This window comes from Hemitrygon akajei, chromosome 5 (genome assembly GCF_048418815.1).
Source record: "Hemitrygon akajei chromosome 5, sHemAka1.3, whole genome shotgun sequence".
NCBI classification, from domain to species: domain Eukaryota; kingdom Metazoa; phylum Chordata; class Chondrichthyes; order Myliobatiformes; family Dasyatidae; genus Hemitrygon; species Hemitrygon akajei.
Genome location: NC_133128.1, coordinates 134,320,032 through 134,392,120, shown reverse-complemented (window position 1 = coordinate 134,392,120; position 72,089 = coordinate 134,320,032). Strand labels below are relative to the sequence as shown.

At 41.6% G+C, this 72,089-nt stretch overlaps 1 long non-coding RNA gene across 2 annotated transcripts; it reads left to right on the top strand.

Moving 5' to 3' along the window:
• Positions 1-26,431: 26,431 nt before the first annotated feature.
• Positions 26,432-32,085, top strand: LOC140727375 (uncharacterized). Of its 2 annotated transcripts, none has more exons than XR_012098834.1 (3): positions 26,432-26,530; positions 30,546-30,672; positions 31,560-32,085. It is a non-coding gene; the product is annotated as an uncharacterized lncRNA (long non-coding RNA). The 2 variants fall into 2 exon arrangements; XR_012098835.1 differs by lacking the exon at positions 26,432-26,530 and adding an exon at positions 28,468-28,601.
• The last annotated feature ends 40,004 nt before the right edge of the window (positions 32,086-72,089 follow it).

Here is a 72,089-nt window from a genome sequence, read left to right as displayed (position 1 = left end):
CCGAGGTGCAAAGGAACTTGGGAATCCTCATGCACAATTCCCTAAAGGTTGATTTGCAGTTTGAGTTGAAGGCGAGGAAGGTAAATGCAATGTTGGCATTCATTTCAAGAGGACTGGAATATAAAAACAAGGTTATAATGTTGAGGTTTTATAAAGCACTGATGAGGCCTCAGCTGGAGTATTGTGAGCAGTTTTGGGCCTCATATCTAAGAAAGGATGTGCTGAAACTGGAGAGGGTTCAAAGGAGGTTCAAGAAAATGATTCTTGGATGACAGACTTTTCACATGAGGAACATTTGATGGCTGTGGGCCTGTACTCACTGGAATTCAGAAGAATAAGGGGTGATCTCATTGAAACCTATCAGATGTTGAAAAACCTCAATAGAGTGGATGTGGAAATGATGTTTCCTCTGGTGGGGAAATCTAAGACTGGGGACATAGCCTCAGAATAGAGGGGTGTCCATTTAGAATGAAGATGAAGAGGAATTTCTTTAGCCAGAGAGTTTTGAATCTGTGGATTGCCACAGGCAGTTGTGGAGGCCAAGTCATTCGGTATATTTAAGGCAAAGGTTGATAGGTTCTTGATTAGTTAGGATATGAAGGGTTATGGGGAAAAGGCAGGAGACTGGGGCTAAGAGGGAAATAGATTAGCCATGATGAAATGGCAGAGCAGACTCGATGGGCCAAATGGCCTAATTCTGCTCCTGTATCTTATGGTCTTATAGTCTTATGAATGCCTAAGATGGTGCAGTCTTTCATTGATTCTATTATTCTATTATGGATTTATTGAGTATGCCTGTAAGAAAATGAATCTCAGGTCTGTTTATGATAACGTATATGTACTTTGATGTTAAATTTACTTTGACTTTAGATGGATGTGGAGAGGATGTTTCCTGTAGTGGATGATACTATGATCAGAGGGCACAGCCTTAGAATAGAGGGACGTCCATTTAGAACAGAGATGAGAAGGAGTTTCTTTAGACAGAGGGTGGTAAATCTGTGGAATTTATTGCCACAGACAGCTTAGGAGGCCAAGTCATTTTGAGTATATTTAAAATGGAGGTTGATAGTTTCTTGGTTATCAAAGGGCATCAAAGATTATGGGGAGAAGGCATGAGAATGGGTTTGAGAGGGATAATAAAACAGTTATGAAGGAATAGCAGAGCAAACTCAATGGGCCAAGTGGCCTAATTCTACTCCTATGCTTTATAGTCTTATGGTTTACTACATTTAGCAGGTATTCAGAGAGACACAAATAACCAAAGCTTAGAAGGATATTGTCCTAATGTTGATAAATGGGATCAGTGTGACTGGGTAGAAGGTTTGCATGCAAGAAGTGGGCTAAAGGGCCCATTTTTGTGCTGTATTACTCTGACTTGATATTTGATATCCCTACAGGATTCCTGGAGGATATAATTGGAAGAATTATACAATGAGAAAAAGTCAATGCTGTGTTCTTGAATCGTCAGTAGGCCTTTCATAAAGTCCTACTTTAGCACACAAAACTCAGACACACAGGACTGGCACAAACTGAATCTTGCCATAGGGTCTTGGCCCGAAACATCAACTGTACTTTTTTCCATAGATGCTGCCTGGCCTGCTGAGTTCCTCCAGCATTTTGTGTGTGTTATTTGGATTTCCAGTGTCTGCAGATTTTTTCTTGTTTACAAATGGAAAACGGGTTGACAAACAGGAAACAGAATGCAGAAATAAATATCCTTTCAGATGAGGAGGCAGAGTGACCAGTTGGGTGGGTTCAGTACTTGACTTACAAATATACATTCATGATTTAGATGAGTGCATGGATAGATTGTTTTATTTCTAAATTTGTTGACAACATAAAACAGGATTGCATTGTGAGTTGTGAGGAGGGTACTAGGAGACAAGCTTTAAAATGGACAAATGCATGCTAGGTGCAGGATACACGGATAAACGTAAGATTATCATTTTGGTAGGAAAAACAGAAAAGTGAAATATAATTTAAATGATGACAGATTGGGAAATGTGGATGTAAAAAAATTCTTAATGCCATTGTGGATCAGTCACAAAAAGCAAACAGCAAAGAGTTAAGAGGGCAAATGACATGTTGGCCCTTATTACAAAAGGAGCAGGTAATTTTTATTTTACTATAATTATATAGGGACTTGCTGAGACTACTCCCGGAGTAAAGTGTGCAGCTTTGGTCTCCATGCCAAAGAAAAGATATTCATGACATAAATGATTTGCAACAATGGATCACCAGGGTGATACCTGGATGAATGTTGTGTGTGGAGAGATTTCGACAACAAAGTCTGCTTTTGTTCACAAGAATTAGAGAGCTCATTGAAACAAACAATATTTTGACTGAACACAGGGAGGATGCTCTCCTGCCTCATGGATCCAGGACCGTCTCAGAGGCATGATGAAAAGAACTGAGATAAGGAGATACTTCTTCCAAACCGATGGAATTAAGTTCCCCATCACTAATGACTGCAGTTAACAATTTGCTGACTATATCTAAGAAGGACATATAGATTCCTAGATATACTGTAGAAGACACCTCAAAATATGGGGGGTGGGGATGGAGACCAGAAACATTTATGTGAGATAATCATTCATGATAATATTGAATAACAATCTAGGCTGGGATAGTCAAATGACTCACTTTTGCCAAAGTATTTCTGTGATTCATTGGCTAAAAATTGTTTTGTGGCATAAAAGTGACTATATAATCATAAATCCTTCTTTTGTCCATATTATGGTTTGGACACAATCCCCGTTCCCAATTGCTGATTCCTCAAGAATGCTGCAGAGTGCTTGAGAGGCATGGAGAAGCTGTCCTGATGAAAGCTCATTGAACAGTGTTAACTGTTTCTCTGACCACATATGGCCTATTGAATATTTCTGGTATGCTTTAGCAGAAGTTAGGGAATGGCTGTGGCGCTGCTGTGGCACTGCTTTGGTCTTGAAGCTTGTCAACAATTACTTTCTCGGGTAATCTTGGAAAATATCTAGGGTTGGATTGGAACTCTACTGCAGTGTAATCCGACTAGCCCTTAACATTATTGTTTGCTGACCTACATTAGTTCCCAGATAAGAAATATTCCCTAATGAATCACTCATCCCCCACTATTTTCATAACTTTCCCCAGCCCTACTACTCGGCCTGTCACCTAAGCCAACCCTATCTCTGACTGCCTTCCTTTGTCTTACCCCTTCCCTCACCCCACCATCTGAGGCCATGTCTTCAATTGCCTCTCCGCAACAGCCAGTACATTTACTTCCTACCTTCTTTTTAGCTCACTCCTTGAAGCTCATTTAATTTGCCAAGGATTTGATCATGGACATAATATATTCTTTCAGCTCGGCATCGCAGTTAATTAAATTAGCTTACCTGATTGTGCACATTTATCTCCTGCATTTTTCTTCTGCCTCTCTGATTTCTTCCTGCTTGCCATAGCACCTATCGTAAAGCTGTGCCTTCTGCAATTCATCTGTGAAATTCCCTCCTGAAGCTTCTCTACCTTTAAAATATCCCCCATGGGAACAAGGACCATGTTTACTATGGGATGCTGAAAGCCATCTGACAACATTCTGAAATCAGTAATTATTTTATATCCTACATTAAACCCAACTCATTGACCAAACCAAATATCATCGTAGTTACTCAGGTGAAGTTAGTTTCATGTTTCTCAAGTACATCGGGGTGTTTTTCTGGATTAGTGACACAATATCAATGATGCAAATTAATCCCAAGCACTGTTTTGATTTTCGAAGTGGGATGGGGGAGAAGAAAGCTTGACAGGAAATGCAGCAAGGAACATTAAAATTAAATTTAACCCTCAACAATTCACAAATAAAATGAGGGAATTAAAATAAATTCATTTGTGTTTACTGTATATGGAATGTACTATTCTAGGGAAATCGATATTATCTGTAGCAATAATAATCTGATCAATCAGGAATAATAATGCAATGAAATAATTTAACGATTTGAAAGGTGAGACCACCTAGGTAGAACACTGGCTGTCAACAGTATTTACTGTACAATTAACGAGTTTGGAACTCCCATGAGCTCACTGTTCTCTGAATGGATTGAACCTACTTGTGCTCTTGGGGGAGCAGGGCAGAAGTATGCAGGAAAACTCACTTAGTACCTTTATCCATAGAAAGATAATGCTACGTCAGTGCTTTCCAGCAAATATGTACCTTAATCTATAGTTTTGTTTGGATCACCCTGATTTTGGGTAACAAAGAACTTGTTTTAAACATCTGAAGAATTTTAACAAATTCTCAAAGCAATTCACAGTCAATGATGTTGAAAGCTAGTCAGCATTGTAATGAAGGACACACAGCAGACAATGCTTTCACACAAAGCTTTTATATGAGCAGGTAATCTACGTTATGGTTATGGGGTATAAATTGGGAAGGTGTGGTGAACTACATATACCTGTCTGGACACGCCCCCTGCTGACTGCTCCTGTGGCTCCTCCCACTGACCCCGGTATAAAGGCGATTGAGGCCTGAGCTCGGCCCTCATTCTCCAGGATGTAGTATGGTGGTCAACTACTGCTTGTTCTTTCTTCCAGTCAATAAAAGCCAATATCTCAACTTCACGTCTCAGAGAGAGTTATTGATGGTGCATCAGAAGGACATAGGAATGACTCTCATGTTCAAAACTGTAGGAGGTTACAATTCCAGTGGATCTTTCATGAGGATGTGAGAGGGCACATAAAGGTTTGGTTTAGAGTTTCATCTAAAAGGGTCTGAAGTTCTAATGTGTCACACTCTGACCTGAACCCCATGGGACATGGCTATTTGTTTTAAATTTGGGTTGGATGGAGTATCAAAAAACGAGTTATAAATCCTCAGGTTTGGGTCAGATTGAACTGGACTGGCCCATTATAGTTAAATACTTTGAAACATGACTGCCTGCTAAAAGCCTGGAGCCTATTTTTCAGTGCTAAGCCTGGCTACCCCACCCAACTAAACACCTTAGGTCTGGGTAGTTTCAGATATCTAAAAATATTAACATTACTTGATTTCCGGTCAGTTCATGATTGGCTGAGGATGTCAGCTTTGAGTTAGGTTCTAATTTTATGGCCAAGGTAAACCTACACCATTCCCTCAGTACAGCTCTGTTATTATTGTTCTATGTTTTGATTGCATGGAGCTTTTTATTTAAGTGCAATGTGACTGAAAATGCAATTGTCCTGAAATGAAAGTCTAAGCTTTAGATTCTGGAATGGGACTAAATTTGCAAATGAAAGTGAAAGATGCAATGCTCCTCATTGGGATTTGGGGTTTTTAATTTTGTAAAATGTTTTGAAAAACTAATAAAAAAAAATTTTTAAAAAGGAAGTGAAAGATGCACAAACAACCAACGTGCAAACAAAGACAAACTGTATAAATATTTTAAAAATCACCCTAAATAATAATAATCAATAAATAAGTAATAAACAGTATTGAGAACTTGAGTTGTAGAGTCCCTGAAAGTGGTTTCATTGTTTACTTTGTGAAAATACCTCCTGACCTCCTATACCTTCCAAGACTCCTGAGGATCCAGAGTGGAGAGAACAAATGCGAGCTAGATGACTGATATTCTGAACAGATTTATTCAGATGACAAACAAGATGATATGCTTCCAGTTGCTCTGTGTCCTACTGTGTTTTGGTAAACTTCAATGGAACATTAATAAACATCATTTATTGATTGTAGCCTTTCTAGAATGAAACTGCCAACAATTTCAGATCCAACTATGTATTTTGGACATCCGGTTCCAATAGTACTTTTGATGTTGTTGTTTACAACACCCCAACCATCCCTTATTTTATAACTTAACCTATTACCCTCCAATTTCTGCACTTGGCCTTCTAACTCTTCAACTGATCATCACTCTTGCCTTCTGCTCGATAACAAAGCTTCCCAGTTGTTCCATCCTCTACACTGCCAGCACAACCTTCCTGCCTCTGTATTTGATTAAAATTTGTTTTAATGTGTTCCATTTCTGAACACATTTCTCTTTGACCAAAACATGAACTTTTCCTCTCTTCATAAATAATGGCAGACCTGCAGAGTATTTCCTGCATTTTCTGCTTTTTTTAAATTTCAGATTTCCACCGTCTGCAGTATTTTGCTGCAAGGGCTAATGCAAGTTGCTGCTCATGTTGGATTTCACTAATGCTGTAAGTAATTGTATCAAAATAAACCTGTGCCAGGAATTAGGGACTTTGTGAAACAAAAGTTATGTCAAGCTTTCAGTACGATGATGACAGATCCAAGACTATATGGATGGGTTAAAAGGACTCAAATGCTTTGTATAAATATAGGAACTATCTGGAACTTGGGCAGATGATCTTTATAAATTTTTAATTCATTTAATGGATTTCATGTTGACAATATTGCGAGTCCATCTGGCTGCCAGTCTGGCAATCCAGGTCTCTACATTCCCTGCTGTCTAGTCTTGCTTTATTAATGTATACCAACCATGCCAGTACAGTTACCTTTCACAATAACATTTTCATCAATGTTTATATTTCATTATTTTGACTAAGCCCCCACTCTCCAGCTGAGAAGAGCACCCTGAGCATTGCTGCATAAAGGGCACTTTAATGAAGTGTTAGAAGCCCTATTGCCAGATATATAGGGGGAAAAACAGATTTTTTTTACTCATGACCTCTCCCCTCTTCTTAACATATAAGCAAGTTGATCTCCTTGCACTTCACCTCATGTTTCAAACTCTTTCTATGAAGGTACTGGTTGTCACCAAGTTAAGTGTTTTCCAGCTGTTTGTAGGTGTCAGTCATGGATCAGAAGGTAGACTGCTTTTCTCTGGGTTGGAAGAGTATGAATCCACATCCCGTTCCAACCCAGAATCCAGGATTTAATTCCCAGCACACTCTCAAGGGAGGGCTGCATTGTTGGAGATGTTATCTTTCAGACAAAACATTAAACAAAGACCACTCTGACATCTGCTTTCTTGGATGAAGGCAAATTAATCCATGTTAGAACAGCAAAGAGCAACAGGATTCTTCTCATGTTGGAAAATGTTGCTCTTTTAGTTAGCCTTCTTACTTCTATAACTTCCTGTCGTCCTACAGTGTATACAAATCTGAATTTTCCTCTTTTCTAACCCTTTGTGCATCTCTGAGTTTCAGCACTCCTCCATTAATAGCTATGCCTATGTACTGAAATGAGTTCTTGAACCACTTCAACCGCAATACCTATCCAACGAAAAGAGTACAGTCGACATTTCGGGCTGAGACCCCTCCTGCTGAAGGGTTTCGGCCCGAAGCATTGACTGTACTCTTTTCCATAGATGGTGCCTGGCCTGCCGAGTTCCTCCAAAATTTTGTGTGTGTTGCTTGGATTTCCAGCATCTGCAGATTTTCTCTTGTTTGTGATAGCAATGCCTATCCTTCCTTTTTAAAGCTTACCTTTCTGTCCCATATCTTATTCATCCTTCCTCATATCTTAATTGGCTTGGTGTCAAATCTGTTCAGTACACTGAGAGAAAGAACATTGAAATGTTCTTTTTCTCAGCAATATTTTTATTGTTTTTTTTAAATCAAGAAAGCATAGTACAAAGGAGGTTTGTGCAGTACATAACAAATGTACAATTCACATCTATGAAAGAGATGCACCCATAGTACAATCATGCTTTTGTTGTCTCCCTGCCCCGACCTACCCCTCCCAATTCCACATTGAAATGTTTTAAAATATGGATGATCAAAAATTTATGACCTCTCCCACTATGTGAAAACGTTTTCAACTGGATCAGTGGAGACGAATGGTGGTTGGAAGGAGAGGATTATAGGTTTAGCATTGCACTGAGCTCCTTCATTGCAATATTAACTACATTTCAAATGACTTTACTGGCCACAAGGAACCATTCAAACACAAAATCTTTTTTACACCCAGAAGTCTTCAGCACTCCACTTGGTTGTTCCTGCTTCTCTGAGTAGACAGGAGTGGGGAGTTAAACACTGAACATAACACCCACCCATTGAATTGGCTGTTGGTTCAGTTTATCCAGAGAACAATGTCTTTCAGTTTTAAAAGAAACATTTATTTCTTGAACTCATTTTCCCTCACTTGCCAGTGTCTTGTGATTTAAATCATGTCTTAAGATTCTTTTTTTTTATCCAACCAGCCAAGCTAACCAAGCCACAAATTCCAATCCTCTGCCCACTTGGCATGTTCCAATTTTAGACTTGGCAAAAAGTGACATTGCTGAGGGCTTGCATCAACCCTTGAAACATATGCAGACCAGACGCACCAGAGGCGGCCAATTGTTTGTTAAATAAAGCAATCGAGAGAGAAAAAATAAAATCTGCAAAGCTGGAACATGAGACAGTTGGCAAGCAGTCATAGTGCCTGACAGTTATACCATGGGTGATTGTCCTCTTTTTAAAAAGGAAAATTCAACACAGTCGCTTTTTAAGGAACATTACTGATAAGCAAAATTGAGAGAAAGCAGGTTGTGCAGTTCCGTTGCATAAATATTTGACAAAATGAGGATTGCTGACTTTTGGCTGCCTACTTTGCTCTTTTTCAGATAGATTCCCATTTCAAAGGAACTTAATCCACTAATTACTAGGAAGGTAATCCACTGACATCCAATTTACCACAAGGATTTCACAATAAGAATTTGTGAGCTATGACAACGCTATCAGCTAAGTGTCTTAACTCTTCAATGTCAAAAGATGAAGGTGCTCAAAACTTGGCACAGCTCATTTGAAAGCACTATTTCTTTTTCTAATTGATTGGCCATTATCTTCCACCGTTTTGCATTTTTCACATTCTCTCTCCCCAAAACACAAGATTATAGCAATCCTGGCTAAACACAACATCACAACATTATTCAATCAATGTAATGCCAATGTTAAGGCAAATACAGTCAGAGAATCATACAGTAGGGAAACAGGCCATTTGGCCCAACTTTACATGCTAACCCATGGGCATTAATCCCATTTCCCAGCACTTGGTCAATAGACTTCAATGCAAAGCAATTAATCTGCTCATCTAGTACATGCTGTTAGAAACTCAGTTTCAAAACACTCTAACAGGCAGTGCATACCAAATACTTCACACTCTCTAGGTCATATATGTCAAACTCAAGGCCCGCGGGCCAAATCCGGCCCGCGGTGGAATTATCTTTGGCCCGCGAGATAATATCTAATTACTATTAAAGCTGGCCCCAGTAATCGAAGCGCCTATGGCATATGATATGGCTAATGCTGAGTTTATTCAGGTACCAGGTTTTCAGGGTTTTTAGTGTTTATTCGGCAGTCTTCTTCATAAGAAACGGAATTTGTAAAGTGAAACACTTTGTAGTTATAGCAGAGACTGAGACACATGAGAGCAGGCTGAAAAAACGGAGGCAACGAAAGCTGCATTCACACACGTCCGACTGATCCGGCCCGCATGAAGCTGCATTTTGCTCAATCCGGCCCGTGACCTAAAATGAGTTTGACACCCCTGCTCTAGGTGAAGTAAATCCCCTGTTTATTGCCCATGCCTAGTTACCCTTAGGAGGTTTCAGAAAACTGAAGGGTTTGCTCAGATACTGCAGAGGGAAATTAGGAATAAACTACCTACCTTATTATTGGAATGAAGACTCAGAGTCCCTTAGGGTAAGAACATCACATTTTCTGTCCAAAAGAGATTTTAATAAACCATTTGGATTTTTCAAGTATTGAACAACTTCGGTCATTTTTCATTTGAACTGCAATTGAGCTTAGCAATTCTTGAACGATATTTTTAATTTAGATAGAATTTATATGCCTCACATGCCAGGATGTTCATTGACTTTAGCTTGGCATTTAACACAATCATCTGAGGCTGGGTGGGTAACCTCTCCACATTGGGACTCAACACCCCTCTCCGTAACTGGATCTTGGACTTCTTGACAGAAAGATCCCAGTCAGTACAAGTTGACAGCAACACCTCAAGCTCCATCACGCTGAGCACTTTTGCCCCAGGGCTGTGTGCTCAGCCCACTGTTGTTCACTCTGCTGACTCACGACTGCACTGCCAGATCCAGCTCAAACCACATCATGAAGTTAGCTGATGATACAGCGGTTGGCATCATCAGCAACAATGATGAGTTGTCATAAAAAGAAGAGGGAGAGCACTTGTCAAATGGTATGAAAATAACTTGAGTCTCAATGTGAACTTCAGGAAAGTGCAGCTCAACCACTGGCTCTGCTAATGAGAGAGTGAAGAGCACAAAGTTCCTTGGTGTGCACGTAACATATGATCCAACTTTGACCCACAACATCTCCTCATTAATTGAAAAGGCACAGCAACACCTGCATTTTTTTTAGGAGACTGATGTGTGCAAGGCTCCCTGCCCCCATTCTACCAACTTTCCACAGGAGCACCATAAAGAGTCTCCAAACTTATTGCACCATTGTGTGGTATGGAAGCTGCGAGGCATCGGACTGCAAGACCCTGCTGAGGACAGTAAAGACCACCAAGAGGATCACCAGGGTCTCCCTCTCCCCTATTTGTGAAATTTACTGCAAGCATTGTTGAGGATCCCTGCCACCCATTCAATATTCTCTTTGACCCACTTCCATCGGGAAGGAGATGCAGGAGCATCAGGATGAGGACTGCCAGACTGGGTAACAGCTGCTTCTGCCAGGCTGTGACCCTGTCACCACTAAGGTCTCATCACTAGGACAGCGAGTACTGTTTACTGTTTACCTGTGCTATGCTCTTCACATGCATTTTAAATTATATTTTATTAACTTATTTGTGAAAATATTTTGTTTATGTGTGCCGTGTGTAACATATATTGTGGATGCACCGTGGTCCAGAGGAACATCGTTTCATTTAGTTGTATATATTTGGTTGTATATGTACAGTCAGATGACAAACTTGGACTTGAACTTCAAGGTATGGTGATATAATGGTTAATCCAGTGGACTAGTATCTGTTTGACTGAACTATTGATCTGCAGTTTGAATCCCAGCATCAAGGCTGGGGAAGTTAAATTCAGGAAGTTAAATAAATTTTAAACAGGAGAAGCCAATAAATATGACTTCAAGATTGTTGTTAAAACCCATCTGGTTCTTCAAGGGAAGAAAATCTATCTTTCTTACTTGGTCCTGGCTTTAAGTAACTCCAGAACAAGATCAAGTCTGAGCAGCCCTTTGAAATTGTTCCATAAACTTTCCATTTTGGGAGCAATTATTGAAGGAGAATAAGGAAAATTACACCTTTGTGATGCTCGGGTATCCCAGAGCATTTTATGTTGGTGAGTATTCTGTCACTGGGTGGCACGAAGGTACAGCTGGTAGAGATCCTGCCTCACAGGTCTGGTGACCTGGATTTCATCCTTTGCCCTGGTGTAGGATTTTCACACTCTCCCTCTGGCTGCATGGGGATCCCTCTGGGGTGCTCTGGTTTCCTCCCGCATCCCAAACATAGATTAATTAGCCCCTGGTGCGTAGATGAGTATAAAATCTGGGTGGGGTTCAGGTAATTGTACAGAAAAATAACAGCATTAATGTAGGTTTAGTGTAGATAGTGCTTGTTAATCAGTGCAGACTCAGCTGGCTGAAGAACCTGCTTCCACAGTATGTAACCCTGATACAGAGCAATGTCTGAAAGCTGAACAGAACAATCAAGTTTGGAGCTAAAGTGGTTTAACAATTTCTAGTGGGATTCTGCCTACCCTGGAGTTTAGTTGCAGGTCCAGTAAACCCAAGAGTTAATTACAGATTGTCTTGAAGCGCCATTGTTCAGTGAATCTAGGCTTTCAGATGTGTTGTCCTATTATCAAATTCAGGTTGTAGTTTTCTTGATATTTGTTGAGTGTATACTACCTCCTGTTATAAAGTAACCTTTATTCTACAATGTGTTTTTACTCTTCTTTTCCTTTTCTAGTTGCTAAGGGGGGAAAAAATGAACACTACTCATAGGTAAAGCCATGCTGTGGAGTGTAGTCATTTCAACAAAGAAATCCAAGAATTTAATTCAGAACAGATTACCATAAAAGGAAAAATCAAATACGATCAGAAGCTGTGTTCTTCAACTTTCTTCCCTGGTAGAAATTTATATCTCATGTCCATTTTAAAACCAAGATTTCTAAAATGTTGACAGACTAGGTCCTTTTCTATGTAAATATTGAAAAGAGACAAAGGCAGAAATATATGTAATTATCTATTGACTTTGACAACATCACGGTGCATCAAACGGGTTTCCAACCGATGAAGTATTCTTTTGAAGTTAGACCGTTGTTGTGTTCAGGAAAGGTGGAAGCTAGTTTGGAGTTACTGAGAGCCCACATATAGTAAAGAGATTACAATCAGATAATTCGTTTAATGGTATTGGATGAGTGATACCAATTGGCTAGGACACTGGTGAGAACACTTCTGCTCTCTTTTAAACATTGCCATGAGAATAGTGGCAGGGTTATGTCTTCTGCAAAAGACAATGGGTATCATAAGGCCATTTTAATATTGCAAAAATGCTCCCTTCTTATTCTGATGGGAGGTTTGTTGTGCAACTTAGTTCATACGGACAGTATCAATAAGGTTGAGAACTCATGTTACAGTTTGACTATGCACCAGAATTGTGTGAAGTGGTTCATTGTCTTGTTCCTTAATTCTGACAAAAATAATATTTACAGGCTCCAACAATGAAAAATCCCAGCATCTGCTCTCAAAACTGAACCCTTAATAGAAACAATCGAAAAAGGCGCAGGTACTTCAGAAGAAGAGGCATTGAGCAGTTTACCATGTACTTAGCAATGGTAGGGATGATTTGCATTTGTATAGCTTCTGTTACTATAGATTATTCCAAGCACAGTCGTGTCGAACTATGACATCAACAAATTTGCATACAACATGGTTCCACAGATGGAATGGGATAATGACCTAGTGGTGTTGCTTGCAGGATTTTTTGAATTGCTTTGGACACTAAGGATAATTCCCTTTCTCTACTGAAAGTTCACTGATGCCTTGGTTAAATGTCTCATCTGAAAGGTGATATCTCTGATGGTGCATCGCTGTAGCAACGGGTTATCCTTGTTGGAGTCTCTGGAATGGGATTTGGAGTCCTTACTTCCGGACTCAGAAGTACAGAGCTAAGGCATGTAAATTGGATTTGAATAGATAGGATGGCATGCACCTGATCGGCCAAAGGGCCTTTTCTATGTTGTATAACCCCATACCTGTAAGAGCATGAATACTTGACAAGGTCCCTCATGGAAGACTGATCCAGAAGGCTAAGATGCATGAAATTCTTGGTGACTTGGTAGTTTGGACGCAGAATTGGTTTGCCCATAGATGCCAGAGTTGGAAGGGAGTTATTCTGGCTGGAGGTATGTGAACAGTGATAGTCCAGAGGGATTTCAGGGGTTGGGGCTGGAGGTCTCTGTTGTTTGTGATATAAGTATCGCAGATTTTTTTATATATATGTATATACACATACACGAGGGGTCATTAATAAGTTCATGGCCTAAGGTAGGAGTCAATTTTAGAAAAGCCAGCACATTTATTTTTCAACATAGTCCCCTCCTACATTTACACACTTAGTCCAGTGGTTGTGGAGCATACGGATCTTGGACCTCTAGGAAGTGTCCACAGCATGGGTGATTGATAGGTTTGTGACCTAAGTTAGAAGGAGATGAGTTATGCAGCTCTCTTTACACGCACATGCAGTGCAGCTCTTTGAGTGATTATGCAGAAAGTTCTGATAAGTTCATGGCCTAAGGTAGAAGGCGGTGAGTTATTAATTATAGATATATATATATGTAGGCCTCCGTTAGTCTCGTGTGACCATGGATTTACGCCTTGGAAAGTTTCCAGGTCGCAAGCCTGGGCAAGGTTTTTTTTTAATGGAAGACCAGCAGTTGCCCAAGCTGCAAGTCTCCCCTCTCCAAGTCACTGGATATATTTAAAGTACAGGTTGATGGTTGATAGGATCTTGATTAGCAAGGGCACCAAAAGTTATGGGACGAAGGCAGGAGAATGGGTTTGAAAGGGATAATAAATCAGCCATGATCAAATCATGGAGCAGACGTGATGGGCCAAATACCTATTTGTGCTCCTATAACGTCTAATGAAAAATGTAGATGGGTGGGTTTGTAAGTTTGGAGACAAAACAAAGAAGGTGGAGTTGTGAACAAAGTAAAGTGTTGTTTTTACTGTATATCAGTTGGGCTGAATGGCCTAATTCCGCTGCTGTGCCTTATGGTCTTACATGTTTCCTGATCTGTCAGGGCATCAAAGGATATGGCAAGAATGCAGGTGTATCGGGTTGAGTGGGATCCAGGATCAGCCATGATGGAATGACAGATCAGACTCGATGGGCTGAATGACCTAATTCTGCTTCTATGCCTTATGGTCTTATGGGTAGAGAAATGACAGATGGAGTTTTATCTGAGCAAGGGTGAGGTAATATACTTCAAGTGATCTAAGGTAAGAGGAAATTACCCCGTTGATGGTAGTACCCTTACCAGCACCGATGTATAGGGAGATCTTGTGGTCCAAGTCCATAGTTCACTGAGAATGGCTGTACAATATGACAGAGTGGTAAATTTTGCCTTAATTTGTCAGGGCATTGAATATAAGAGCAAAGAAGACATGTTACAGCAATATAAAACTTTGTCTGGACTGGGACTGCATTTCAAATATTACATGTAGTTCTGGTCTCCATTATAGCAAGGATTATGGAGGACTTGGAAAGGGTACAGAGGAAGTTTACCAGGACTTGCCTGAATTAGAGGATATGAGCTTTAAGGAGAGGTTGAACAAATTTGTGTTGTTTTCTCCTGAGCATCGAAGACCGAGGGGAGACCTAACAGAAGTTTATGAGATTCTCGGAGTCAGAGATACCGTGGGCAGTCAGAATCTTTTACCCAGGGTGGAAATGTCAAGTACTAGAAAACAAGCATTTAAGGTGAGAGGGAGAAAGTTTAAAGGAGGCGTGTGGAGCAAGTTTTTTTACACAGTGAGTGGTGACAGCCTGGAACTGGCTTCTGTGAGAGTAGTGGAATCAGATATGATAATGGAGTTTAAGAGGCTCTTAGACAGACATGTGGATATGCAGGGAATGGAGAGATTTAGATCACGTGCAGGCAGAAGAGATTTAGTTTAATTTAGCATCGTGTTCATCACTGACATTACGGGCTGAAGGGTCTGTTCCTGTGCTGTCCTCTTCTATGTTCTAATATTCCCATTGGATACCACTTAACCTAGCTGGCATGGATACAATCAGTCCTTACCATTTGTTTTTGTTTCCTTTTTATCTTGCAGTTGCTAATTCTGACAGTCTCATTGCAGAGGTAACAATCTAAAAATGGGTAAAGGACCGAGAGTAGCGAAGAGCTAATATGCACTATCAGGACCAGAATGGACAGGACGTTTAGCTACCGAGCTATTAGCTTAAAAGGATTCGAAAAATGATGAAAACACCTTTTTACTAAGATTCTAATCTCTTAATGGTGTGTTTACTCTGGCTATCGGACATGGAACCAGACACAGCATCTGCCTCGATCTCTTAACCCAATCCCTTAAACCCCAATGAAAAGTCATCAAATTCTGCCTCCGAGTCAGGCCCAGGAACAAGAAGTTGGATTCACAGCTGCCTTGGATCCAAATCTTTCACCCATCGCACATAATAAATGGAAGAGTGAGGGAATATGTGCACGCATGCAGCATCTAACATATGCAAACACCATCTGCCCTACATACGTGTGAAAGATCACATATGTCAGCAAACACTTTAAAAAATTGACACCCACAGAGCTCACTATAATCTTGCAGATTTTAAAGCAGGGAACAAGTTTAGAAAATAGAAATTGATTTGCACCAGCTTTTATAAGTACGAACACACCATAAAATCACAGATTGTAATGAATGCTGAATATATTCCATAAGTTACTTTGCTTAAGGCACCCCGTCACAGTACTGCTGAGGTACAAAAGGAAGCTGCCTGTGATAAAACCACTGCGTAGAATCGGTATATCGTCTCTGAGAACTTAAAGAGGAAGTAAAATATATCATTATCTTTATTTAAAATTCGTAATCTGTGCCCCATGTGTAACGAAAAATAGCACATTTGTATCCAAGTCAGAAGATTGTTGGTCAAGCTCCTCTCCTGAAATTTAAACACAAAATTCAGATTGATGATTTCAGTTCCAAAGGCGCTGCCTATCAAAGGGAACATCAAGCCAAACCTTGCCTATTCTCTGAAGTGTCTGTAAGTGGTTCTATTTTAAAGAACAGTTAAAAAATCTCCCTGTTATTTGATCAAAAGTTCTCCACAATCAAAACAGATTTTCTGGTCATACTTCCCATGCTGTTTTTTGTAAGACCTTGCTGTACACAAACTGACTACAGGTTGTTCCCAGGTGACAACAGGGTTCCCTTCCTGATAACCGTTTGTGACCCAAACTGTTCGCAAGTCAGAAATATGGCCAGGAACTGAGCTCCCACAACTGAGGAGCCTCAGGGAACAGCTGCAGCCAACAAATCCATCCTGCCTGACTCCTTAACGCTTACTCAAATATGCAGGTCCTTACCAGTTTATGAATGGTCACTTAATTAGGTACAGGAGTCGAACCCCGTGTGGTCTTCTGCTCTGTAGCTCATCCCCTTCAAGATTCGATGTATTGCAACGCATCATTATTTGGGTTGCTGTTAACTTCCTATCAGCTTGAATCAGTCTCCTCCGATCTCTCTCATTAACAAAGCATTTTTGCACAGAACTGTCTTTCACTGTTTTTTTGTCCTTCACACTGTTTTCCTCTGTAAATTCTAAAGACTGTTGTGAGTGAAAATTCCAGGAGATCAGCAGATTCTGAGATACTCAAACCACCCCATCTGATATCAACAATCATTCCATGGTCAAGGTCACTTAGATCACAATTCTTCCCCATTCTGATGTTTGGTTTGAACAGCATCTGAACTTCTTGACCATGTCTGCATACTTTTATGCACTGAGTTACTGCTACATGAGAGTGTATGGGGTGTCCAGGGAAGGGTTGCTCCTCTGGTGAAGAGGTTTGTCATGTCCATTCCATGGACAGCTCACTCACCTTCTGTCCCGCTGGACACTCAGCTCTCACCAGTGGCTCCAAGTAACTGTTTGCGACAGCAGCCACAGCTTGGTACACCACTACCACAGCCGGGCTAAACCAAGTGAGGGTAGCTACCGGCCTCATGAGGACATGCTAATTCTGGTGGAATGGGCAGGTGAGATCCAACGGTTGGGACGGCAGTACTGCAAAGTTCCATGGAGTATGAAGGACATGACAGGGCACAGAAGATGTCATGGTCATCCACTGTAATCAAGGAAGATCCCAGTATGTGATCCTTGTTCATACCACTGGACCCGGACTTCTGAGGTTGAAAGAGTGGAACTACCTAGTGCAACGGCTTTTCAACTTTAAAAACTCTCTCACAAAGGTTTCCTGTCGTTGTCAGACATGATGGACAATCACCACACTGCCACGTGATGAGCTGATTAAATATTTGCATTAACAAGCAGGTGTAGAAGTGTACCTAATAAAGAGTGTATACTTACATATACTGTAAGCCTGGCGTTCATAAACAGGGGAGGATTTGGACCTTATTTCCTTCACCCACATTTCAAATGTTCCTCACTGTGCTTTGAGGATTTCTGAGTTGAGAAAAGTGCTTTATAAATGCAGGTCTTTCAACTGCAGAGATTATGTTACTCTAACAATTCCCTGGAATGTCATTGGATTGGAATATCAGTACCTAGTAGATTCTGCAAATTGACAAAAGGTTTTTGAAACCTAGTTGCTTGTTGTGTGTCATGTTCCCCTTTAATGCGAGTTTACTGATGGAGCAGTGGAGTTTCATCCAGCCTGGCAAAAAAGAGGCATAGATCAGAACTGCTAAAATAAACAGTGATTTGCAATTCAGTCTTGACACAACCTGAGGCAGCGGGAGGCGGGGAAGGGGATTTAAACTTTCTGCGGCAACACACTCAGCGTGAGGTGGGGAGAAGCCAGCGGAACAGTCACATAACAAATGAGGATGACAGATAAATGTCAATTGTATTAATTCAACTGTAAGCAATATAAGCATCATGATAGTTTCAACATGTTTCAAATAAAACTGCTGTTTCTGTCCTGTCTAGCATACAAACTGATGGACTCTCCTCTCACTGATCACAATGTCCCAGGCATCATGCCTGACCTGATGTGGGAGAAAAAGTTGCCTTTATATAGCTCTTTTTGCCTCCCTAGGATGCCCCAAAGAACCAACTTGGAAAGTAGCAGCCTATAAAACACAGCGGCCATTTTGTCCTTTCCCAGGACTCTGAAACGTTGATGAAATATCCATTGGATCGAGAGACTGACTGAAGGATAAACGTTCACCAGGGCACTCTGGAGAACTGTAGTGCTCGTCAAAATATTGTCATGCATCTTTGCTTGCACCTAGGAGGACAGATAGGCATTTGAAAGACAACACCTCTTCAAATGCAGCAGTCCTTCAGCTCTGCCGTTTGAGCGTCGGCCTACATTTGTGTGCAAGTTCAGGAAGGAACCCCAAAACCCCTGGGAGGTACAAGTGTTATGATGGGATAAAGGTAAAATTAGATTTGATAACTTCTGAGCACAGTTTAAACTATCCACATAGGAAGCTACATGTGCGTGGAGGAGGAGGCCCATGTTAAGGTCTCTCATTGTTTATAATAGTTGTGATACTGGGAACTGCTTGTTCTCAGGGTGAGACTTCACCTTTATGAGAGGAGAATACAGGAGGACTGGAGCCAGAACAATTATTTCCCCAATCCACAAATCTGTAAAGATGAAAAGAGTTGGCAGAGAGGAATGTTTTCCACATGATTTGAAAGAAAGCCCGAGTAAAAGCATTAATCCTAAACTCCTGTACCTGCCATTAATCAGAGATTTTGGGAAGTTGGTTCCCTCTGACCTTACATAATACCTTTTGATTAATGAGGCAAAGCACTGTAAAGCTTAGCACAACCAGGCACGCAAATCGGGGAACCTGTGACTGACGGACTGTGTAGCTCGATCAGGCCTTGTTCCACTGTGCTATAATTCTGTAACGTAAGGGCATTGACCTGTCATGGAGTTCCAGACAGGAAGGGGAGACATGAGTGAAATACGCCTATTGGGTTACAAAAAAAAATGCACCATAGAAATTCTAGGCCACACATGGGGCACCTGTGCATAGCAATATGAATGTTTGATTACCCTTATCGTTTTCTCAATAACCTGGAGTAAAAATTGGGCCTCAGTGTGTTGGAATGAGAAAAGAAAAAGGAATATTTCTCATTTCATGGTTTTTGAATAAAACAGGGATGATATAGTGCAGCAAATACAAAGCAGGTTGGGGCCTAATTCTCTTCAATTCTGATTGAGACTAGCACTTAAAGATGAAACTCCAGGACACTACTGCAAGCACTCAGGTGAAAAACCACGAGGTTCCTGAAATAAAATCACTTGAGATTTTTCAAGTTCTTTGAATGCTTTCATTTGCTTTGAAAGACAACTGGACAATTAAGAACTTGTTTGTACATGGATCAGAGAAATAAATGAAGTGTGTTACATTGTATTCATCAAGATCTCTGAACATCCTGAAGTGATTTACAGAGGTGTTGAAAACTCATACTTTCCTTCTTTTTCTATTTCTTTTGGCAGACCCTCCAGTTCAACTTATTTTCACTCTGGTTTTGTGGATCAGAAACATACAATGTGGGAACGTTGATGACTAAATTATGTACTAAATGCTCTCATGAAAAGCAATGTATAAATGACCAGATACTCTCCTCAGATGAGTTAAGAGATAAATATTGCCTAGGACACACAAAACAACTCTCCTGTACTTCAAAGCAGATTAAGTCCATTCAAAAGAGCAGTGGGGACATTGGTTTTATGTATTAAGTCAAAATCAAAGTTGAGGTTATTGGTATATGCACAAGTATATGTTGCACAGGTCCAATGAAAAACTTAGTTGCGGCAATATTACAGGCATATGGCATCATATAAGCAATGTTCACAAACAAAAACATAAATTGAACACCAATTTTACAAGAAAAAACACTATTAAAACACAAAAATGCATTTTAGTGCAAAGTGATCAGTTCAAAGTTTAAAGTATATTTACTATCAAAGTACGTACTGTATAATTGTTCCTGAACTTAGTGTTGTGGGACCTAAGACTTCTGTACCTCCTGCCAGATAGTATTGGTGAGAAGAGGACATGGCCTGCATAGTGGGGTCTTTGATGATGGATGCTGCTTTATTGTGAGAGCACTCCATGTAAATGTACTCAGTGGTGACGGATGAGGCTGTATCCACCACTTTCTGTAGCCTTTTCAGTTCCTGGGCATTGATCTTTCCATACCAGACCATCATGCAAACTATTAGGATACTCTCCACTCTGCACCTACAGAAGTTTGTCAAATTTTATGGTGACATATCAAATCCATGCAAACCTCTAAGAAAGTAGAGGTTCTATCATACCTTTTTTGTGATGACACTTAACGTGTTGGTCCCAGGACAGATCCTCTGATACGATAAAGCCAAGAAATTTAAAGCTACTGACCCTCTCAACCTCCGTTACCATTTATGAGGACTAGCTCATGGACCTCCAGATTCTTCTTCCTGTAGTTGATAACCAATTCTTTGGTTTTACTGATACTGAGGAAGAGGTTGTTGCTGTGGCACCATTCAACTAGAGTTTCAGTCTCCCTCCTATATGCTGATTCATCACCACCCAAAAAATCTGGTGTCAAGTGTCATCAGTTCTACCTGTTGAAGGAGATCTCCACCATTTTCCTGGTAGCCATGTACATTCCACCCCTGGCTAATGCCAAGCTGGCACTGGAGGAGCTGAGCACAGTGATCAATAGTCATGAGACTGCACGCTCTGATTCCTTCCCAATCGTCGTGGTAGACCTCAGCCTGGCTAGCTTGATAAAATCTCAGACAAACCACCACATGCAGAGGAACAGCCAACACACTCAATCACTATTACACCACCAAGAATGTGCCAAGCTGTACAAACACTTTGGGAAGTTCAAACATCTGGCTGTGCTTCTTCTCCCAGCATACAGGCAGAGACTGGGGACAGCAGCATCAGTGGTGAGAACCAACTGTATGGTTAAAGGAGGCAGATGAGCGCATACTGGGTTACTTTGAATCGGTGGACTAGACCACATTCAGGGATTCATCTTCAGATCTAAAAGAATACACACCATAGCTGCCAGCAACTTCAGCTAGAAATGAATGGATGGGTTCATGCTTTCAAGAATATACTGAACATGCCCAAACCAAAATCCCTGGATGAACCAGGAGACTCGTTATCTTCTGAGAACAAGATCTGTAGCATTCAGGACTGGTGATCCAGAATCCTAGAAAAAAATCCAGGTATGATCTACAGAAGACCACTGTGAGAGCAAAAAGGCATTTCTGTGTGTGAAATTAGACTCAAAATTAGATTAACGACAGCTGTGGCAGGTTTTGTATACCATTATATCTTATAAGGCAAAGTCTACCACTATAAATGGCAATGACAATCAACAGGTAGCACTCACATCTATCCTAATGAACTGCTTCGAGAGGTTGGTTACAGGTAGAATTAACTCCTACCTGAACAAGGACCTGGACCTACTGCAAATTGCCAACAGCCACAATATATTTATAATGGACATAATCTGTCTCTCCACTCTGCTTTGAAGCACCTAGACATCAGCAAAACATACATCAGGCAGCTGTTTATCAATTACAGTTTGGAGTTCAATACCCTCATCCCCTCAGTATTAATCACCAAGCTTCTAACTCCGGGCCTCCGTACCTCCTTTGGAACTGGATCCTCAGCTTCCTCATTGAGAGATAGATAGATAGATACTTTATTCATCCCCATGGGGAAATTCAACTTTTTTTCCAATGTCCCATAATAAACCACAGTCATTATGGGGATCAGTGGTAACATCTCCTCCTCCTCACTGACAGTCAACACTGGCACACCACAAGGATGCATGCTTGGTCCACTGCTCTACTCTCCCTACGCTCATGACTGTGCGGCTTGGCAAAGCTCAAATGCCAATAATAAATTTGTAGATGACACCACTGTTGTTGGCAAAATCACAGATAGCAACAAGGAGTGAAATAGATCAGCCGGTTGAGTGGTGTTACGGTAACAAACTTGCACTCAACATCCGCAAAACCAAGAAAATTACTGTGGACTTCAGGAAGTTGGGAGAGCACAGACTAGTTCTCAATGAGGCATCATCTGTAGAAAAGATGAGCAGCTTTAAGTTCCTGGATGTCAATATCTCTGAAGATCTATCCTGGGCCCAAGCACATTAATGCAATCATGAATAAGGCACACCAGTGTCTCTACTTTGTTAGGAACTTGACTAGGTATGGTATGTCACCTAACACTTGCAGATTTCTATAGATGTACAGTTAAAAGCATGCTGAGTAGTTGCATCAGACTGGTGTGGAGGCTCCAATGCACAGGATTGCAAGAGGCTGCAGAAGGTTGTAAACTCAGCCAGCTCCATCACAGGCACAGCACTCCCCACCATCAAGGACATCTTCAAAAGACAAGCAAGAGAAAATCTGCAGATGCTGGAAATTTGAGCAACACACACAAGATGCAGAAGGGACTCAGCAGGCTAGGCAGCATCTGTGGAAAAAAGTACAGTCGACGTTTCAGGCTGAGACCCTTCGGCAGGACTGGAGGGAAAAAAGCTGAGGAGTAGATTTTAAAGGTGGGGGGAGGGGAGAGAAACACCAGGTGATAGGTGAAACCTGAAGTGGGAGGGGATGAAGTAAAAAGCTAGGTAGTTGATTGGTGAAAGAGACAGAAGGCCGTGGAAGAAAGAAAAAGGCGGCAGGAGCACAAGAGGGAGGCGATCGGTGGGCAAGGAGATAAGGTGAGGGAAAGAAAAGGGGATGGGAAATGGTGAAGGGAGGTTGGGGGTGGCATTACCAGAAGTTTGAGAAATTGATATTCATGCCATCAGGTTGGAGGCTATCCAAACGGAATATAAGGTGTTGTTCCTCCAACCCTAAGTGTGGCCTTATCACGACAGTGGAGGAGGCCATGGATGGACATATTGGAGTGGGGATGGGAAGTGGAATTAAAATAGGTAGCCACTGGGAGATCCCATTAGTTCTGGTGGATAGAGTGTAGATGCTCAGTGAAGAGGTCTCCAATCAATGTCGGGTCTCACCAATGTATAGGAGTCCACACTGGGAGCACTGGATACAGTAGATAACCCCAAAAGACTCACAGGTGAAATACCGCTTCACCAGGAAGGATTATTTGGGGCACTGAATGGTAGAGAGGGAGGAGGTGTAGGGGCTGTGTAGCACTTGTTTCGCTTGCAAGGATAAGTGCCAAGAGGGAGATCAGCGGGAGGGATGAATGGACAAGGGAGACGCGTAGGGAGCGATCCCTGTGGAAAGCAGAAAGTAGGAGGGGGAGGGAAAGACAGTGCTTCAAGAAAGCAACATCCATCATTAAGGACGATAAGGGAAAAGGTAAAGAAGTCTGAAGACCCATAATCAACAATTCAGGAGCAGCTTCTTCCCTTCCATCACCAGATTTTTGAACAGTCCATGAATCCATAAACACTCCCTCATTATCCTTTTATTTTGCACAATTTATTTATTTTATAATTGATAGTGATTTTATGTCTTTCCACTACACAGCTGTGCAAAACAAATTTCACATCTGATAAAAACAGTGTATTAAACCTGATTCATGTTCTGATTTTGCTGGCTGGTTCAAGATCCGAAGGGAAGTAGCTGTTCTTAAACCCGGGGTTGTGGGACTTCAGGCTTCTGTACCTCCTCTCTGATGGTAGTTGTGAGAAATGGCATGGTGGGGATCTTTGATGATGGATGTTGCCTTCTTGAGGTGGTGCCTCCTGTAGATATTACCGATGATGGGGAGGGATCTGCCCATGATATATTGGGCAGAGTCCACTATTTTCTGCTGTTTCTTATGTTCCTGTGCATTCATATGGCTGTACGAGGCCATGATGCAACCAGTCAGGATATTTTCAACAGTATATCTGTATAAATTTGTCAGAGTGTTTGGTGACATACAGGAGCTTCTCAACCTGCTAAGAAAGCAGATACACTGAGCACTTTCCTTATGATTGCATCCAAATGCTGAGCTGAGGACCCATCATCCAATATGTTAACCCTCTGGAATTTAAAGCTGCTAACACTCACCACCACTAAGCTCCAATGTAGATTTGTCCTTATTTGCCCTCCTTACCCTTTCTGAAGTCAACAATCCGCTCTTTAGTTTTGCTGACATTGAGAGATATGTTGCTATTATGGCTCCAGTAAGTTGACTCGTTGTAACCTGTAATTCATCCAGCGGAAGCAGGCACTACACACAAGTCCTGATGATCAGCGAGGGGCAGATGTTGTTATCTAATCTCACTGACTGAGATCTGCCAATGAGGAAGTCAAGTATGCAGTTGCAGAGGGAGGTACGGAGGCCCAAGACTTGAAGCTTGATGATGAATTTGGATGGGATGATTATGTTGAATGCTGAGCTGTAGTCGAATGAACAGCAGCCTAACATATGAGTTCCTGTTGTCCAGATGGCCCAGAACACATGTGAAGAGCCAGATAAATCACGTCTGCTGGTGGTGGTATGGTGGTAGGCAAACTGGAGCAGATCCAGGTCACCTCTGAGACATGAGTTGATTGTCTTGAGCCTCTTGAGTACTTTGTTATGGTTGATGTAACCATTATAGATAGATATCACTAAGGCAGGTCATCACGCTCTTCTTGGGCACCAGTATCAAAACGTGCATGCAAGACATTGAGCTCACCTGGGAATGATGGGTCATTACCACTTATGCTGCCTGACCTTGATTTGCTATATTTTCCCAAGTCCTGCCATTGTTGAGCATCTGTGATCCCAGTTTAGGTTGAAATTGTCTCAGTGCTTAGATTGACTTTCTGGAGGTTGGGCATGGACTTTTTATATGAGTCTGCATCACCAACCCTAAATGCCATGGATCTAGTTCTCAGCAGATCACGATTCTCCTGGTTCATCTGGGGCTTCAGACTGAGGAAGACTCAGAATGTTTACATAGACACACACTCACCCATGCACATTCTTATGAAGTCAGTGATGACTATGGAATATTCATTTAGGTCCACCAATGAATCCTTGAGCAGAGTCTAGTCCATTGACTGGAAACAATCCTAAATTTACTCCTCCATTTCTGTTATCCAGATCTTTGTAGTCCTTTTCACTGGTGCCAAGCTTTTCAGTCTCTGCCTGAATGCAGGCAGAAGAAGCACAGACAAAATATTCCACCTCCGACAGTTTTGCTGAACTGAAGGTTCATCCTACAATAGATCCTGTTCTCTGGTGTAGGCCAGAGTCTGTTTACTCCTGAGGCAACAGTTGTAGCACTGAACTAGAGCAGACAGTAGAAGGGTTTTAAGACTGCAGGGTGAAGTATAGGTAAAGAGAAGTGACAATATCTGGCATTAGTTCAACTTGAAAGTGACACATTCAGCACGGGCAGTCTATGCCCATGTTCACTTTTAACACAAGGTCATAGAGCCTTTGAGTACCACAGACCTTTTGCCCATCTAGTCCATTCTGAACTATTATTCTGCCTAGTCCCATCGACCTGCACTGTGCCATAGCCCTCCCATCCTTGTACTTATCCAAATTTCTGCTAAATGTTGAAATCGAATCACTTGCACTGGTAGCTTATTCCACTCCTGCCAACTTCTGAGTGATGAAGTTACCCCTCATGTTCCCCTTAAACATTTCACCTTTCACCCTTAACCTATGACCTCTAGTTCTAGTCTCTGGTGTGGTCCTTATGCAGTAAACCTACTCTATTTCTTGAATTTCCTATTTCCTTCAAATAGTTTTCTAACCTATTCTTAAGTGTTGACATCATCTCTGCTTCAGTCACTAATTCCGAATGAACATTTAACAGCCTTACCACCTTAAGTGTGAAATAGTTTCCTTCTGCCTTTCTGTTCTACATTCAGTTTCAATGAATGAAACCTCATTCTGGACTTCTGACCCTCCAAAATGTTGTGCTTCTATTTTCTCTCTGATAACCTCTCATTAAATATCTTCATCGAAGTATCATTTGTGTTTACTTGTATATCATATTTAAAACTGAGCTACCTTTTCCACAATAATGTTATCTAAAATTTTTATCTATTAAATTGAAAACTTGAATTAAAAATATGCCAGGTCATGTTGCTTTGAAATATTATTATGGTTAAGATTTTGGCTGACTGATGTGAGAATGTCTCTCACCATGTGGGAAACTGGAGTCTTACTTCCTACAGCACACAGTTGCTGCTTTGATAACTATTTACTTCCAAGAGACTGAGTTCCCATTTGCAGCTACATCTGAAATGTGCAGTGGTTAAAGTTGTCATTCTGGATATGAAAGAAAAACAGCTTTTTATTTATTACGACAGGTTATGGTACACTGAAGAAAGAAGAACCAGTCACCTCCCTCCAGCACAATAATCAGCACACAGTCGGGAAGCTTTCAAGGAATTCCATATCACAGCAGGTACAGTACCCGGCTGATTCCAGAGCAATGCATCAGGCACAACGATTTGGATCAGTGAATGACTGAAACAGGCAGTGCTTGTGCGAGCAAATTCCCTGCATTGATTTTTCTTAAATAGTCTTCTTCTTTTCTGTTAAATTGAACTTTCGTCTTTTAGTTCCTCCCCGTCCCCCCCCCCCCCGCCCCCACTTTTTACTCTCCATAACAGCTCCAGATTGAAGCTACAGAAGAGGCAGGGGTGGATTTCTCGCTGGGACTGAGGAAGTTTCATAAAATCCCATTTGCCCTGTAGAAACAGAGACACCTGCATTTTCACAGACCTTTCAGGTTTTTAGGATGTCCCAAAGATTTTTCCGGCTAATGGAATACTTTTAATTGTCACTATTGTAATTCAGGAAATGCACTAAACCAATTTTGCACACAGCAAATGGAAGTTTCCTAGGGAGAGTAGCAACAGTACTGAATTCCCTCCATTTGTAGACAATTTCTCTTACTGTGAACTGACGAACACTCAGGTCTTTAATTGTCACTATTGTAATTCAGGAAATGCACTAAACCAATTGTTCACACAGCAAACGGGAGTCTCCTAGGGAGAGTAGTAACAGTACTGAATTCCCTCCATTTGTAGACAATTTCGCTTACTGTGGACTGATGAACATTCAGGTCTTTAGAAACTCTTTTGTGGCCTTTTCCATCTTCATGCATCTCTACAATTCTTCTTCTGAGATCCTCCTGAAAGTTGTTTTGTTCGACACATGGTGCATATAAACAGATCTTTCTTGAGAAGAGCAGGCTCTGTCAGTAACCTGACTTTGTGTGTCTTTTTTATTGGGCAGGGGACCACTACAACCTATACCTCCAATCTCATCTCATTGATTGGAACACCTGACTCCAAATAGCTTTTGTAGAAGGCATTACCCCAGAGGTTCACAGACATTTCCAACAAATGCAAACAATATTGAATCATCTTTCTCAATAAATAAAGTATGTTGTTTTGTGTGTTGTTTATTTAATTCAGTTCTCTTTATATAGTTCTAGGATGTGTGAAGATCTGATCACACTTTCGGTCATACTTATGCAGAAATAGAGAAAATTCTACAGGGTTCACAAACTTTCTAGAACCAATGTATTGTCTTCCAGTCTAGTATGTAACACTCACATCTTTGTGTTCAAGTTCCTCCACGGACTCACTTCTCTGTAACCTCTTCCTACCCAACAGCTCTTTTGTTCCTCCAACTCGGGATAATTGTGCATTCCAATTTCCTTTGTTCCAGGACTGATTGCTGTACCTTCGGGTACCATTAACTGAAACTTTGAAATCATTCCCTAAACTTCACTGTGGATTCACTTCTTTAAGACAATCCATGAAACATTTCATTAAGAGACTCAGTGTAAAATACCCATATTCACCTTGGAATGATTTGTTGCAGTCTGTGAAGAGCTGTGGTACAGTTGTTCCAATAAGGAAATGCTATATAAGCATATTTTTTTTTCCTATTCAGGCCAGGGAGCTTCTACACAGAGAAAGGCTAAATTCCATGTAAATTTTCAAGCACTCTGTGGTCAGCATTCAAGTGCTCTGTCCCTGACAGTTTCTGTTCTTGGTTTAATGTGTTCAGAAAGAATTTGGACATAAAGGAGATTTTATTTCCATTAATTACATTAAATAGAGTCGGCACCAGGCCTCTGAATTATTAAAGGTCCCATTGTGGTATGCAAGTGTTGCTCTCACAAAAAGAGTTTGGAAAAGGCAACTTTAAAGAACCCTTTATTTTTACAATTCCTTTTCACATGAATGAGGCATTTCAAAATGATCTGCACCGTGAAATGTAGCACATTGACCACTGTAACGTTGGCAAGCACGGCAGCGAAAGCTCAACTTGCAGGGGTTATTTATATCCTCAGCAAACAAAGAGAAAATGCAGCCAATACTGATTGCAGAAGTGAGCAGTATTAATGGCTGGACATAATTTTGCTATTTCCTGTTCTGTCATTGAATTTATACCTTGTTCAGCCATAGGAACTCACTGTAATTTCACTCACCCTCTCTTTTGACCTTCTTTTCAGAATGGTGAGTTGTGATTCCTCTGCTCTCTGGCTTGTTTCTCTGTGGGAAGCTTCACTTATGTGCAAATGTCATGCTTTGCTTCATTGGTCAGAGATTTGAGTACAACTGTCGTGAGGTCATGTTACAGCTGTATAAAACTTTGGCTACACAGTATTTAGTGTACTGTGTGCAGTAAGGAAGGATAGGAGGGGTGGATTTGCAGAGGGTGCATACGAGGTTCACCAGAACGTTGTTTGGATTGGATCATCAGCAACGTTCCTTTAATTTGTAATGACCAGTATGCACAAAAACCTTGCACCGTGCAAATTTTTGCCCACTGACAACAACGTGTGTGTGTGTGCACTGAATTTATAAGTGGAAGTAAACCTGAAGCTATTCTAAGTATAATAAAATACCAAGTCCAGTTAGCTGTTCGTTGTTTAAAAGAAATAAAGTAACTGTCAATAAGAACTTTGATCTCCTCTGGGTTTGACTGTTTTCGCTCTCATTCCTTTGACTCTCGCAAAACATATGTAGCAAGCCTATAGCTTGTAATGAAGGATTTTCTTGCTGGAGCTTTTGCACACTGTCCATATGTGATTTGCTTGCTAAATGATGCTTTAAAAAGTCAAGTTTCCAAATATCACTCCACTTCTTCCACACTTGCAAATTCTCCAAAAATTTTAGCATTGCAACAATACAAGCAGTTAACACCAGTCTCTGTATTGTAAATAAATATTTCTCATAGCTGTTCCTGACCTCGTGAGCTTTTGGTGTAGCAGTTTCTACCGTTTCATTAAGTCATTCTGCTTTAAATGAAGTAGCAGTTCTTTTGTGCATAACACCCTTTGTTTCTTTGGAATTTCAATCAATAATTTCTTCAATAAAAACAGTATAAATAAGCCAGTTCTAAAATCTGCAGACAAATCATCGCAAACACTATGTTCTCAACACCATCCGCATCAGAAACCAGAAAAGGAAATGTGACTGTGTACGATCGTGAAATGAGGTAGAGGGTGACAAACTTTTGTGCGCAGTTTAAATTCCTTGATGCGCCAGCAGCAAAGTATGTGTTCGCCCACACACCTTAGAGGGAACATTGATCATCAGTATGAGAGTAGAGGTTGTGCAAACTTGGGTTGTTTGCTCTGAGGTATCAGAGGCTGAGGGGTACCCAGATAGAAGTATATAAAATTATGAGTGGCATAGATTGATATTAGAATCTTTTTTGGAATATCAAGTGCTAGAGGCCATGCATATAAGCTGAGAGTGAGTGAGCTTAAAGGAGATGTGCAAGACAAGATTTTTAACACAAAGAGCAGCAGGAACCAGGTACATGCCATCAAGGGAAATAATGGAAGCAGATATGACAGCAACATTAAAGGGGCATTCAGGCCGATACATAAAATGGAGGAATAGAGATCACGAGCAGACCACCGTAAATGGTTGGCACATACATTGTGGGATGAAGGGGCTGTTTCTGTGCTGTATTTTCTTGTGTACTAGGATTGCATGTAACGCTTCTGATGGTGGTGTTGCAAGATGATCTAAGTACTTAAAATGATAAAAAGAGTTGACAGGGACAAGAGAAAGGAAGTACTTCCTTTGCTGGGGAAATCCAGCAGTAGGGAAATTAATTAGGCCAATCAGGAATTATGTTGAGCCACAACGCTGTACACAAAGGGTGGTGAAAATCTGGATCATTCCCCCCTGCAAAAAAACCTTTGCTGGGAGTTGGATGTAAATTTCCGAAGTGACATTGATAGATTATTATTTAACAAAGACATGAAGGATATGTATTTAAGGATGGAAGTAGAATAGATGCAGATCTGCCCTGATCTAAATGAGTGATAGCCCCTTTGAGAGGCCGACTGGCCTTTTTCCTTTTACTAAACAGTATTTGTCACCTTTCTCTTCAGATTTCTGGGATGTTTTCTTTGTTCAGATAAAGGGTCTCTTTTATTCTAGAACTCCCAGCAAACAATAACAAGACTTTGGATTCCTATGGAGCATGAAGACCAGCAAGTTCCCACTCAGACACGTTTTTGGTTTATTTGACTCCCTGAAGCAATTGAATTTGACTGATTTGTAACAGGTGAGGAATGTGCGGGTTATTATCAAATTCCATAAGAAATTACAGAAATTGATGCTGACTCAGTCCAGTAATGAAATCTAACCTTGCTTTCAGCCAGATGTTTTTAATTTCCCACAGTTTCCCGCCACCAGTCACCCCACACGCCTCCTCCCCTTAACCCTCACAACATTTTCTTAACAGGCCAACTCCTTGCTGGGTTTTGTCATTCCCCAAGTGGCTCCATGACCTTGCCCACGTGTCCCCATGCCCTTGCCCAAAGATGCTCATGATCCTTTCAAAGTGACCTCTGACCTTTTTAAATTGATTCCAAGATGTTGCCCAACTAGCCTCCTTACATGGTTTGAGTGGCTCTCATGCATAACAACTCTCAGCAGTATATCCTGCCTGAATGACGGAACTGCCAAATTTCATGAAATAACCAGAAAGGCAAGGCCAGAAATTTTCCTGTCTTGCAAAATATTTTTAGCCACTGAACCTTCTCAAGAATAGAGAGAAAGTAGCATCTTTCTGGAAGCAGTATGCTGCTGCTAGTTCCCATCTATTTGGTATGACATGTCTTGTATATTTCAGATCAGCAGTGAAGGGTGATTATTTATCAATTGGTAGCTTTCAGTCAGCCAATTCAGGTATGAAATGCAGGTTGACACTCTTTTATTCACACTGAGGAAGTATTACATCATAAGAAGATCAGAAAATAGGAGTAAGGACAGACCACTCAACCTTTCAAGCCTGCCCTGCCATTCAACCTGACCTTGGGCTGAACTATCCCGACCCTTATCTGTTCTGTGCCAGTTCTCCATAGCCCACAATTCCCTGATTTTTCAGATATTTATCTACTTCCTCTTTAGTTAATCACCAATGATCAATTCTTTTCCCTTGCTCCCAAGTCTTCTAGGGGAGAGAATTCCAGAGACTCATTGTACTTGGCAAGAAGGCCACTGTCAGAAGATCTGTCTTTAGGAAGAGATGATAAGCAGAAGTCCTGGAGAATTAACCCCCATGGCATTTATAATGAAGAAATACTGGGGAGTTCTCTCTGTATCACTCAATCAATATCAACAAAATCAAAATTTCTAGCCGATGTCTCATAGCATGTTAACGGTGAAACATTAAAGTTAGGAACAAAAGTAGGCCATTTACCCCTTCAACATTGCTCCACCAAGAACATGGCTGATCTGCTCAGCGCCATTTGCCTTGATCCCCTGAAATTCCAACAACATAATGATCTTTATTTTGGAACTCAATGATTAAACCTTCACAGTGCTGTGGGAGAGCAAATTCCAAAGTTCACTACCTTATGCATGAATAAATTGCTAACTTGTTTTATCATAACTGACTAGAGTGTTTACTATTTCTAAAATGGCTTCTTTTCAAGAGTACTCTATTGGTTGTAAAACATTTGGAGACACAATTGAAAGTGCTATATAAATGCAATGTTTAAAGGAAGTAATTACTTTTAAGTCTTAATATACTGTCATAGACAGAAGAAAACAGGTAGAGTTAAATATGCATAATTAGAAAAACACTTAATCACTGTGGAGATATACAGCTGCTGAAATGGACTCAAAGTCTCTTGCAACCATTGCTGTATTTTTGGAACATTTCAAAAAAAAAAGCTGTAAGCTTCTTATAAAAGCTTTGTTGCAAAAAGCTGCTGTTAGGGACCATGATTGTGATTGGATGGAAAGAATATCTAAAAAAAACATTATTTTGTCTGAGTTTCACAAACACTCATTATGTGTGTTCTGGTTAATGTCTCATCCTTGCTTTGTTCCACTTTCATCAATTTACTTATCCATTTCTTTGCTTTGTAATTCCGCTAGAAGACTTTCAAAGAGAATGGAAAACTGACCAATACAGGGAGGGCTTTTGAAATGTCACTTGAGGATATTTGACCCTTAAACTTTGTTAGTTTATCCTCTTGCTCTGAACTACAGGGACTTTCCACCACCATTCCTCTACTCGAATAAGTTTATTGTTGAATTTGTTTTATCATTGGCTGGAACAGCACAGACAGTTAAATAATTAAACATTTTATTGCTGTGTTTGACTAACATATTTTATGGTATGCTTAAGTATTGAAAATCTCCAGGGTCCTGTCTATCACGTTATTAAACAGCATTGCCCTCCCGCTAAGTGCATGTTATTTATGACTAACAAGTTGAGTTGACCTGCTAAGTATTCAACAATTTAATTAATCAGCTGCCCAAGAAAATAGGACTGATGTTCAGGCAGAACTTTCCACCATCTGTGCGCAGTGACTGAAAACGGACTGCTGGAGGCAGCATTTCACTGGCTGACAGGAGGTAGTGAAACATGGAGATCCTTCTTAAAAGTAAAACAAAAAGAGAGATTTTCTCCTGTTGGTCTGCTCCTCCGAGATACACAGCATCATCCAGCACTTCATGACCATTCGAGAATGTTTTATTGATTCAGACTCTTGAACTAATTCAGTCTATTGTGTACAGTTCTGGTCACCGAATTATAGGAAAGATATCAATAAATTAGAGAGAGTGCAGAGACGATTTACTAGGATGTTACCAGGGTTTCAGCACTTAAGTTACAGAGAAAGGTTGAACAAGTTAGGTCTCTATTCATTGGAGCGTAGAAGGTTGAGGGGGGATTTGATCGAGGTATTTAAAATGTTGAGAGGGATAGATAGAGTTGACGTGAATAGGCTGTTTCCATTGAGAGTAGGGGAGATTCAAACGAGAGGACATGATTTGAGAGTTAGGGGGCAAAAGTTTAAGGGAAACACGAGGGGGTATTTCTTTACTCAGAGAGTGATAGCTGTGTGGAATGAGCTTCCTGTAGAAGTAGTAGAGGCCAGATCAGTTGTGTCATTTAAGGTAAAATTGGATAGGTATATGGATAGGAAAGGAGTGGAGGGTTATGGGCTGAGTGCGGGTAGGTGGGACTAGGTGAGATTAAGAGTTCGGCACGGACTAGGAGGGCCGGAATGGCCTGTTTCCGTGCTGTGATTGTTATATGGTTATATGGTTATATGGTTAAAGACTGAAAATCCTAACAAACAGAAGCAGGAGAAGGTATGATCTGAATCAGAATTAGAATCAGGTTTATTAACACTGGCATATGTCATGAAATTTGTTGTTTTGTTAAGCAGTACAGTTCAATATGTTAAAAAAATGCTATGTTACAATAAAAAAATTAAAAATCAACAAGAAATGAGAAAACTGGTGAGGTATCATTCATGGAATGTTCAGAAAATGTTCCTGAAACCTTGAGTTTAATTTCCTTGAGCCTGCTATTCTATAACATCATGGCTGATCCTGGGCCATGTCCTAGGCTGCCTGGCTCAGAAAATTATTTTGCAAAGTGGGCATCCAATCGTGATATTGTGCATTACAAACAATTTCTCATTTTTCCTTGCACTTCCTCCATCTCTTCTCTCCCCCTCCTCGTCCTTGTTCCTGGCTTCTGTTTTCCCTTCTATTGTGCCAAAGACACAACCCCTTCCTCCTTCCCTCACTCACTGCCACAGTCCACTTCCTCCCCTCATACGTGCGCTTGCAACACTGTGTGTCAGACAGAGTGGTCAGCAGTACTGGGGCTCCACAGGGAACTGTCCTGTCTCCCTTTCTCTTCACCATCTACACCTCGGACTTCAACTACTGCACAGAGTCTTACCATCTTCAGAAGTTTTCTGATGACTCTGTCATAGTTGGATGCAAGGGAGATGAGGCGGAGTACAGGGCTACGGTGGGAAACTTTGTCACATGGAGTGAGCAGAATCATCTGCAGCTTAATGTGAAAAAGACTAAGGAGCTGGTGGTGGACCTGAGGAGGGCCGAGGAGGGACCTGTTTCCATCTAAGGGGTCAGTGTGGACATAGTGGACGATTACAAATACCTGGAGATATGAATTGACAATAAACTGGACTGGTCAAAGAACACTGAGGCTGTCTACAAGAAGGGTCAGAGCTGTCTCTATTTCCTGAGGAAACTGAGGTCGGTTAACATCTGCCGGATGATGCCGAGGATGTTCTACGAGTCTGTGGTGGCCAGTGCTATCATGTTTGCTGTTGTGTTCTGGGGCAGCAGGCTGAGGGTAGCAGACACCAACAGAATTAACAAACTCATTCGCAAGGCCAGTGATGTTGTGGGGATGGAACTGGACTCTCTGACGGTGGTGTCTGAAAAGAGGATGCTGTCCAAGTTGCATGCCATCTTGGACAATGACTCCCATCCACTCCATAATGTACTGGTTAGGCACAGGAGTACGTTCAGCCAGAGACTCATTCCACCGAGATGCAACACTGAGCGTCATAGGAAGTCATTCCTGCCTGTGGCCATCAAACTTTACAACTCCTCCCTCGGAGTGTCAGACACCCTGAGCCAATAAGGCTGGTCCTGGACATGCCCACTTGGAATAATTTAATTATTATTTAATTATTTATGGATTTATATTGCTATATTTCTACACTATTCTTGGTTGGTGCGACTGTAATGAAACCCAATTTCCCTCGGGATCAATAATGTCTGTCTGTCTGTCATCCATTGTACTCCTCCCCCTTCATTAATCCTAATCCCCATCCTCTGTCATGCATTTCTTGCTCTTGTATTTCTCTCTCTTAGCTCCCCCTCCCATCCTTCCTCTCCTATTCACCTCCCTTTCCATTCCTAGCTCTCTCTTTCAAAGGCTCTTTCTCATCTCCCATCAATCCTTCCTCCTGTCCTCCATCCACTGTAGAAGTAGCAAACAGCCCCCTCTGTTGGAGACACAAGGGACTGCAGGTGTTTGTATCTAGCGCAAAAAATCACTGGGTAACAAAAGGTTTTGCTTCCTGAATCCTTTTTGGTATATCTTAGGGATTTTGGACAGCTGATCATGAAAATCACCATGAAATTTATCTATAAGACATTTTTTTTTGAAATTGCCTTTGTTTGTTATTTCAATTCATAATACAAGTCAATTACATTTTGCCCACAATGTAAGCTGAAAAACTTTCTATCCTGTCCAGGCATGCCTGGGCATGCTTAGGCAGAGTAGATGATGCATGGTAGGATAGGCTTTAGAAATGCTATAAAAGCATCACAGACAGACACACACGGTTCCATGCATTGCATTTACATGTACAGTGCCTATAAAAGGTATTCGCCTCCCATTGGAAATTTTCATGTTTTATTGTTTTACAACATTGAATCACACTGGATTTTATTTGGCTGTTTTTTATATCGATCAACAGAAAAAGACTCGTTTGTGTCAAAGTGAAAACAGATCTCTACAAAGTGATCTAAATTAATTACAAATATAAAACACAAAATAATCGATTGCATAAGTATTCACCCCCTTTTAACATGACACACCAAATCATCACTGGTGCAGCCAAATGGTTTTAGAAGTCACATGATTAGTTTTTGGATCTGTTTTTGGAAACCTGCGTACAGTCAGGTGTTTCAATTGATAGTAGAAAAAATACATCTGTATCTGGAAGGTCCAACTGCTGGTGAGTCAGTATCCTGGCAAAAACTACACCATGAGGACAAAAGAACACTGCAAACAACTCCACGAAAAGGTTATTGAAAAGCACAAGTCAGGAGATTAGAACATAGAAATTGCACATTACAGGCCCTTCGGCCCACAATGTTGTGCTGACTCTCAAACCCTGCCTCCCATATAACCCCCCACCTTAAATTCCTCCATATACCTGTCTAGTAGTCTCTTAAACCTCACTAGTGTATCTGCCTCCACCACTGACTCAGGCAGTGCATTCCACGCACCAACCACTCTCTGAGTGGAAAACCTTCCTCTAATATCCCCTTTGAACTTCCCTCTCCTTACCTTAAAGCCATTTCCTCTTGTACTGAGCAGTGGTGTCCTGGGGAAGAGGCGCTGGCTGTCCACTCTGTCTATTCCTCTTAATATCTTGTACACCTCTATCATGTCTCCTCTCATCCTCCTTCTATCCAAAGAATAAAGCCCTAGCTCCCTTAATCACTGATCATAATCCATACTCTCTAAACCAGACAGCATCCTGGTAAATCTCCTCTGTACCCTTTCCAATGCTTTCCCATCCTTCCTATACTGAGGTGACCAGAACTGGACACAGTACTGCAAGTGTGGCCTAACTAGAGTTTTATAGAGCTGCACCATTACATCATGTCTCTTAAACTCTATCCCTCGACTTATGAAAGCTAACACCCCATAAGCTTTCTTAACTACCCTATCTACCTGTGAGGCAACTTTCAGGGATCTGTGGACATGTACCCCCAGATCCCTCTGCTCCTTCACACTACCAAGTATCCTGCCATTTACTTTGTACTCTGCCTTGGAGTTTGTCCTTCCAAAGTGTACCACCTCACACTTCTCCAAGTTGAACTCCATCTGCCACTTCTCAGCCCACTTCTGCATCCTATCAATGTCTCTCTGCAATCTTTGACAATCCTCTACACTATCTACAACACCACCAACCTTTGTGTCGTCTGCAAACTTGCCAACCCACCCTTCTACCCCCACATCCAGGTCATTAATAAAAATCATGAAAAGTAGAGGTCCCAGAACAGATCCTTGTGGGACACCACTAGTCACAACCCTCCAATCTGAATGTACTCCCTCCACCACGACCCTCTGCCTTCTGCAGGCAAGCCAATTCTGAATCCACCTGGCCAAACTTCCCTGGATCCCATGCCTTCAGACTTTCTGAATAAGCCTACCGTGTGGAACCTTGTTAAATGCCTTACTAAAATCCATGTAGATCACATCCACTGCACTACCCTCATCTATATGCCTGGTCACCTCCTCAAAGAACCCTATCAGGCTGGTTAGGCACGATCTGCCCTTCACAAAGCCATGCTGACTGTCCCTGATCAGACCATGATTCTCTAAATGCCCACAGATCCTATCTCTAAGAATCTTTTCCAACAGCTTTCCCACCACAGATGTAAGGCTCACTGGCCTATAATTACCTGGACTATCCCTACTACCTTTTTTAAACAAGGGGACAACATTCGCCTCCCTCCAATCCTCCGGTATCATTCCCGTGGACAACGAGGACATAAAGATCCTAGCCAGAGGTTCAGCAATCTCTTCCCTCATCTCGTGGAGCAGCCTGGGGAATATTCCGTTATGCCCCGGGGACTTATCCGTCCTAATGTATTTTAACAACTCCAACACCTCCTCTCCCTTAATATCAACATGCTCCAGAACATCAACCTCACTCATATTGTCCTCACCGTCATCAAGTTCCCTCTCAGTGGTGAATACCGAGATTGATACAAGAAAATGTACAAGTCACTGAATATCCCTTGGAGTACAGTTAAGTCAATCATCAAGAAATGGAAAGAATATGGCACAGCTTTAAATCTGCCTTGAGCATGTCATCCTGAAAAACTGAGTGAACATGCAAGACGGGGCCACCAAGAGACGTTTGACAACTCTGGAGGAATTACAAGCTTCAGGGCTGAGATGGGAGAGACTGTGCATACAGCTGTTACCTGGGTGCTTCACCAGTCACTTATGGCTAAGTGCCAAAGAGAAAGCCACTGTGAAAAAAACTCACATGAAATCTCGACTAGAGTTCGCCAGAAGGCATGTGGGAGACTCTGAAGTCAGCCAGAAGAAGGTTCTATGGTCTGATGAAACCAAAGTTGAGCTTTCTGGCCATCGAACTAAACACTATGTTTGGCATAAGCCAAACACCCCACATCATCAAAAACACACCATCCCTACCGTGAAGCATAGTGGTGGCTACATAAAGCTGTGGAGATGCTTTAGTGCAGCAGGCCCTGGAAGGCTTGTGAAGGTAGAGGATAAAGTGAAAACAGCAAAATACTGGGAAATCCTAGAGGAAAACCTGATGCAGTCTGCATAAGAACTGTGACTGGGGAGAACATTTGTGTTTCTTCAAGATAGTGACCCCAACCATGAAGCCAAAGCTCCACAGGAATGGCTTAAGAACAAGAAAGTTACTTGGAAATCTGATTTATATTTAACTATGGATCGTTGGAATAATGAAATATATAGTTGTATTCCACTTGAAAAAATTACATATAATCTAAGAAATGAATATGATATATTTTTGAAAATTTGGCTCCCATACATACAAAAGATGGGATTAAATACATAGGTCCTTTGAAGATAAAATTATAAAGTAATTGGGGAAAGTAAAAATAAATATTAAAATTATTTTGAACTCCATGGAGCATGTGGGGATCCTCTGATATCCAGGCAATCTTTTTTTCTTCTTTCTTTTTTTCCTTTCTTTAGATAAGGGTTAAGGGGGGGAGGGTTAAGGGGAGGGGGGAGGATCGATATTATTTTTCATTTTTTCCCCATTACATTTATTCTTTGTAATTTTCTAAAAATTTAATAAATAAATAAATACATACATAAATAAATGAAAAGAACAAGAAAGTTAATGTCCTGGAGTGGCCAAGTCAGAGTGCAGACCTCAATCCAATTGAGAGTTTGTGGCTGGACTTGAAAAGGGCTGTTCACTCACGATTCCCATGCAATCTGACAGAGCTTGAGCAGTTTTGTAGAGAATGGGGAAAAATTGCAGCATCCAGATATGCAAAGCTGATAGAGACCTATTTGCACAGACTCAAGGTTGTAATTGCTGCCTAAGGTGCATCTACTAAATACAGTATTGACTTGAAGGGGGTGAATACTTATGCAATCAATTATTTTGTGTTTTATATTTGTAATTAATTTAGATCACTTTGTAGAGATTTATTTTCACTTTGTCACGAAAGAATCTTTATCTGTTGATCTGCGTCGAAAAAAAGTCAAATTAAATCCATTGTGATTCAAAGTTGTAAAACAATAAAACACAAATCTTTCAAGGGGGTTGAATACTTTTTATAGGCACTGTATATTGGTTTGCAATCATGTTGATGCACATAGCATATTGTGTGTACTCATTATAATAAAATAATTGTATTTTCAAGAGAATTTGATATTGCAAAATGTCTCACCGATGTTGCAACTGCCATGATAATTTCTCTAATATTTGTGGCAAGTATACAATATGCTTAAATCTCAAAGACAGAGCATGTCTTTTCTTATTAAGAAAGCCTATGAGCTCTGCATTGGGTAAACATTTGCGACCAAGACGAAGCCTGGGCTCCTCGATCTTAGAGCTTGGCTCAGAGGTACTCAGAAGTCAATGCTGTTTGCTGTCCTGATGACGTGGCAAGAGCAGAAGGATCATGTGGCAGATGACTACTTCTGTCTGACCACTGTGCCTGGTTTCTCTGCTAAAAACAAGAAATCCATTGAATACCACAATCTCCTTTAGCCATGAGACCTGCGCCACATTACGACAGTCTCCCAGTGTTGAAGCCACCAGAGACATGGAGTCTGGAGGAGGTGCACAAAGATGCCATGACACTCAACCCAGAAATGGATAATGACACTGATACTGATACAGAGAAACATAGAAAAACTACAGCACAATACAGGCCCTTCGGCCCACAAAGCTGTGCCGAACATGTCCTTACCTTAGAACTACCTAGGCTTACCTGTAGCCTTCTATATTTCTAAGCTCCCTGTATCCATCCAGGAGTCCCTTAAAAGACCCTGTCATTTCCACCTCCACCACCGCCACTGGCAGCCCATTCCACACACTCACCACTCTCTGCGTAAAAAACTTACCCCTGACATCTTCTCTGTACCTACTTCCAAGCACTTTAAAACTGTGCCCTCTCATGCTAGCTATTTCAGCCCCGGGGAAAAGCCTCTGACGATCCACACGATCAATGCCTCTCATTATCTTTTACACCTCTATCAGGTCACCTCTCATCCTCCATCGCTCCAAGGAGAAAAGGCCGAGTTCACTCAACCTATTCTCATAAGGCATGCTCCCCAATCCAGGCAACATACTTGTAAATCTTCTCTGCACCCTTTCTATGGTTTCCACGTCCTTCCTGTAGTGAGGCAACCAGAACTGAGCACAGTACTCCAAGTGGGGTCTGACCAGGGTCCTATATAGCTGCAACATTACCTCACAGCTGATGAAGGCCAAATGCATCGTATGCTTTCTTAACCACAGAGTCAACCTGCACAGCAGCTTTGAGTGTCCTATGGACTCGGACCCCAATATCCCTCTGATCCTCCACACTGCAAAGAGCCTTGCCATTAATGCTATATTCTGCCTTCATATTTGACCGACCAAAATGAACCACCTCACGCTTATCTGGGTTGAACTCCATCTGCCACTTCTCAGCCCAGTTTTGCATCCTATCAATGTCCCGCTGTAACCTCTGACAGCCCTCCACACTATCCACAACACCCCCAACCTTTGTGTCCTCAGCAAATTTACAAACCCATCCCTCCACTTCCTCATACAGATTTTGAACCTTTTATGTCGAGTAAGTCTCCTCGGACAGCTCAATCTGAATTAAATGACGTGGTCGGAAACTTGGGTTCGTCAAAGGGAAAAGCAGAATCACTGGGTTCAAGACCCCAAGGAAGGAATCTGCACAAATTTTTCTGTGAAGGATTTTGACATTTAAGAGAGATATTTCCCAGAATAAATGATGCCAAAGTTCAGGAAAACTTTCTTGTTGGTGCACAAATCAAACAGGTAATCAACAACAGGCAATTCAAGGAACTTCTATTGGGGCCAGAGAATATTGTATGGAAGGCATTCAAGGGTGTTGTTGAAAATTTTCTTGGCAACTACCGAGCACCAAACTATGTGCAGCTGGTTGACAACATGCTTCAATCACACAAAACCATGAAGTGCAACATCAAAGTTTTAAAGTATCAAATAATGCATAAATTATGCATCCTTGAGATTTGTTTGCTTACAGGCAGACACAGAACGAGAAAACCCAGAAGAACCCAATTTAAAAAATAAAGACCAATTCAATTGGTTTAATAGGTGCATTTAATGTCAAAGAAACATATACAATATACATTCTGAAATTCTTTTTCTTCGCAAACATCCACAAAAACAGAGGAGTGCCCCAAAGAATGAATGACAGCTAAATATTAGAACCCCAAAGCTCTCCCCAGCTCCCCCCACCCACGCACAAACAGCAGCAAGGCAATGATCCCACCCCCCAGCACCAGCAAAAAAGCATCAGCACCCTCCACTGAGCACCAACACCCAAAGTGCAAAGAAAGGGAATAAAAAACACAAATCGTGCAAACAATAGAATCGAGCAATAACATTCCCAACCAAAGTGAAAGCTTAGATCCGAAACTCGGAGCAGCCCAGAGTAGGCCCAAAGCCTCGGTATCAGCTCATCACATTAGTATCACAGCAGTCAGGGCAGACTTCACAGCCTCAGTGTCATGTAGAGAGGAGTGAATATCAGGGGAGAGTAAACGAAATCAGCTCTCACCTCCAATCTCAACACCCTGTCTTTCCTGTCTATCTGAACCAGCGTTTAAATTGTCCAAACAGCGTATCATACCTCGTACTAGGAACCGGGTACTCCTGCCACATGTCACTAAAGATTCATCTTCTGCATTCCCATTTAGACTTCTTCCCTGCACACCTTGGCACTGTCCACGATGAGCATAGTGAAAGATTACACCAGGACATTGTGGTCATGGAGAAAGGGTATCAGGGCAACTGTAATCCATCAATGCTGCTGATTTTGTTAGACACCTAACAAGAAGCCTCAGACACTGAATACCAATGAAAAATATCAACAAAACATTTTTAGCTCTGCTGAACTATTGCAAAGCTTCAGCACCATTATACAATTAAACCCACTATATTCAATAAAAGTTAATTTCTTGTTTCTCTAAATTCCTAAATAAGAGAAGTAGCCTGAAATTATATTTACCTTCAGCTTCAAGTGGTCTGTCATGAACAAAAATAAACTTCTGAGGAAGGAACACTTTTGAAAAAAATTGCTGTCCAGTGAAATCTGCTGGAGGCACTCAGCACGTCAGTGTGTGTGTGTGTGTGTGTGTGTGTGTGTGTGTGTGTGTGTGTGTGTGTGTGTGTGTGTGTGTGTGTGTGTGTGTGCGTGTGTGTGAGTGTGCGTGTGTGTGTGAGTGTGTGAGTGTGCGTGCGTGTGTGTGTGAGTGTGTGTGAGTGTGTGTGTGTGTGTGAGTTTGCGTGTGTGTGCGTGTGTGTGCGTGTGTGTGTGTGTGTGTGTAGGAGGAAAAGTCAATGTTTTGGATGGAAAGCCTGCATCAGATTCTAATCCAAATTATCCACAATTCCTCTTCCCCACACGAACTGGTTGACCTATTGAGTTCCTCCACAGATTGTTCGTGACTACTTTGGAGATGGGGCTTCCCTGTTGTCAAAGTTGATGTGGGGCTTCTTGTACCTGGTTAGGAAGTATTCCACCCAGCTTCCTGGATGTTCCCACTGGGAGGACCATTGCAAGGCAAGTCTGCTATGCTCACCCCGAAATCCCTGCTCCCTGCATTTTCTGGCACACTGACGAGATGAGGCTTCTGTTGGTCAGGGTTGACCATGGATGATGCGTCCTAGCTCTCTAGATACACAAGCCAGGGCAGTCCAACATGGAGAGCAAGCTCCCCCTCTCCACACATCTGATGAACCCAAAGGGACGACAGAGACCGATACAGTTTGGCACCAGCAGCATCGCAGGAGTTGCCAGTCAGCGTTGAACTCAACATAGGACTGCCTTAGGGACTCTGGCTCCAGACTCTTCTCTTGGGATTTACTCCTGAAACTTTCCCCATGAGTCAGTATAGCCACAAGGCAGCGGAGGTTTGAGGTCAGAATTTTCCTTCTCCTAGATGAGCTGCCAACCATGACTGACGAGCCCCAGCTGCCCAAAGCAACTGGTTTTAAGATGTCAGTAACCCGCCTTTGCCCCTTCTCTTGTCAGAAGGAGCAGTTCTGCCAGGCTTAGTAGCTAAGCCACACGTAAAGGCCAGGAGCTGCACTTGGTTGTCAGAGGCTATTTGAGACACATGCCATTGGGAGCATTTAATAGGTAGTAGGAGCGTGTCCCCACTACCAACCCCAGCTATAACAGCCTTAAGGTCCAGGTATACTGAGCTATTGAAAAGGTCACCAATAGAACTGCTGCCTTGTGGCTCCAGATGACCCCAGTTCAACCCTGACTTTGGACACTGCTGGCTGGCGTAGAGTCCACACGTTCTCCATATGACCCTGGGTCCTCCCGCATTCCAAAGACATGCGCGTTGGTAGTCAATTTGTCACTGTAAGAGGGAATCATCATGATGGTGCTGGTGAAACACAGCGACATTTTGCAGGCTTATTGTGTTTCTTTGTATTTACTGTGAATACCTGCAAGAAAATGAATCTCTGAGTTGTATATGGTGACGTATATGTGCCTTCTTAATAAATTTACTCTGAACTTTGAACTGATGGGAATGTTAAGAGTACAAAATAGGATTAATGGAAACAGCTGGTTGATGGTCCGTGTGGACTAGATGGGCCAAAAGGCATTTTTCCATGTTGTGTTGTCTCTGTTCCTCCTACTACTTCTAAAAGACACATTAGTAAATAAACTGGCTGCTGTGCAGGTGGGTCGCAAAAAGAATCAAAGGGGAGTACATGGACATGTGAGAGAGGATAAAGTCGAGGTTACAAGGAAATGAGAGGGACGTAGAACTGACGGGATTGCTCTGCTGGGAGATAGTATGTGTCTGTATGGGCTCCTTCTGTGTCATTTTAAGTAAATCTTGGTTTCAAGTCACCATCTGCATACATGATTTGAACTGGGAAGCTAGGCCCAAACAGATTTTATAAAGAAGATAAAAGATTCTTTGTAAACATTGAAACATACAGAGAAATGTATCATTTGTGTCAAGGACCAACAGTCTGAATATGTGCCAGGGTCAGCCGCAACTGTCGCCATGCTTCCAGCACCAACGTGGCGTGCCAGAACTTACTAACCCTAAACGGTACATCTTTCGGAATGTGGGAGAAAACTGGAGCACCTGGAGGAAGCCCATGCAGTCATGGGGAAAATGTACAAACTGTTTACAGATAGCAACGGAATTGAATCCCAATCACTGATTGCCGGTGCTGTAATATCATTACGCAGGAAACATGTAACAGAGATGTCACACAAAAGCAGCATCCATCATCAAGGACCCTCACCACACAGACCATGCTCTCTTCTCACTGCCGCAATGAGGAAGAAGGTACAGGAGCCTCAAGACCTGCACCACCAGGTTCAGGAGCAGCTATTAACCCTCAACCATCAGGCTTTTAAACCAGATGGGATAACTTCACTCGCCCACCACTGAACTCATCCCACAACCTATGGACTCACTTTCATGCTCATGCTCTCGATATTTATTGCTTATTGATTATTGCTACTATATATTTTTTTGTATTTGCATTGGTTGTTTGTCCATCCCGTTGGGTGCAGTCTTTCTTTGATTCCATTGTGTTTCTTGTACTATTTTACTTTGATAATAAACTTACTTTGAACTTTGAACACTAAATGCAACACTACCATGTCACCCCTCTGAGTACTGCAATGTGGTAAAGGTGAAAACAGAGTCAGCTTCTTGTTGGTTGTTTCTGCTGGAAGTAATAGACTCATGCCAATCATTTGATTGAGGGTCTCATGGTCCTAGTCAAACATATACTTTTACACCAATATCTAATGTCAATCTTGTGGTCTTTGCAGTTTTTGGTTGTATGTATAATTGTCCACTCACACAACTAATTAAATGCTTCCAGTGGTGTGGTGTGATAAAAATATCCACAGTGCAACAATGAATATGTATCAAATCTCTTCTTAGTAACCAAATTTCTGACATTGTAAGGTTGTGATAAAAAAAAACTATAGCAATATCAATTATCTCTTGCTCTGCCAAAAATAGGGCAAGAATGCTTAAAAGAAATGGCAGGTTTAAGAGACATTTAGATGGGCACATGAAATACGTCCCAAATAGCCTCCGACAACCAAGTCCAGCTCCAGGCCTTCACGTGGCTTGGCTACTAAGCCCAGCGGAATCGTTTATACTGACAGGAAAAGAGGCAAAGGAAGGTTCCTGGTTCCACAAAACCATTCGTTTCAGGCAGTTGGGGCTCATCAGCCGTGGTTAGCAGCTCATCAAGGAGAAGGAAAACTCTGATTTCAAACTTCCACTGCCTTGCGGCTATACCCACCCACAGGGAAAGCTTCAGGAGTAAACCCCAAGGGAAAAATCTGGAGCTGGATTCCCTAAGGCAGTTCTATGTTGAGCTTAATGCTGACCAGCAACTCCTGTGATGCTGCTGTCGCCAAACTATATCGGTCTCTGCCGTTCCTTTGGATTGATCAGCTGCGTTGAGAGCGGGAGCCTGCTGCGTGGACAATAGCTTGCTGCCCTGGCTTGCGTAGACAGCCAGGATGCAACACCCATGATCAGCTCTGATCAATTGAAGGTCTACATAATCTCCACACTGCGACAATAAATACATATCAAAAGATTTTCAGTAGAAAGATTTCTGATATTGTAAGATTGTGATAAAAAGAACTATAGGAATATCAATTATCTCCTGCTGTGCCAAAAATAGGGCAAGACTACTTAACAGAAATGGCAGTTTAAGAAATATTCAGATGTGCACATGAAATATTTGGGATGGGAGGGAGTGGGAACACAGACCAAGTGCAGGCAGGTGGGATTACCGGGTAACTTAATCGGCACAAATATTATGGTCTGAAGTGCTTGTTTCTCTGCTATACTATGGTTAATTTAGCAGAGGGCAGTGATTAAAATCAGTATTTCCCAATCTTCTTGGTCTAAATATGTTTTTCCTTAACCAGCTCTGAATAGCACGTTCTATGTGGTGAGATTAGAATCCAAAGACAGGTTTTGAACTATATCACTCAGGATATGAGAAAGCTTCTCCCGATTTATTTCAAATTAGATTCTAAATGCACAGTGTCTGATATCCTAAAGCAGTCAAGTCCCGAGATAAATCCATAACTCATTTATCGGGAAATGTTACACTCAAATCATAATTTCCATAAACTGGGGATTAAAACTGCCAATTTGCAAATTCTTTGTATCACGGCTCATTTAATCACTCATCCAGCAGTTCAGTCTAATCAAAGACAACGGAAAGCCCTGAAGAAAGATTATATTTTACACAGAATGGATTGTTCTTCTCAGTGGCATTGCCATCAATGTTTGAAGGCTGTCAGATTATTGACTGCACCTGATGTGCTCAGCATTAAAAACACGGATACATTTGAAGGCTCCAATAATGGGAATGAAAACTCCAGCAGCAGTGAATCAGCAGCCTGTAAAACATTTGATGACTTACCATCCTTCTACGCATTGAATTTAAAGTTCTCATGCTCCAGTTCAAACCGTCCGCTGCCTTCACTCTTCCCTATCACCGTTACCACTCCAGCCCTAACCGCCCTCTGAGATCTTCGTGTTTGTCCAGCCCTGACCTCCTCTGTGCCTCCCATTTACCTTGCCCTACCATTGGCAGCTGTGTTTTCAGTTACCTAGGTACAAAGCTTTGGAATTCCCCACTAAACCTCTCCATCTGTCTTTCCTTTACAATGCTGCTTAAAATCAATCCCTTCAATGCAACCTCTCTACCACCTGCTTTAAACTAATGTGGCTCAGAGTAACTTGTTGCCTGAAAGCATCCCATGAAATGCATTGTGACATTTTACCATGTTAACTGTAGGTAGACATGCAAATAATTGTTGCCCGATTTTTTTCTCTCTCTTCCCTGACCATTTAATTTGGACTGGATTTCAATAGCATAGTTCTCATCACCCACCCAAATGCCACAATCTGCTGGAGGAACTCACCAGGTTGGGCACTATCTGTGGGGAGGGAAAGAATTGCTGATGGCTGGGGAAAAAAAAAACCTGCATTAGTATAACCCTGTCCAAATGCTCTTTCTTAAATGTGAGTAGTCATGGGCCAAAGATCCGAATAACATAGGACATAGAACAGTACAGCATGGAATGGGTCCTTTGATGCACAATCTTGGGCTGATCATTTAATCTACTCTAAGATCAATCTAATCCTTCCCTTCCACATAGCCATCCATTCTTCTTTCATCCATGTGCCTATTTAAGAGTCTCTTAAATATCCCTGACGTATCTACCTCTACCACCATTCATGGTAGCACATTCCATGCACCTAACTTTCTCTGTCTGCGTAAAAAACCTACCTTTGACATCCCGTTTATACTTCCCTCTAAACACCTTAAATTATTCCCCTTCTATTAGCCATTCTGCTGTGGGAAACAGTCCCTGGTTGTCCACTCTATCTATGTTTCTTAACACTTGTACGCCTCGATCAAGTCACCTCCCATCCTCCTTTGCTCCAAATAAAGAAACCCTAGCTTGCTTAATCTATCTTCATAAAACGTACTCTCTAACCCATAGTAGCATCCTGATAAATCTCCTCTGTCGCTTCTTGAAGAATCCACATCCTTTTTATAATGAAGCAAGCAGAAATGAACAAAATGATGTCATTGGGAATATTCCAATATCTGCAAGAAGGCTTTGCGGACATTTTTGAAACTTTTTCTCTCTTTTCCCAGTAATCTCTCCCCATCACAAAGCTCATCACAGGCTGCTATGGCCAATATTTATTAAACAACCATTCAAAATTATCAGGACAATTAATCCAGTCATTATCACTATTGCTGAGCATAAATTAACAGTTGTGTTCCCTCATTTATAACAGTGACTCTTACTCAGAAATGCTCAGTGAACTGTAAAGTGTTTTGGAATGTCCAATGACTGTTGAACCACATGCTCATCTCGTTTGCAGATATGGCTTGCAGGTTGGAAAACAATACTTCAGATGAGCAAGAACTACTACTGGATGTGCCGGTCTGCTCAAAACATTATTTTGCATCTATACAAAGAGTGAGACATAATGTCTGATCACATCTTTTGTGAGTTATCAGATGTGTGGCCATTTCCTCTGATCTCTCTCGTTAACAAGGCGCTTTCACTGACAGGATTGCTGCACATTGGATGTTTTTGGGGTTTTTTTTGCACCATTCTCTGTAAACTCTAGAAATTGTTGTGTGTAAAAACCCCAGGAGAACAGCAGATACTCAAACTGACCCTCTAGACCACGTCTGCATGCTTTTATACATTGAGTTGCTGCCACTTGATTGCCTGATCAGATATTTGCAACAAACATCTGCTCAGGTATACGGCTACTGAGTGAACCTTATAAAATAGTGGGCTCACTGGGGAGGGTGTTCTGACATGTTGTGGCTGAATCCTTGACTGACCCACTATATCATTTTACAACACAGATGGAAGCCTGCCCAGGCTTTCTGGAAGTTCTGTGACTAGGTCCAATTCATCACTTTCTCCCAGAATTCTGCAAGTGCTCTTTTCTTCATCTAAAGTCAATATTCTTGGAAAAACTTTGTATTTTCTTTATGCAGATGCAGTATGCTGTGTGAGATTAAAACCCTTTGAGCTATTCAGGTGAGCAGGAGAGCCCAAACAATGAAATCCATACCTCGGCAAGTTTGAAGAAGGAAAGGCAGAAAGGTTGAAGACCAAAGTTGGTGAATCCGGAGACTGAGGCCTGAAGGTCAAGACTGCAAGTCAGGGTCAGGGACTGGAGGCCCAACGTCTTTGACTCTGAGAGTCCGAGGGCAAAGGACTGGGGGACTGGAGACAGCCTGCTCTGGGGTTAGAGGCCAGCCTGTGTGCATGAGGGAGTGGGTGAGTTGGATAAGGGCTTGTTTTGCTGTTGTTTTCTTGTTCTGCTTATTTATCTAGAGATATGGCACAGAACAGGCCGTCCTGGCCCTTCAAGCCTTGCTGACCAACAGACCACCTATTTAACCCTAGCCTAATCACATAATGATTTACAATGACCAATCAACTTACTAACTGGCATGACTCTGGACTGTGGGATGAAACTGGAGCACCCAGAGGAAACCAACATGCACACGGAAAAGGAACATACAAACTTGCTTACAGAGGACTCCGAAATTGAACTCTGATGCCCAAGCTGTGATTGTGTCATGCTAAACTGTTACACTACTGTTGTGTGTGCATGAGCGTGTGCATGTGAATGTACGTGTGAGTGTAGTACATTGTGGGCGTGCTACATTGTTGCCGTGTGTGGCAACACTTGCAGGCTGTCTCCAGCACATCCTTTGATATGCTGGTTGTTAACGCAAACAACACAGTTCACGATAGGTTTTGGCGTACATGTGATTAATAAATCGGAATCAGAATCTGATACACCTTTCAAAAATGTGCCCACTTCTTTAAATATGAAGTTGACTGGAGATAAAAAGTGACTACAATACTGGGAAAATACCTCCAATGTACCTCAAAATAGTTGCACGAGATCTTAACTGACTACCTGTAGACAGAACCATGGATTAACAGACTGTGGTATCATGGGTTGGGATGTGAATCCATGTCCACTGCAGAGATGTGTGCACTGCCAATATGATAAAAGAATGGCAATGCAGAAGAAAAGGTCAACTGAGGTCACCCTGCACAATCTCTTTATTGCTCAAGTTGCTCAGTTATTCACGAAGGCCTGGTGAATAAGTTGCCTAGCAACCTCACTCTGCAAAGCAATTCTCTTTGTGCTGCAGGGATAGCGGAGGAATAAGTGTGAAATGGAAGAGAGGATGCATTAACAAAAGTGAAATATATTTGACACGTTCATTTAGTAAAACAGTCGCTGCCAGGTGAGTCTGTCCACTTTTCCTTCCTTCTTCTAAACATTCCCTTGGGATTGATGATGGCCTGCTTCCACCCTTCTTCTGAGGAGGTTGATGAGGCCAATGGGGTAACTGCAGACTCTTCCACAGATGGGGCAGATGCTACTCAGTAGGACAGAAGATTGGAATAATTAGATTCAAAGATACTTGATACAATCTTTTCCAGGTATGAATGGTAAGAGAAAGCTGCTTTGACATTGTTCCACTGGTGATGATTCCCACACCCAGAATATCATCCAGTAAGTCTTCACTATTTGTTTCTTTTGCAGAGTTTCCAAATATCACTAGAGGATTTCATGCTGTTTATGGTCAGTAAAGGTGCTTTTGTATGATCCAAAGCTTCTTGAGTATTTGAAATTACAGCAGTTTTTTAAAATAAGTTTTTCTTTTCCTTACATGACTCTGAAGATAAAGAAATGTTCCATTATACTTCTCCCATATCTAACTCCAACTTGTTCATCTGATAACAGAATATCTATTGCAGCATGAGTCTACTTAGCACTATTTGAAGAGAACATATACTTGGGAGATTGAATAATGTAATATGTACTCTATGCAATACATTGGTGTTGTTTCCCTGCTATGGGATATTAATATCATCTAGAGTTATTTGCCAATAGTTTCTGGTCTTAAATTTGACCTACAAGTGTGTGCACCATATGAACGTCAGGTAAGACAGAATCAAGGTTCTTTGTTTAATATTCCCTGACAATACTTCCGTGTTTTTTTGAATGGAATTTCTGAGTTGGATCCATTCATGGACAGTTAACAAAAACACTCATATACAGTTTATCTTTGCATATTCCCTCTTTGTGCAGAAGTAGATAAATATTTCAGCAGTTGAATAATTAACATGGTAGCGTATGATCATCATTATGCTGTTATAGTGCTAGCGATCACCGATCAGGGTTCAATTCCTGCCACTGCCTGTAAGCAGTTTGTACGTTCTCCCCATGACCACACGTCTTTCCTCCGGGCGCTCTGGTTTCCTTCCACATTCCCAAGCTGTATGGGTTTGGGCTAGTGAGCTGTAGGCATAGTATGTTGGCAAACAGTTGCAGACCCAGTACAATCCTCATTAATTTGATTTGACACAAATGACACAATTCACTGTATGTTTCAATGTTTTAATGTACATATGACAAATCAAGCTAATCTTTATCTCTGACTAAAAATAATTGAAAAAGCTATTGTAACCTTCTCAAAGGGCTAGAAAATGAAGGAGAAGCTCTGCTACTGCTGCACTGTGCAAAATTCTGGTTGGACCACATCTAGAGTAGTGCATTCTTTTTCGTGAACTTGGCTTCAGGACAAAAATAAAAATACAATAAAAATGCAGTTATTGGAAAACTGAAACTGTTGAAAATACTCAAAGAATAGTTTAATACAATTGACAGGAACTATTTCCTCTGGAATGAGAATGACCAGAGATGAGATACAATCTTAAAAATGGCATTCACCTTTCTCAGAGTAATGGCATTTAGCAATTCTTCATATAAAGTGTATCGGAAATCTGGAACCCTGTCCTGCAAAAAAGGTGCTAAGAGTCGGTTTCAGAACTGTGGTTGCTAGAACTTCATTAGGTAAGTGTAGAGGTACAAATTAAATCAAGGGGGTTAATCTCAGATGCTGGAAATCCAGAGCAAAACACACAAAATGCTGGAGGAACTCTGTAGGTCAGGCATCATCGATGGAGGGGAATAAATAGAATTAGGATCAGGTTATATCACCGGCATATGTTGTGAGATTTGTTAATTTGCAGCAGCAGTACGTTTGAGCCAAGACCCTTCATTGGGATTGGAAAAAAAGGGAAAAATAGAGTTGAGGTATGGATCAACAAGTTGAGTTGCTGAAATAGCCTCTTCCTGTTTCAGGAAGGCAACTATACTCGGTACTCATTTACTGTTTTCCACCCAATGTTTCTTTAATCAAGAGACAAATAAGTACTGTTAAGGAAACTAGAGTAAGAATGTTTAAAAATAGTGTAATTTCTATTGTAATGATAAGTTGTATTACAGAAAGAGCAAAGCAATTTGAAAGCCCAATCATCTGAAAGAAAACACTGCCTGTCAAGCTCTGGTGGTTTTAGACAATATCCTCACCACATTGTACCAACAAGATTTTTGCTGCTTTGGTGATCTTCTTTGTTAATCCAGAATAGTTATAACATTTTGTTTGAGTGATTGGATCCCAAAACAAGAAAAAGTAACTATTCAGGGCTCTGACTTCAACATGAGAAATAGGGGTGCCTGTTGGTGTTGCTGTTCCCCTTTCCAGGCATAATTCCTGTTGGACCCTTTTATATGAAAGATTACAATGTATAAATTTACCACCATGATAATAGCTAAAGGAGTGACATCACAGATTTGTATGAGTCCCAACTTTCTGTAATAAAACTTCATAAAGTTGTCAGGCTCCTGGGGAATGAGAAGCTCAGTGAAAGGAAAGAATTTTCATTTCTACATCAACTTGCATAACTTCAGGAGATTCGGATTATTTATCACACGTACGTCAAACCATACAATGAAATGCATCACTTGCATTAACAACCAGTGTATCTGAGGATGAGCACTGGGCAGCCTATAAGTGTCATTGCACATACCAGCGCCAATATAGCATGTCCACAACAAACAACAACAACAAAACAAGAATAATAGCAGAACAAGCCCCTTTCCGATCCCTACCATCCACCCACCCCAGGACAGGCTGCCTCCCGACTTCCACTCCTTGTCCCCAGACTCTCAGACCTGCAGGCTTGGGGCATCCAATTTCAGACTTCACCCCAGGATGCTGAACATTGGTTTGACCATATTCTTCGAGACAGTGAAGTACTTTGCCACCTTCTTCTTCTTCTCTGTCCCTGAGGCTAATGAAGCCAATATGGGAATTGCATAGCCTTGAGGCGGTTGTTGGCTGATAGGTTAGACAGATGGGTGGTTTTCTGAGATGCTCTATTTCTAGCACCATTTGCTGAGGGCTTCTGCGTGTTTCCAATGTGCAGCCTCAAGGTTCTCAATACCACTCCAAATGCTCCCTCTTCACTTTAACTGGCCAAGGGCTAGAGATTCCAGGGTGTCAAGAGGGTTTGTTGCACTCTTCATGGATGCATTCAGCACCGTCTTGAATCCTTTTCACTGTTCATCTGGTGATCTCCTGCAAGAATGTTCTTCATCAGTCTGGTTTTAGGGAGGACGGGTAACCTGGTTAGCTGACAGAGAGCAACAAAAGCTTTACTGCAGGGGAATGTTGGTCTGGGAGATATTGGTTCTCCTTTCCCTCTCGTGTACTTGAAAGATTTTGCAGACACTGTGTATATTCCAGTACTTTAAACTGCCAGATGTAGACAGTTCTGGTCTCAGAAGCATATTGGAGGGCAGGGATCAACAGTGCCTGGTAGACCGTGAGCTTTATGCAGTATCTTGAGGTAACTGTAAGTACACACGTTTCTGCATCAGCAATGAGCACATCATCTTTTTCAATATTGTGACAAGGGGATATTGAACAAGAAATCAGCAGAAACTCCTCTTCCCATAATTGGTTTTGCATCCAGCTAATGGAGAAGTAGAAACCATGTAATGACATCACTGCTGATAGTTCAGCATGCCTTTTTGTGTTCGGGCCTCTGCAGTAAAACTCAATCCAGCAGCCTTATGCATCGGAGATGAGAGTGTATCCAGCTAACCCACTGTGTCTGATGATTCCACTTGGGCCCAGCGCTCAGGTCTAATTGACATCAGTTGAACGATCAGCTGCTTTGAAGGACCTAAAATGAAATTAGACCGAATAGTCATTTAATCCTTTATTTGTGTCTCCCAGATAAAATGCAGAAATAGGTGAGTCAGCACCTATAGTGATGGCAAACAGGGTCTTAATTTAATGCTTCATCCAAAAGTTGATGGCCTACAAATTCAAGATACTCCAAAAAGGAGGTGTAAAACCTATGCAATGTAGCTATAGGTTTTTACATCTAGGACCTGATAAAGATAATTAGAGCCTTCGAGTTCACAGAATTTTATTTTCCTAGGTAGTATCTGGTTATCAATGATTGGTTAATCAGTATTTTGTAGTTGTCAATCCACTCATGCCCAATGGTTCTCAGGACTCCAGCTGCGGCATTTTATGGTGAAGCTGTTGTAAGGAACACCGCACAAAAGGGAAGGGACTTGTCCACTGCTTCAGTGACACGATCCTTCATTTCCTTGTGGGCATGGGAAAATGTACGAGCCATGTTGTCTGCAGCTGGGGGTCAAGGGAACCCAAGATCAGCCTTTAAAACGGGGCTAACTACAGAAATTACTGCCAAGTGGTTCCCATACACCTAAAGGCAAAGTGGGGTTTCAAAACTTCACATGATTTGTCAAGTTCTCTGACACAATCTTCCTTTCCTTACCTCATAAATGGAGCCTTGGAAAAAGCACAGCCGTTTGAGCATTTTCATTCAAGGTGTACAACAAGCACTGAAACACTAACGAGCTCTGGAAGTCTTGTCACTGCAGTATTTTGATAATTTTAACTTCCCTCTTCAGCTTTCAGCCTTGCAGCCAGAGCAAGCTCCTGTATCTTCAAAACAAAGTGTGTGTGTGTAGTTGGGGGGGGCTTTGTCATCTAAAAGGCTCAACAGACTGAACAGAATATTATTACAGTCATCCAAGTCTTTACCACTGTTCTAGTTGAAATGTTATGGACAAAGAAGTAGAGAGTGTTTCTGTGGGGTTTTTAACATGCTTATTCTCGTTGCAGAGAATGGTGTGTTCCTCTGTCACTCCCAATGAACTTACAGTAGTCTTCAGCTTATCACTGTAGTCAAAGGAAATACTAGCAGTTTAGCCCGACTCACCACACAGCCCACCAGAATTAGTGCATAAAGCAGCATTCCACAGAGGTAGAAGAATACACCTTGTGATTGCACTTCACTTCACCACACCCCATTTGAGATAATGTCACTGAATGGGTAAAGCCAAGCAGATGAGAGACCTGCTTTTCATCCGGAAGAACTGTAGGCAACGGCAAGGTACAACAGTAACAGAGCAGTGGGGAAATGAGTACAAAGGTTACTGAGGGCTAACAGCCCTGAGCGGTCAAACAAAACTGTTACAGAAAAAGCAATGACAAATTCTTCTACATCTGTGTGTGACATATGATGGCCAAGGGCAGAGAGAGATGGAGGGCCTTATTTGTTGCCTTAAATGCCAGCAGGCATAACAGGCATTAAGTATGCAGGAGTGATGGGAGCTGTGTCACAGCAAACGTCGAACCCAGTCTATATCCGGTCTCAAAATGATGACAGCTCTGCTGGACTGCTGCTGTTCAGCCCAAGACTCTGCAGTTGCTAACTGTGCTTTTAATAACCCACAGTATCACATAACTATCTCTCAAAGCCATGTCCTGTTACCAGCAGGAAAAGGGGAGTCCAGCACCAGTGACAGAAATGGGGCACTTTGAAGCAGTAATTGGATGAGCAGGCTTAGTTGGTCACGAAGTGGAAGCATGAGGGTAATTGTTCATATCATTATACAGCTATGTGTATGGTATAGTAACCTTTAACTTTAATAGACTGAGATTTGGGAAGTAAAATTAGTTCCTTCAAATTGTTGCAGCTTAATTACTTCACCAAAATATGCAGATTTCAAAATTGGAATTATGAGAGTAGTGAAGTTATTCTGGAACTTTATGCAATGTTTGTTAGGCCACAACTTGAGTATTCTATACAGTTCTGGTAACCATATTACAGGAAAGGTGTGGTTGAACTATAAAGGATAAAGAGGAGATTTATGAGGATGTTCCCAGGACTAGAAAATTGTAGCCAAGAGTTGTTTTCTTTGGAACAGAACAGGATAGATAATGTGTGTCCAGTTATGAGGGGCCCCTGCCAGAGCAATTAGACAGCTGGGCTGAGCTGAGAAAACACAAGAAATGAGGATTCAGTAGGGGTGTGGATCTCAACTGCCTGAAACAGAAACAGTCCCCACATTTTAAATTTCATGGATGTGTAATTGAAGATCTCCAAACTACAGGGATACGGATTGACCGCTGGAAGGCGGGAGGAATACATAAAACAGCTTATATACATAGATTGATTGTATGTCCACAAAGTGATGCTAGGCTGTACATAAAGTGACTAACAGGAGATAATAGAGGTAGAGTTGATCAGACTTACTGCTTGAGGAAAGTAACTGTTTATGAGTGCAGTGGTCCTGCCACGGATGCTATGTAGCCTCCTCCCTGATGGGAGTGGGACAAACAGGGTGGGTGGGAACCTTCATGATGTTACTGGCCCTCTTTTGGCACCCTACTGTATACACATCCTTAATGGCAGGTAGACTGGTGCCTGTGATGCGTTGGGCAATTTTGACTACCTGTTGCAGAGCCTTCCTGTCTGCCGCAGTGCAGCTTCCGGACAAACCAGTGAGGCTCTCTACTGTGCGTTTGTAGAATGACACAAGTACGGATGTGCGAAGACCAGCTCTCTTCAGCCTCCTCTGAAAGTAGAGACATTGATGAGCTTTCCTGACTGTGTAGGATGCGTTTTAGGACCGTGAGAGGGTGTGTGTGATGTGCACTCTCAGGAATTTGAAACTGCTTGCAGTTTCCACTGCTGTATTGCTGATGTAAAGGGGGGGGGGGGGAGGGGGGAGGCAGGGTGAATGTTGCAAGTTCTCCCGGTTGATAACCATTTCCTTTGTCTTTTTTACAGTAACTATATATAAAATTAATAGTGCCCAAAGAAAGCAAAAAAGGGAAAAAATTGAGTTTGTCCACATGGTTTCATTGTCCATTCAGAAATCTGATTACAGAGGGGAAGAAGCTGTTCCTAAAACATAGAAGTCAAGTCACTTTTTATTGTCATTTCGACCATAACTGCTGGTACAGTACACAATAAAAACGAGACAACGTTTTTCAGGACCATGGTGCTACATGAAACAATACAAAAACTACACTGAACTATGTAAAAACAACACAGGAAAAAACTACATTAGACTACAGACCTACCCAGGACTGCATAAAGTGGACAAAACAGTGCAGGCATTACAATAAATAATAGACAAGACAGTAGGCACAGTAGAGGGCAGTAAGTTGGTGTCAGTCCTGACTCTGGGTATTGAGGAGTCTGATGGCTTGGGGAAAGAAACTGTTATATAGTCTGGTCATGAGAGCCCAAATGCTTCTGTGCCTTTTCCCAGATGGCAGGAGGGAGAAGAGTTTGTATGAGGGGTGTGTGGGGTCCTTCATAATGCTGTTTGCCTTGTGGATGCAGCGTGTAGTGTAAGTGCCTGTAATGGCGGGAAGAGAGACCCCGATGATCTTCCCAGCTGACCTCACTATCTGCTGCAGGGTCTTGTGATCCGAGATGGTGCAATTTCCAAACCAGGGAGTGATGCAGCTGCCCAGGATGCTCTCAATACAACCCCTGTAGAATGTGATGAGGACGGGGGGCGGGAGATGGACTTTGCTCAGACTTCACAGAAAGTAGAGACGCTGCTGGGCTATCTTGGCTTGTCGTTCTTTGCTTTGAATGTGTGTCTTCAGACTCCTATACCTCCTCCTTGATGGTAGCAATGAAAAGAGGGCATGTCCTGAGTGATGGGAGTCTTTAACGATGGATGCTGCCTTTTTGAGGCATCACCTTTTGAAGATGTCCTCATTGCTGGGGAGACCAGTGCCCATGATGGAGCTGGCTGATCTTGAAACTTTTTCCAATCCTGTGCAATGGCTCCTTCATGCTGGACAGTGATGCAACCAGTTAGAATGTTCTCTACGGTACATCTCTAGACATTTTCAAGAGTCTTTGGTGACATACCAAGTCTCCTCAAACTCCTAATGAAGTATAGCCACTGTCATGCCTTCTTTGTAATTGCATAAATGTAATGGGCCCAGAATAGATTTTCAGACATGGTGACACCCAGGAACTTGAAAATGCTCACCCTTTCCAATGCTGATCCCTCAATGAGAACTGGTGTGTGATCCCTCGACTTCTCCTTTCTGAAGTCCACAATCCATTCTTTGGTCTACCGACATTAAGTGCAAGGTTGTTGTTGCAACACCACTCAACCAGCTGATCAATATCATTCCTATATGTCTCCTTGCCATCATCTGAAATTCTGGCAACAATAGCTATTTCATCAGCAAATGTACTCATGGCGTCTGAGCTGTACCTACACACACAGTTGTGGGAGTAGAGAGAGTAGAGCAGTGGGCTCAGCATGCATCATTGACGTGTGCCACTGTTGATTGTCAATGAAGAGGAGATGTTATTTCCAATCTGCACTGACTATGTTCTCTCAATGAGGAATCCAAGGATCCAGTTGCAGAAAGAGGTACATAGGCCCAGGTTTTTTTAGCTTGTTGATTAGTACTGAGGGTATGATGGTGTTGAATGCTGAGCTGTAATCAATAAACGGCAGCCTGACACAGATATTGCTATTGTCCAGGTGATCCAAGGCTGAATGGAGAGCCAATGAGAATGCATCCACTGTAGACCTATTGTGGTAATCGGCAAATTGCAACAGTTTTAAAAACTTGCCCACAAAAGTTCAACTAAGAAAATCTTAGTTTCCAATTCAAATGACTTCTAGGTGGCTGGAGATGAGAGTGTGCAATCCTGTGGCTTATTGTGTAGCATCCAAGGAACACGAGCCTTCCTCCCAAACCTCCCTTAGGATCCTGAGAACATATTTCTGACCTCCAGTGCATTGCTGTCACCCCAGCTCATGAGAAACCAATGGCAAAGAGGTAGTAACTATAGAGCTGGTAGTGTCTCCCTCTCTGTTAATGTAAAACAGTTCTCTATGTCCCTTGGCAGCCGAAGTTCACGGGGTAAGAGAGCTGAAATGTAAAGTGATGGAGTAATCCTGTAAAAAGCACATAAGTAGTGAATGCAGCACTGTGAAAACAAAGCCGAAATTGAAAAATATGACGAAGGATCTCAGCCCGAAACGTCGACAGCGCTTCTCCTTATAGATGCTGCCTGGCCTGCTGTGTTCCACCAGCATTTTGTGTGTGTTGTTTGAATTTCCAGCATCTGTAGATTTCCTCGTGTTTGCTCTTGAAAAATATGATCTTCTTTCAGCTACAAAGACCTGAAATGAGCATTGCACTGTGGATGACATGACTTTGTACGTGTGTGTACTACAGTACCTACAAAAAGCACTGCTCCCCCTCTGGAAAATTTCATGTTTTATTGTTTTACAACATTGAACCACAGTGGATTTAATTTGGCTTCTTTGACACTGATCAAAAAGACTCTTTCATGTCAAAGTGAAAACAGATCTCTACAAAGTGCTCTAAATTAATTACAAACATAAAACACAAAATAATTGATTGCATGAGTATTCACCCCCTTTTAATATGACACACCAAATCATCACTGGTGCAGTCAATTAGTTTTAGAAGTCACATACTTAGTTAAATGGAGATCTGATTTTGGAGACCTGGGTGTGCAGTCAAGGTGTTTCAATTGATTGTCGTAAAAATACACCTGTATCTGGAAGATCCAACAGCTGGTGAGTCAGTATCCTGGCAAAAACTACAACATGAAAACAACAGAACAGTCCAAGCAACTTGGCGAAAAGGTTATTGGAAAAAAAAGCACAAGTCAGGAGATGGATACAGGAATATTTCCAAGTCACTGAATACCCCTTGGAGTACAGTTAAGTCAATCATCAAGAAATGGAAAGAATGTGGCACAGCTGTAAATCTGCCTAGAGAAGGTCACCCTCCAAAAATGAGTGACCATTCAAGAAGGGGACTAGTGAGGGAGGCCACCAGGAGACCTATGACAACTCTGGAGGAGTTACAAGCTTCAGTGGCTCAGATGGGGGAGACTGCACATACAACTGTTGCCCAGGTGCTTCACCAGTCACAGCTTTATGGGAGAGTGGCAAAGAGAAAGCCACTATTGAAAAAAACTCACATGAAATCATGACTAGAGTTTGCCAGAAGGCATGTGAGAGATTCTGAAGTCAACTGGAAGGTTCTATGGTCTGATGAAACAAAAATTGAGCTATTTGGCTATCAGACCAAATGCTATGTTTGACATAAGCTAAACACTGCACATCATCAAAAACATACCATCCCTGCCGTGAAACATGGTGGCGGCTGCCTCATGCTGTGGGGATGCTTTAGTACAGCAGGCCCCGGAAGGCTTGTGAAGGTAGAGGGTAAAATGAATGCAGCAAAAGACAGGGAGATCCTGGAGGAAAACCTGATGCAGTCTGTAAGAGAACTGCATCTTGGGAGAAAAATTGTTTTCCTGCAAGACAGTGACCCCAAACATAAAGCCAAAGCTACACCAGAATGCCTTAAAAAACAACAAAATTAATGGCCTGGAGTGGCCAAGTCAGAGTCCAGACCTTAATCCAACTTAGAATTTGTGGCTGGACTTGAAAAAGGCTGTTCATTCACAATCCCCATGCAATCTGACAGAGATTGAACTGTTCTGTAAAGAAGAGTGGGGAAAAATTGCAGTACCCAGATGTACAAAGCTGATAAAGACCTATCCACACAGACTCAAGCCTGTAATTGCTGCCAAAGGGGCAACTACTAAATACTGACATGAAGAATACTTAAGCAATCAATTATTTTGTATTTTATATTTGTAATTAATTTAGATCACTTTGTAGAGATCTGCTTTCACTTTCACACAAAAGAATCTTTTTCTGCTGAACAGTGTCAAAAAAAGCCAAATTAAATCCACTGTGATTCAATGCTGTAAAACAATAAAACACAAAATCTTCCAAGGGGGTCGAGTACTTTTTATAGGTACTGTATATTGGTTTGTTATCACATTGATGCACATAGCATATTGTGTGTACTCATTACAGTAAAATAATTGTATTTTCAGGAGAATTTGATATTGCAAGATGTCTCACCAATATTGTAACTGCCACGATAATTTCTCTAACAGTTGTGGCAAGTATACAGTATGCTTAAATCTCAAAGACAGAGCATGACTTTTCCTATTAAGAAAGCCACTGAGATTATTCAATGCTGTAAAACAATAAAACATGAAAGCCTTCGGGGGGGGGGGTGAATACTTTTTATAGGCATGGTATGTAATAACTTATGCATGTTAGTATGTATGTGAAGAAGACAAACAAAACTGCCGTGATGTACAGACGTTTGTAAATCAGAGAGTTAAGATGAAGAATTTCTGGAACTGTAGAATATGTGCAGAATAATGAATTTCTAAGATTTAAACTTAAAAACATTGACATTCAATCATGCAGTGCCAAAAGATCATAATACTACAATTTCTGTGACAACATTTCAGACAGAATAGTACTTCATATTAGTTGAGGGTATCAATCTTGATTTTGATCTCAGTTTTCTGGAGATAATCTTACGACCTCACATCAAGTGGATCATCAGTGCATAAAACATGTGCTCCCATCTGATGAATTTCTAGATGATACTATGTTAACAACCGAATAAGAAAAAGTACATATTAACCTTTCAGCTAATTGACCATGACTTAAACTGAAATAAGAAAATAACAAAGCTGAGAAAAGATTTAAAGGTTAGCTTTACTTGTCACATATACATTGAGACATACAATGAAATGCACTGCTTGTGTCAAATCAAATCAGCAAGGATTGTGCTGGGCAGTCTGCAAGCATCACCGAGCTTCTGGCACCAGCAGAAATGCCCACAACTCATTAACTTTAACCCATGCATCTGTGGACTGTGGGAGGAAACTGAAGCACCCGGAGGAAACGCACGTGGTCATGGGAAGAACGTGTAAAGCGGTGGGAATTGACCCCCAATCTTACAGCCAGTGCTGTAAATCATTGCACAAACTGTTACCCCATTGTGCTACCCAAAGTCTTTATAGAACAAAAGAACTGAGAGAATATGCAAAGTCCATAATCAAGGACCCCCATCATCCAGGCCTTGAATTGTTCTCCCTGCTACCACTGGCCAAGAGGCACAGGAGTTTTAGGTCCCATGTCACTAGGTTTAGGAACCATTATTCCCTACAACCATCAGGCTCCTGAACCAGCATGGAGAATTTCACTCACCTCAAAATGGAAGTGACTCCACACCCTACGCACAGTGACCACTTTATTAGGTACACCTGCTCATTAATGTGAATATCTAATCAGCCAATTATGTGGCAGCATCACAATGCAATAAACACGTAGATATGATCAAGTTGTCGTGCAGACCAAATATCAGAATGGGGAAGAAATGTGATCGAAGTGACAGATTGTTGAATGATCATTTGAGTATCTCAGAAGCTGCTGATCTGGAATTTGCATACACAGCCATCTCTAAAATTTACAGAGAATGGAGCGAAAAAAAAACAAAAAAATAACATCCAGCAACAGTTCCATGGGTGAAAATGAGAGAAATCATAGGAGAATAGCTGTATTGGTTCAAGCTAACTGGAAGGTGACAGCAAATCAAACAAAGTACATTAAACAACCACGCATTACAACAATGGAGTGCAGAAGAGTATCTCAGAACATGTAACATGTTGAACCTTGAAGTGGATGGGCTACAACAGCAGAAGACCAAATACACACTCAGTGTCCACTTTATTAGGTATATAAAGTACTTAAAAGTGGTCACTGAGTGTATAGACACACTTTCAAGAACTCCACTACCCTGTATTATTTACTTACTTTTTAAAATTATTTGCACAATGTCTTCCTTTGCACATTGGTTGTTTGTCAGTCTTTGTTATTTATAGTTTTTCAGAAATTCTATTGCATTTATTTTTTGTAAATGATGGCAAGAAAACAAATCCCAAGGTATACACTGACAAATACATACTTTAATATAAGCCTACTTTGAACTTTGCAAGTTTGTGAGGCAATCTTGGTTAATAATATTAGAATGAAGTACTTAATGCTTTTTATATTTTGGGAATTGATTATTTTGAGAGTTGAGAAGGTCTGAAAAGGGATAATATGCACAAAGCTGTAACTCGGATAGAAAACGGATTAGAAAAGGATTAGCAAAACAGCTTCATCCTCCAACGGAAAGGGACTTTGGAAAGATCAGAGAAAAAGACTGAGATGAATTAATGATCAGATCAGAGATGCAGAGCACTTCCAACATTGCAACTTGATATCCAGACATGCACATGGGGAAAAAATATTTGTGACTACTGTTTAACATATACATCGACTTGGAATAAAAAGCTAATGAATGTAGAAAACTGGAAGAATAGAAGTCATGTTGAATAACTCTAGAAAACACAATGGAATTAGGATGAGCCAAGTCTGTCTGACCCTGTGCAGGTTGCACACAAAATAATAGGTTCCTATGTTATTGCTATCTTTGTAGCTCCTAGCTAGTGTTAACAGTGCCACTTATTAATCAGAGGTCCAACTTTGAGAGTTCTGGCGCAAATTGTTTGGTGCAAATTGATGCCATGCCTGCATCTTCTAAAGCGGAAATGCTCATTGGTTATAATTACATTGTGAAGATTTGGAACATTTGATGGAAGAAATGACAGTGTAGAGGGTGAGAGAGCACCCCAGTTATTTGTTACTGCTCTAGATATCTTGGTTGGCAGGGTGCAGAGCAAAGGAGTCTTTATGTCTAAGGGACCATCACATCAGAAAGGAGAAGACTGCATTCATAATGAATGCTGGAAAAAGTTTGATGCCCTTTCATGCATGGTTAAAGAGTGAAAATAAATAACATTTCAAAAACTATACCATTTCCTCCATGTAATACAGTCCCATCTCTCATGTAACAACCATATCTAACTATGATAAATCAATCTGGTAGGCCTACCCACAATTCAGACCCTCCATTCGTTAGCAACCATATTCTGCCTGGCTCTTGCACACTTTCTACACCCTTGCAGGAACAGATGACAAACAGTAAATGCAAGCTGTGATAAAATCTTGAGACAAGTGCATGTCCAATCACTCACCATTGAAGAATAGGGATAGTACACTTAATCCTTCTCTCCTCCCAATTCCCCCTCATCCAACAATCCCTTCTGATTTATAAAATAGGACAGCACGAGCATAAGCAACACACACAGAATGCTAGAGGAACTCAGCAGGCCAGGCAGCATCTACGGAAAAGGGACAACAGTCGATGTTTCAGGCCAAGACCCTTCATCAGGACTGGAAAGGAAGGGGTAAGGGGCCAGGCTAAGAAGGTGGGTTATGGGGGGCGGAAGTGGTACAAGGTGGCAGGTGGTAGGTGAAACTGGAGAAGGGGAGGGGGTGAAGTGCAAACATGAACCTCTTACTTGAATCCCCCTGTCCACAATGGCGCAAGCCTTGTGTATTTTGTTTTTTTAGTTAACTAAGGATTCTCACCCAGTCAGTCTGTCAGCCTACTGAGCTACAGAACAAGAGAGAAAGCCAGATATTATCACTCAGTCTGACATTTGGAGACAGCCATCAGGTATAACTCTTCCTGACCCATAAAGGGTGACTGAATGTGGGATCTGCATGTTATGTGTGAAAGGGATAGGGAAGGGTATTCAGATACCAGCTCTGTGAACAGTGTTATCACACAACTTCTGCTGTGAGAGCTCAGCCATGGAAAGGCCGTAGATAATTGCTAAAAGTCTTGCACAAGACAAAAGAGATGACATTTTAGGCCAGTTAGTCTAACCTCAGTGGCTGGGAAAGTGTTGGAGTCCATTATTAAGGATGAAGTTTCAGGGTACTTGGAGACTAATGATAAAACAAGTCAAAGTCAGCATGGTTTCTGTCAAGGGAGATCTTGCCTGACAAATTTGTTAGAATTCTTCAAGGAAGTAACCAGCAGATTGGACAAAGGAGAGGCAGTGGATGTCATTTACTTGGATTTTCAGAAGGCATTTGATAAGGTGCCTCACATGAGACTGCTTAACAAGATAAAATCCTATGGTGCTACAGGAAATATACTGGCATGGATAGAGGACTGGCTGACAGCCAAGAGGCAGCAAGTGGGGATAAAAGGGGTCCTTTCTGGTTGGCTGCCAGTGACTAGTGGTGTTCCTCGGGGTCATTATTGGGACTGCAACTTTTCACACTGTTTGTCATATATTTAGATGTTGGAATTGATGGCTTTGTGGCAAAGTCTGCAGATGAAATAAAGATAGGTGGAGAGGTAGGTGGTGCTGAGGAAACAATTAAATTGCAGCAGGACTTAGAGAGTTTGGAAGAATGAGCAATAAAATGACAGATGGAATATAGTGTTGGGAAATGTATGATAATTCATTTTGGTAAAAGGAACAATAGTACAGACTATTATCTAAATGGGGAGAAAATTCAAACATCAGTGGTACAAAGGGACTTAGGAGTCCTTCTGCAAGACTCCCAGAAGATTAATTCACAAATTGAGTCTGTGGTAAAGGCGGCAAATGTAATGTTGGCATTTATTTCAAGGGGAATAGAATATAAAAACAAAGAGATAATGCTGAGTCTTTATAAGACACTAGTCAGGCTGCACTTGTCCATCACTTTCATAAGAAGGATAAGATCCATGCTCTGCTCAAAACCATCTGGAAATTTGCAGAGATTCTTGTCCCTGGCCATCTTATGCATGTTTTTAGTTAACCTGCAAAGGGCTCAAGCATAAGACATAGGAACAGAATTAGGCCATTCAGCCCATCAAGTCCACTCCACCATTTCATCATGGCTGATCCCACATCTCACTCAACCCCATACACCTGCCCTCTCACCATATCCCTTGATGCCCCGACCAATCAGGAATCTATCAACTTCTGCTTTAAGCATACCCACTGACTTGGCCTCCACCACAGTCTGTGGCAGAGCATTCCACAGATTCACCACTCTTCAGCTAAAAAAAAAGCCTCCTTGTTTCTATTCTAAAAAGTCACCCTTCAATTTTGAGTCTGTGCCCTCTAGTTCTGGACACCCCCACCCTAGGAAACATCCTCTCCACATCCACCTTCTCTAGTCCTTTCAATACTCTCAACAGCTTTGGGCCACTTATCTAGAAAGGGTGTATAATCATTGGAGAGAATCTAGAGGTTCACTTGGACGATTCCAGGAATGAAGGGGTTAACATATGGGGAGCGTTTGGAAGCTTTGGGCCTGTGCTCACTGGGATTTAGAAGAATGCTTGGGGATCTCATTGAAACCTACTGAATGTTGAAAGGACTAGAGAAGGTGGATGCAGAGAGGATGTTTCCTAGGGTGGGGGTGTCCAGAACTAGAGGGCACAGACTCAAAATTGACGGGTGACTTTTTAGAATAGAAACAAGGAGGCATTTTTTTTTTAGCTGAAGAGTGGTGAATCTGTGGAACGTTCTGCCACAGACTGTGGTGGAGGCCAAGTCAGTGGGTATATTCAAAGCAGAAGTTGATAGATTCCTGATTGGTCGGGGCATCAAGGGATATGGTGAGAGGGCAGGTGTATGGGGTTGAGTGAGATGTGGGATCAGCCATGATGAAATGGTGGTGTGGACTTGATGGGCTGAATGGCCTAATTCTGTTCCTATGTCTTATGCTTGAGCCCTTTGCAGGTTAACTAAAAACATGCATAAGATGGCCAGGGACAAGAATCTCTGCAAATTTCCAGATGGTTTTGAGCAGAGCATGGATTTTATCCTTCTTATGAAAGTGATGGACAGTTTCATATAATAACTTTCAGACTTAACCATTATTTAACTCCAACCACTCGCTTTCATTTTTGCAGAGACAAGTCATCCAAATATGGGTGCTACAGACTCTCGCCATCATGTCCTGAGTACAAATACTCAATGCGACAGCCTTGTTGAATTGGTGCGTACTAGACCTGGCTCCATAGAGTATCTCTCATGGTAAGGCAGCATATGATATAGTTTCAATGCCCTAGGAATGTGAACCAGCTAGCATGTACGGCCATTAAACTTATGCTCGCAAGCTTCAGCACTAAGCTGATTTTTGGGCATAAAGCTGCTTAATGGGGTTTTTCCACAAATGCTTTTACAGTGTCTGCCACTGAAATTCAAGAGTCCTACACATATTAAGCTGCAGGCATAGGCTAGCATTGTGCAGAGGCATCCAGGTAAGGTAAGGGCAAATGGAATTATAAGCCCTTCATTGGTTTGGCTGGATTCCTGGAGGAGAGCAGCACTGGGCAGTACGACAGGCAGATATATTTGATGAAACACACACAAAATGCTGGTGGAACGCAGCAGGCCAGGCAGCATCTATAGGAAGAAGTACAGTCGACGTTTCGGGCCGAGACCCTTCGTCAGGAGATCCCGGCTCGAAACGTCGACTATAAAATGCCCTGATGAAGGGTCTCGGCCCAAAACGACGACTGTACGTCTTCCTATAGATGCTGCCTGGCCTGCTGTGTTCCACCAGCATTTTGCGTATATTGCTTGAATTTCCAGCATCTGCAGATTTCCTCGTGTTTGAGATACATTTGATGCCTATGTTTTGAATGTATGAATGGGGTGATCCATTAATAATTGTATGGGTTTTGTTTCTGTGTCAAATCAAATCAACGAGGATGTTCTCAGGGCAGCTCACAAGCGCTGCCATGCTTTAAGCACCAATTGAGCATGCTCATAACTTACTAACCCTAACCACATGTCTTTGGTACGAGGGAAGAATGCATTGCATCGGGAAGCCCACGCAGTTACAAGGAAAACATACAAGCTCCTTAAAGACAGCAGTGGGAATTGAACCCCGATTAGTGATTGCTGGCGCTGTAAGGTGATTGCGTGAACTGGTGTCATGCTGCTCTGTCTTGATCAGCTATATGTACATTTTGATTGATGAATTCTTATGTTCAGGATTTGCAGTCAAGCAGGAGCTGAGATAATCAGCATCAACAATTCTGAGAAGAGTATTTACTTCCATTCACGTATGGGATGGTACTGGTGTTGTTTACTAAGGTTCCAGCGTACTTAACCATTCACAAGGAGAATATGTCAATATATTTCCAAGGGTCAGGATGGTTTGCAGGCTGGAGGAAAACTTGCGAGTGATGGTGCCCCTATTTTGCGCGATGTAATAAAGTACATGTGTTTTCAAGTACAGTCAAAAATCTAGTTGTGGCTGTGCACCTTTCAATGTAAGAGGCTGCTATAGCTTCGTAGTTAGGGATGGTTAGAGAGAATATTTAGGTTGGAGCATTAGGTTCCACAGTCTATTTTGCCCAAGATGATATCAATCGTTTCAAATATTAAAAGACAAGTGAACAATATTCTGTCACCTTCCTGATGAGCGCGCAATAGATAGTGGGCATACTAGGGCCCCCCCATTGGTCGGAGTCGACCACGGATGTTGTATCCTAGCTGTTAAGACACAAGATAGTATGTAGTAAATTATGGAGAACCAGCTGCTGCCCATACAGCAGGCTCACACACTCCATGCAGCTAATGAATCCAAAAGGAATGGCAGAGACCAATACCATTTGATGGCAGCGGTGTCACAGAAATTGTCAGTTAGCGTTGAACTCAATATAGGACTGCCTTAGGAACTCCAGCTCCAGATTTTTCTTCGGGGTTTAATTTCCAAAGTCCTCCCCATGAGTGGGTATAGCCACAAGGTAGCAGAGCTTTGAGAACAGAGTTTTTCTTCTCTTAGATGAGCTGCCAACCATGGCTAAGTCCCATCTGCCCGAAGTGACTGGTTTTAAGGTGCCAGTTATCTGTCTTTGCTCCTTCTCCTGTCAATAGAAACAGTTCTGCCAGGTTTAGATGTTAAGTCACACGTAAAGGGCAGGAGCTGGACATGGTTGTCAGAGGCTATTGGAGGCACAATTTCCCCCTCCATCCCCTGGTAATGACAACCTTAAGGAATCAGATAGTGAAACTACAAAGCTAAGTCATGAATTGCGTCCCATGAAATTTATGTGACTTTAAGTACAAGTTATACGGTGAGTTCAGTGATGAACTTGACCAATGTGTATTGATGTCGTGAGAAATGACAATAGCAAACCCCAATTAACAAGGGGAGATAGTGAAATTTTTTTTGCAGATCATCATTGCCTGGCACTCATCTTGCATGTATGTTATTTGCCAGTTCTCAGACATTGCCCAAAAGATTTTACTGTATACTTAGGCTGCTATATTATCTGAGGAGCTGCAAACGAAATGAGTACTGTATGTCCCCACCAGTGTTAGAGGTTGTGAGTTAGAGGCTGTCAGAGCAGACTAAATGAACAACTACTATGCTTTTTGTAGATGGTACAGTTATCGTGAAATCATGGGTAAATGAATCAATGTTTACCATAAGACTATAAGACATTGAAGCAGAATTAGGCCAGTTGGCCCATTGAACTGCTCCTCCATTTAATCATGACTGATCTATTTCCCCCCCTCAGACCCATTCTCCTGCCTTCTCCCTGTAACCTTTCACACCCTGACAAATCAAAAACCTATACAACCTCCACTTTAAATATACCCAATTGCCTGGCCTCCATAGCCACCTGTGGCAACAAATTGCATAGAGTCACCTCTCTCTGTCAAAAGAAATCCCTCCTCAGCTCAGTTCTAAATAGTCATTCCTCTATTCTGAGGCTGTGCAATCTGGTCCTAGACATCCCCACTACAGGAAACATCCTCTCCATATCCACTCTATCTTGGCTTTTCAACATTCAATAGGTTTCAATGAGATCCTTCCCTCATTCCTAATTCCAGCAAATATAGCCCCAGAGCCATCAAATGCTCCAAGTAAGATAACCATTACATTTGGAGGATAATTCTTGTGAACTTTCTCTGAACCCTCTCTAATGTCATCACATCATTTGTTAGATAAGGGTGCCAAAACTGTTCACAGTTATATTCTAGTCCTCTCGAAATGAATGCTAACATTGCATTTGCCTTCCTCACCACCAACTCAACCTGCAAATTAACCATTAGGGAATCCTCCACAGGAGTCCCTTTGCACCTCAGATTTTAGAATTTTCTCTCCATTTAGAAAATAGTCTACATTTTTATTCCTTCTACCAAAGTGCATGACCACACACTTCACAATACTGTATTCCCCCCACCTCTCCTTTGCCCATTCTCCTAATCTGCTAAATCCTTCTGCAGCCTTCCTCCTTTCTCAACACTACCAGCCCCTCCACCTACCTTTGTAATCATCTGTAAACTTGGACATAAAGCCATCAATTCCATCATTAAAATCATTAACATATAATGTAAAAAGAAGCAGTCCCAAAACTGACCCCTGCAGAACACCATTAATCACCAGCGGCCAACCAGAATAGGGCTCCTTTATTCCAACACTTTGCCTCCTGCCAGTGGCCAATCACACAACATCCACCAATTCTCTTTTGTCTATCCTGCTTGTTATTTCCTCTAAGAATTCCATCAGATTTATCAGGCAGGATTTTCCCCAAAGGAGAGTCCTGCTGACTTGGCCCATTTTATCATGTGCCTCCAAGTACCTCAAAAGCTCATCTTTATCAATCAATTCCAGCATCTTCCCAACCGCTGAGGTCAGGCTAAGTGGCCTATAATTTGCTTTCTTCTGCCTCCCTCCCTTCTTATGGGGAGTGGAGTGATAGTTGCAATTTTCCAATCTTCTGGAACTATGCCAGAATCTAGTGATTCTTGAAAGATCAGTACTAATGCCTCCACAATCTCTTCAGCTTTAGAATCCTGGGGTGTAGTCCATCTGGTCCAGGTGATTTACCTAACTTCAGACCTTTCAGCTTTTTAAACACCTTCTCCCTAGTAATATCAACTGCACTTAGTTCTGCCCCCAACAGTCTTGAACTTTCAGCATTCTGTAGTGTCTTCCACAGTCTTATTCAGTTCATCTGCCATTTCCTTGTCCCACATTACTACCTCTCCAGCTTCATTTTCAAGCTATCCAATATCTTCTTTCACTTCTTTTTTATTCTTTGTATATTGGATAAAACTTTTTGTATCCTCTTTAATATTATTGGCTAGCTTAGCTTAATATTTCATCTTTTCCCTCTTTCTAATTGCCTTCTGTTGTTTTTTGAAAGTTTTGCACTCTTTTTTCTCTATTATATGCCCTCTCTTTTGCTTGTAAGCTGTCTCTGACTTCCCTTGTCAGCCACAGTTGCCTCATCCTGCCTTTAGAATATACTTTGTTCTTCTTGATGTATCTGTCCTGCACCTTCATAATTGCTCCCAGAAACTCTTGCTATTGATTTTCTGCTGTCATCCCTGCTAGTCCCCATCCAACCAATTTCAGTCAGCTCTTTTCTTGTGCCTCTATTATTCCCATTGCTTCACTATAATATTGATACATCTGAAATTGCAGGGGTGAATCCATCTCTGTCTCCTAAGAGTTCCTTTACCTTAAGCTCCCTAATCAAATCTGGTTCATTGCCCAACACCCAATCCAGAATAGACTTTCCCATAGTGGGTCAACCACAAGCTGCTCTAAAAAGCCATCTTGTAGGCATTCTACAAATTCTCTCTTGGGATCCAGCACCACCCTGATTTTCCCAAACTAGATGCATATTGAAATCCCCAGTGACAATCGTAACATTGCCCCTTTGACATGCCTTTTCTACGTTGCATTGCAATTTGTACCCCACAGCCTGGCTATTATTTGGAGGCCTGTATGTAATTCCCATCAGGGTGTTTTTACTCTTGAAGTTTCTTAACTCTATCTACAAAGATTCTACATCTTCTAATCCTATGTTACTTCTTTCTAAGGATTTGATTTCATTTTTTTTTAAACCAACAGAGCCACCCCACCCTCTCAGCTGACCAGCTTGTCCTTTTGATACAATTTGTATCCTTGGATGTTAAGCTCCAAACTATAATCTTTCAGTCACATCTCAATGATGACACAACATGATAGCTGCCAGTCTCTAATTGTGCTACAAAATCATCCACCTTATTCCATATACTGCATGCATTCAAATATAATACCTTCAGTTCTGTATT